The sequence below is a fragment of the Nicotiana sylvestris genome, chromosome 6, assembly GCF_000393655.2.
Source record: "Nicotiana sylvestris chromosome 6, ASM39365v2, whole genome shotgun sequence".
Taxonomy (NCBI): domain Eukaryota; kingdom Viridiplantae; phylum Streptophyta; class Magnoliopsida; order Solanales; family Solanaceae; genus Nicotiana; species Nicotiana sylvestris.
The window spans coordinates 7,260,663-7,332,751 of record NC_091062.1 but is presented as its reverse complement, the minus strand read 5'-3'; the positions used below and the strand labels follow the sequence as shown (position 1 = coordinate 7,332,751).

General features: G+C 38.0%; 3 protein-coding genes and 1 long non-coding RNA gene across 5 annotated transcripts; all 4 read right to left on the bottom strand.

Annotated features, from left to right (window-relative positions):
• Positions 1-20,063: 20,063 nt before the first annotated feature.
• Positions 20,064-27,288, bottom strand: LOC104215957 (fe-S cluster assembly factor HCF101, chloroplastic). 2 transcript variants are annotated; one of them, XM_009765898.2, is made up of 16 exons: positions 27,066-27,288; positions 26,865-26,984; positions 25,599-25,741; positions 25,469-25,519; positions 24,874-25,029; positions 24,431-24,574; positions 24,219-24,361; positions 23,680-23,749; positions 23,465-23,560; positions 23,246-23,335; positions 22,819-22,872; positions 22,374-22,497; positions 22,001-22,125; positions 21,664-21,786; positions 21,017-21,085; positions 20,064-20,372 (listed from the first exon to the last, which is right to left on the bottom strand). In XM_009765898.2, exons 1-15 carry the CDS (start codon positions 27,136-27,138, stop codon positions 21,017-21,019), a joined length of 1,581 nt encoding a protein of 526 aa, XP_009764200.1. In that variant the 5' UTR covers positions 27,139-27,288; the 3' UTR covers positions 20,064-20,372. The 2 variants fall into 2 exon arrangements, with proteins under 2 accessions (XP_009764200.1, XP_070006082.1); XM_070149981.1 differs by lacking the exon at positions 27,066-27,288 and having other exon boundaries at positions 25,599-25,748; positions 26,865-26,941.
• Positions 27,289-29,688: 2,400 nt separating this feature from the next.
• LOC138870123 (uncharacterized) lies at positions 29,689-32,318 on the bottom strand. Its single transcript, XR_011400358.1, has 2 exons — positions 32,204-32,318; positions 29,689-29,903 (listed from the first exon to the last, which is right to left on the bottom strand). It is a non-coding gene; the product is annotated as an uncharacterized lncRNA (long non-coding RNA).
• Positions 32,319-35,740: 3,422 nt separating this feature from the next.
• Positions 35,741-36,199, bottom strand: LOC104215956 (uncharacterized). Its single transcript, XM_009765896.2, has one exon. It carries the CDS (start codon positions 36,197-36,199, stop codon positions 35,741-35,743), a length of 459 nt encoding a protein of 152 aa, XP_009764198.1.
• A 15,870-nt stretch (positions 36,200-52,069) lies between these two features.
• Positions 52,070-54,307, bottom strand: LOC104226010 (heavy metal-associated isoprenylated plant protein 35). Its single transcript, XM_009777899.2, has 3 exons — positions 53,923-54,307; positions 53,480-53,555; positions 52,070-52,471 (listed from the first exon to the last, which is right to left on the bottom strand). Exons 1-3 carry the CDS (start codon positions 54,139-54,141, stop codon positions 52,323-52,325), a joined length of 444 nt encoding a protein of 147 aa, XP_009776201.1. The 5' UTR covers positions 54,142-54,307; the 3' UTR covers positions 52,070-52,322.
• Between the last annotated feature and the right edge of the window lie 17,782 nt (positions 54,308-72,089).

Below are 72,089 nucleotides of genomic sequence, written 5' to 3'. Positions count from 1 at the left end.
ATACCAAACCAGATCCAAAGGACCGGTAGCAACAAGCATGACTACTTCAGAGAATAGTAATGAGGAGGAAAGGCCAATGAGCCAGTTGCTAAAAGAAGCGATGGAAAAGATTGAAAGGATGGGACTAGAGATGAATGCAATGCAGCTAGCCCTAGCCAAAACACAAAAGAGCCCTGAAACACTGGGACACATGCCGGAATACCCTCACTCTGGCCCTTCCACAAGCCGTCCAAATCCCCTTTATCATCAAGAAAGAAGCCCTCATGATTCCCAAGCTCCACCACCCCATCAACCTCTCCCAACACCCAATATTCCCATTTTTGTGGGACCAACATCAGCCCCTTTGCAAAGAACGACCAGTGAGCCATTGTTTCAGGCTCACGATACACAATACTACCCCCCCGAGCCTACATTTCATGCCCCCGAACCACAGGCTTACAATCCACATTTGGAAGTGCCGGCAGAGGTTGAGAAGCCGGTTAAGGCCCCTGAACAGGATGAAGTATTGAGAAAGTTCAAAAGCCTGGAGCAGTCCTTCAGGAACTTGCACGGATTGGGCAATCAAGTCAGCGTAGCATACAAAGATCTGTGCCCTTTCCCAGACGTCCAACTCCCGGCTGGGTTCAAGATGCCTAAGTTTGATTTATATGAAGGGCACGGTGATCCCATGGCACATTTGCGGGGATTCTGTAGCAAAATGAGAGGGGCAGGCGGCAAGGATGAGCTGCTGATAGCTTATTTCGGCCAAAGTCTGAGCGGATCTGCACTAGAATGGTATACCAGGCAGGATTCCAGCAGGTGGTACACGTGGGATGATTTGGCGCAGGCTTTTGCAGGTCATTTCCAGTACAATCTCGAGATAGTTCCTGACCGTCTCACATTATTGAGAACTGGGAAGAAACCCGGGGAAAGTTTTCGCGAGTTCGGGTTCCGCTGGAGAGAACAAGCAGCTAGAGTCGATCCTCCCATGAGAGAGGGAGAGATGGTGGACTATTTTTTGCAGACATTGGATCCAACCTACTTTGGTCACTTGGTGACAACGGTTGGAAAATCTTTCAACGAGGTGGTCAAGATAGGGGTCATGATAGAAGAGGGTCTAAGATCTGACAAAATCTTGAACTATTCAGCACTCAAAGCCACAACCCAGGCTATTCAAAGCGGCACGGGAGGTGCGCTGAGAAGAAAGAAGGAAGAGGTTGCCACGATCGAGGCAGGCAGTTGGTCCAGGGTTGGCAGGCCGCACTACAACCAACCCAAACCTCACAGCTCAAACTACCCATACAACCCACCACAAAATTTCTATCCACCTCGAGAACCACATTGTTCCGTACACCAAGCCCAGGCATACACTCAGCCTCCGGTTCGCCCACAATGGCGCGCGCCGGCTCCCCAGAACATATATGCACCACCACAAAACACCTACCCTCCACCAAGGGCGTATAGAAACCCTTCAGGGGCAGGCTTTCGGGGAAATCCAGATGCTAGGAATGACAGGTTGCGGAAGCAGAGAACTTTCACGGAGCTGGGAGAAACCTACACCGCTTTGTTCCACAAGCTGAGGCAATTGGGTTTGGTTAGTCCTGTCCAGACTCGAGAACCAAATCCCCCACCTCAGAATTTGGATCGATCAATCAGTTGTGAATACTGTTGCCAAAATAAAGAGAGAGATGGCTACACTTGAGTTTAAAGCAGTTAAGCAGGCCAGGGATTTCCAATTGGAGAGTAGATACTGTTACGACTTGCTGGCCCAAATGAAGACAGAAGTGCGGCAGCTGAGGAATCAGCATATACAGGACTCACAGGTATTCAAGACGTGCAGTGATCAGATAAGACACCTACTCATAGAGAAGAAACAAACCAGAGATAAGATCAGAGCCATTGCCCATGCCATCATCGGACGGTGTCGGCGGTGTGAGAACATGACCTGCGCTACCATTCTCTCAGCAGTGATGGGGTATGTCAAACAAACCATGCACGAGTTGGAGCATCTCGAAAGGGATCTCGCACCTAAACCCGCGAAAAGGCCGAATGATGCCTCGCGGGTCCCTAAGTTGGAAAATTAACCCCGACGATGCTCCTCAGAATGGATCAGTAACGACAACAGTGAGATCTGGGCCGGTGTTTTCCTCAGTTGTTCGACCACAGAATAGTCTTGTACTTTCATCTTCCTCAGGAACTCTTCAGCCTCTTCTTCGGACACAGGTTTCTTGGTTGCAACTGGGTTGGCTCTTCTTAGCTCCGCCGGAGCAAAACATCGACCTGATCGAGTCAACCCTTGCGCTTCACAACTGACTTCTTCCACCTGTTTTCCCTTGTACATCACCACCGCCTTTTCATATTTCCAAGGCACAGCCCTGCCGTCAATCATCGGTAGTTGGACCACAGGTTTTATGGTCACCAGTTCTCTACATACCCCTTTTAACACGACTGTCGGTGTGGGCGGGATCCCTGATACTACCAACTTGCTTGGCTCGGGTTTGCTTGTTATGGCGGACGGGCTCTTTCCCAATATCACTACCGGCTTGACGCCTTCTCCCTGCGACTGTACACTCGTTCCTCCACTGGTTGAGACTTCTTTCGGGGCGGCTTGGATCATCATCACTGTTTGTGAGGGTTTTCTCAATTCTCCTCCCTCACACACCAACTCAATCATGTGAGTTTCGTGGTGCGCTGGCAGTGGGTTTTGGTTGATGTTAGGAGCCTCCGGTGTCTGGACCTCGATCTTATTGGTGTCAATAAGATCCTGTATGGCATGCCTTAATTTCCAGCACTTCTCGGTATCATGCCCGAGCATCCCTGAACAGTATTCACAACTGATTGATCGATCCAAATTCTGAGGTGGGGGATTTGGTTCTCGAGTCTGGACAGGACTAACCAAACCCAATTGCCTCAGCTTGTGGAACAAAGCGGTGTAGGTTTCTCCCAGCTCCGTGAAAGTTCTCTGCTTCCGCAACCTGTCATTCCTAGCATCTGGATTTCCCCGGCTGAACAGGAATCAGGTCAATGTAGTTCGGGAAGTTTTGGTAGCTGGGACTACCGTATGATTGTAGTATTTGCTGCTATTGTGTGCTGTTGCATGCTGCTGTAGGATGTCACCGCTCGCCGATCTCCTTGTTACATTATTCTAAAAGGAAAAACAAGAAGCTAAGCTAGACTATGGATCATGAGATCTCATCCATCTTCAACTTGTTTTTGTTGCCTTGCTTTCTTGTCGGTTAACGCTTTCCTCTGATGCCTTTATTTTGTGTACTTGGGGGATGATACCGGTCCTTCGCCTTTTCTGAATGCCAGTTTTCATCACTTCGCTTGATCTGCTGGGAACATGGCCCTCTTCTTTAGGCCTTTCAATGGCCTCTCCAGTGGTATGGCTTCCTTTATCAAAATTGTTATGTTGGGCATGCTATAACGTTCCCAAACTGCTTCTTTTGAGACACTTCCCTTCTTCCTTTGAACTGCGCGCTTGCCTTTGCGGCCTTCTGCTTCTTGGTGCTGGGGATTTTATTGTTTCCTGCTTGGGGATCTCTGTTGTACCCTTCCGCCTTCAGGTGAGGTTACTGATTCCACAATCTAGAGCTAAAAAGTATTCCCGCATTTTACTGGTGGGCGACCTAGAACTTAAATGTATTCCCGCATTATACTGGTGGGCGACCTAGAACTTAAATGTATTCCCGCATTTTACTGGTGGGCGACCTAGAACTTAAATGTATTCTCGCATTATACTGGTGGGCGACCTAGTAGAGTATGATTTTCAAGATGAGCAGAATACATCCATATCTTGATCGCCACTGTGCTTATCTACACCGCTTTGGAAAAAACTCGCTTGTTCCCTTATCGGGTGCGGAAAAGGGAGGTGTGACAGTACTTCTATCAAAGAACCCTAAGGGACCAAGTCCTTGTTGTGTTCCTCTTTGTACAGTTGCGAACAGTCACTTTCTGCAGTTGTGTTCTAGCTGTATAGTTGACTTGTACTTCTGTCAGAGGAGCACCAAGGGATCAGGTTCCTGATCGGGTACTTGTGCACACTGCCCAGATTGTCTTTAGTTGAGTAACTTGAATCATTGTACTTTAGTTGATTAGAGAATGAGTGGGCGCATAAAACAGTGCAGTGCGGCAGAATCTTCATTTCCAACTGTGTCCAATTGACTTTGTATTGCCGTGAGGAACCCACAAGAGTATCAGGTCCTTGTCTGGGTTCCTACCTCCTAAAGTTTTAGCAAGTTCACATTTGGCTGGAATCTATTAGATGCAGTGTAATCCAAGTGAGTCAGTTTCCCTATCTGGTTCTTGACATTAAGTTTGTTAGATCATCAAAATACAAGGCAAAGATATTAAAAACCTATCACACCCACTGGCTGGGGAGGTGAGTTGATAGCCTTGACACGACCTCTACCTTTCCCTACAACTAGACCAAGGTGCTCTACCTGAGTCGAGGCTAAGTAGTTGTGGGTAGCACCTGTGTCTATCATAGCCCGAATGGGCTTGTCATTCACCTTCATCTCAATGAACATTAAGGTCCTCTCTTGTTTAAGAGGAGTCTCCTCATCCGCCTTCTTTTTCCCTTTCTTGGTGACTTGGCATGGGTCCTTCTTCTTATGGATACCAGCACTGGTCTCTGCTAATGCCTCAGAAATGGAGCCAACAATTGCATTTAAGGCACCTACTGGTTTACTCTGATCTGTATCATCTGAGTCATCATCAGTCCTATCATCAAAAGCTTGATGGGCGTTCATCTGTGCGTGTGGTCACTCATTGTTCCAATATGGTCCGCCGCAATGACGGCATCCCGAAAGAGGCTTTATCCCTCGGTCATTGTTGTTTGATGCAACACTGTTGCTGCCTAAGGAGGGAGACTTAGATTTGATTGAGCTCCGATCTCCCCCACTTATGCTAGGGCTACCATTGCTAGGTTGGCCCCCTCTGAATCCCGCTCGGGTATGCGGCTGAGGCCTATCCTTTCGAGCTTCCATTTGATAGTCCCCAAGGCATTCAACTGCTTGGATTGCCCTGGGCAGGGTATCTACCCTTTGTCACACGGGCATAAGGTTTCAACCCTTCCACGGAGGTGAAGAGCTTGTATTTGTCCCCCATGTCGCATATGTTTAGCATGAGCGTAGAGAATTCCCGCACGTAGTCCCGCACTGATTTGGTCATGGCGGAGCTCCCGTAGCTTTTTCCTTGCATTGTATTCAACATTTTTGGGTAAGAACTGTAGGCGTATGGCTGCCTTCAGTTCTGCCCATGTCTCGAGAGCATCTTCACCGACCCTGATGGCTTCGTACTTCACCCGCCACCAGAGTTTAGCATCACCCTGAAGATACATGGCAGCAGTTGCTACCTTCTTAGCTTCTTCTAGGCCCCGAACAACATCGAATACTATTTGACGTCAAAGATGAAGTTCTCCACTTCCTTGGCATTCCTAGCTCCACTGTATGGCTTTAGCTCAGGAATTTTCAGTTTTTGTGTTGTGGAAGTGGGGTTCACAGCACCTCTGATTTGGTTTCCACTGCCTCGAAGCAGGCCCTGTAAAGCAGCATTGACAACATTAAGCTTGTCTGTCAAGTCGTCAATAGTTTGTTGCATGGCAGTCACCATGTCTGCCTCTTGTGCCCTGTAAGCTAAATGATGGGTTTTCAATGTCTTAGCCTTATGCTTATTATGTTTTGATGATCTAACAAACTTGTCGTGAAGAAACAGATAAAGAACCTGGACCATAGGATATGCATTTCATGTGAACTAGTCAAAGTCTGAAAATCAACAAATGAATGAATGACCACAGGGAGGAACACAACAGGGACCTGATGACCTGGTCCCTTAGGGTTATCCGATACAAGCACAAGTCAGTGACTGTATGAAATCAATATAAAGAGGAATACAACAAGGAACGACTCCCTTAGGGTTCTCTGACAGAAGTACAAGTCAAGTACACCGCTGGAATGTAGCAGAAGAAAGTGACCATCTAGCAACTATCACAGAAGAGGAACATAACTTGGACCTGGTCTGTTGGTGTGTCCTTACAAGAAGGACAAAGTCCACTATCTTTATGGAACGCAACTGCCCAGAAGTGGCTGTGCAGACAGTACATCAGTCACTTTTCATTGGGAAGAAGTGTACACCATGAGTTGACATCACTATCCATTGTGCTATCTTTTGTGATAAAACAACCTGGTGCAAGACAAACAATTTTTGTGCATTCAATGATATTCTCTCAAGAAACAAAAGTATTCATTCGGCATTGAAGTCACTAGTGTGTCAAGAACATGAAGACAACTCCACTAAGGATCAGTTTCTAATTGAGTTTATGTACATCCGTAGTTGAGTTATAATCTTGTTAATTGTTCGTCATTGTAATTCCTAGTTTGCCTTCTTAGAAGCGTTGTCTTAGGAACAAACCAAATTCGTAAACTTCTGAGTTTATGTTGTGACTAGGGATAGTCATAAGTTTAAATCCTTTGTAACTAGGAGAGTTATAGAGTGGCTTGTGGTGGTTGCATCACAAGTTAGTTTGAAGTCTTTGCAATAGGGTTTTTGCAAAGTGGCTTGTAATAGGGAGATTGCAAGTTAGTTGAGTTAAAAGCCTACAAGAGTAGGTAGTGGTTTTTTTATCTCCGTGGGTGGGATATTTCCACGTAGAAAATCTTTTGCCTTCTTTACATTCAGTCTTTACTGCATTCTATGCATCATCTCATAGAGGACTAGGTACACTATACTTTGGTGGACTCCTATAAACTAACAATTGGTATCAGAGCGGGTTTATCCTATCAGGCTAACACTTAGGAAGGATCCTCAATGGCTTCTCCACCAAACTTTGAAGAAAGACAATCAACCTATAGACCTCCCAGATTCAATGGTCAATATTATGGCTGGTGGAAGACTCGAATGCATGATTTTATGATGGTAGAAGATTCAGAGCTGTGGGACATCATCTGCGATGGTCCACATGTTCCCATAAAGAAACTTGAAGAAATAGGACCATTGGTGCCCAAAGGGAGAAGAGAGTACAACGACATTTACAGAAAAGCTGTAGAAAAGAACTATCGTGCCAAGAAAATCTTGATGTGTAGCATAGGACCTGATGAGTACAACATAGTATCAGCTTGTGATATTGCCAAAGAAATATGAGAAGCCTTACAAATCGCACACGAAGGAATTACTCAGGTCAAACAATCCAAGATCGACATATTCACCACTGAATATGAGCTCTTCAGGATGAAGGATGATGAGTCCATACAAGATATGCACACTAGATTCACCTCCATCATAAATGAGCTTTACTCACGTGGAGATGTCATTCCCAGAAACAAGTTTGTAAGAAAAACTTTCTGTGTTCTACCTAGGTCTTGGGAAAGTAAGGTAAACGCCATCACTGAAGCTAAAGATCTACAAACTCTGACCATGGATGAGTTGATTGGTAATCTGAAGACATACGAGTTGAAAAGAAATAAAGACAGTGAAAGAAGAGAGCCTAAGAAGGAAAAGAACCTGGTGCTTAAGGTTAAAGCAGTGATTCAAGTGATGAAGATAGTGATATGGCCTATCTTACTAAGAGATTTCAAAAGATGGTTTGAAGAAATTGTGGTATACCAAAGTGGGGCAGTTCAAGTAAAACAAGGAACAACGATCTCTGTCACAGATGTGGAAAGTCAGGGCATTTCATCAAAGACCACCCACTCGCGAAACAGGAGCAGTACAAGCAAAATCCTGACAAAGCAGGAAAAAGGAACCTAGTTCCAGATAAAAGATTCAATCGAAAAAATATTGCAGACAATATCGTTAAGCAGGCTCTTGCTGCTTGAGGAGACTCCTCAAGTGAATCCGAAAGGGAATCAGATGCAGAAAAAAGTTCCATGATGGTAGTGGAAACTGAAGCAACGAAGTATGATTTACTGTTCGCGCTGATGGCTCAGTCAGATGATGATGATGAAGAAAATGAAGATGATGAGGTAAATTTCAGGGACGTTCAAGAGAAATCTAAAATCCTATTCTTCTAAGAAGCTAAGGTATTTGTCTAATGTCCTAATTGATTCCTATTATAGCCTTGTAAATGATAAGGATATCCTAACCATAGAACTAGGAGAGGCCGAACAATCTAGAGATGATCTAGTGGTCTGTGTAGTGGACTTAAAAGAGGCCATAGCTAATCTTGAACAAGAGAAGGATGTCTTGAATGAAAGAATAACTAGTGTGGAAAATAAGAGAAACGATCTGATGGTAGTAGTTATTGATCTAAATGAAACAATAGAAGGCCTTAGCAATGTGAAAAACACCTTAGAAGAAAAAGTTGCATCTACTGAAGAGGAAATGGATAGCTTGTTAGTAATATGCACTGATCTAGAGGAAATCATTGAGGGACTCAATAGAGAACATAGGAATGTAAGTCTTAGGAAAGGGAAAGAAGTAGCCAATGAGACGCACACCATGCTTGAAAAGGAGTTAACTGTTGTAAAAACCAGTCTCTGCAGTGAACTCGAGAGGAATCAACAACTCTAAGCTGAGTTGGAGAAAGTAAAAAATGATCTTGAGAAATCTCTTAAGTGGACCTGGTCCTCAGATGCTGTCACTGCCATGTATCTCAACAATAGTAGGAACAAGCAGGGCATCGGGTTCCAAAGGGAGAAAACGCCATACAACCCGCACAGCAAGTATGTCATTGTACCTGATAACTGGTTATGTACCCACTGTGGGAACAATGGACATTTTAAAGAAAATTGCCAGGCCAGGGTTCAGTCTGCTCAGAAAAAAAAGCTTCTACTGATGGAGTGACTACTAACGAAAGACCAGGTACCACTCGCAAAAAGCGGATGTTGCCTGCATGGACTAGGAAATCCCTCATTCATCCTTTTTATAATAACAAGGGACCCAAACTAGTTTGGGTTCCTAAATCTAACCTTTGATGTGCATGAGTAGGGAACAGTGAGAGGAAGCAGACTGCGATGGACTATGGACAGTGGATGCTTAAAGCATGCAGTTGAAAACATCATGAATCTTTTCTCACTGAAAGCCCTGCAGGAAGGGAATGTATCCTTTAGAAGGAAGTAAAGGGTACATTCTCAATGAATGAAAAGGTAAAGATGTTATTTCGGCACTCAAGTGGGAACGAGCTCTATGTGAATGGCCTAAAAAGTGTAGTCACCAATCTGATGGCTTGCCAAGTAGTCTCTGTGGACAAAGGAAACAAGAACATCCACTTTGACTAATTATGAATCTCCACAAGCTGGTGATATGAGATGAGTGAAGTCACAACCATGGCATGAAGGATTGGTATATGCAAACTTCTCACCTCCGAATAAATTAATTCAGCCGGACCTGGTCCGTGGTATGCCAAACTCAAGTGTCACTTGGACATTAGTTCACAAAATGAAGGAGAAGGGGGAGAAGAGATCACGCACAATTTCTCAACACCAAGGACTCCACAACAAAATGGTGTAGCTGAAAGAAAGAACGGAACTAAAAATGTTGTATGGACAATGCTCATCGCCTATGGAATTGCCAAGAAATTCTGGGCAAAAGCAGTGAATACTATCCTCTACCTTGAGAACAAATGTCGAACCAGGTCCCTCTTGAATCAAAATCCACCAAGAGCTACCAAATGGAAGAAAATGCCTTGTTCTTGACAACAGGAAGGATCAACTTGGAAAGCTCAATGCAAAAAGACGAGCGAAGGAATCCTTCTGTGGTACAATCCACAAAACAAGGCCACAAAGTCTTCAACAAAGGGCACACTAAATGGAAGAGGGTACTCATGGGGTATTCAACAAGACACTTTACCCTGCCAAGAAAGAGACCGTGATGATCAATATGATGAACCAACCCTGCCTCTAGGAAATATCTGAGGCTTCAAATAAAGAGGATGATAAAGTGAGTAAGATGAAGGAGATTGGTGAAAGACAACGCAACATCATCCTCCACGTCTCACAAAGAACCTGGTGCATCACCTACTACCACTGAAGCTGAGGGAAGAGTAAAGATGCAGCTCATGGCACTGCACAAGCAGCAGAACACAAACTTTGGGTAAATCAAATTAACATCCACATCTCCCTCTTCAATCAAACTTTTGTCTCAAATTAGAAAACCAAAGGCTTCCATCTGCATAAATACTCAATCACTCTCTTTTACTCTAGAGCTAGATAAGCAATGTTTTCCTATGGAAAAGAAAAGCACTTTTGGAACAGTTCACTTATCATGATTCATGCCTCATCTTCTAGGATACAAGGAAGCAAAACAAAATGGCCTCATCAACCACTGGAGAGGAATTTCAAAAGCAAGAGGATCAAGCACATTGAAGGGTGAGATCATCTTCTAAGGGTAAATATGAATAAGGGATTGATCAGTGGAAAACATTGCAGAACAGAAGACCAAACTCCAGATATCTGCATCAAAGCCTCAAGTAGAGAATATTTTGGATAAATCAAGGTGAAGATGGGGTCACAAAAGTCTAATGAAGAATCTGATCCTCCATCTGTTGGCTGTGTAAGACACCTTCAGGTAAAGGTAGCTAAAGTGTTTTCTGACCAAGCTTAACTCACATCAATACCGTTGTAGGTAAACACGTATGATGATCATAGAAGCTAAAAGTATAGTTATGAAATACGAAAGAGGAGCTGTAAAATCTTGTTCAAAAGATTGCTCTGGCATCAGGTTCCCGTATCTCAGGTTAGTAGTAATGTGTTTAATTTTGCATGCCCTCTCTAAACAAAAAAAATTGTAACTCAACTGCCACATCATCCGACTATTCAACGTCTGTGTGTCATGTCTTGTCTTTCAAATCCCTTCATCCCCTCTGCACGGTAACACTTCCCCACAAACCTACCACCATTTTCAGAACCTGTTTTGCTCTCCACTCATCATTAGACCTTCTTCCAATAAAACCTTCTTTCTCTCTCACGGCAAGTCATGAACCTTCATCTCCTTTGTATAGCCAGGATCTTCTCTGCATCTCTCTCCCTCTCTTTTTCTCTACTCGTCTACCAAGTACTCATCTAATGGCGATCAAACAATCGTCATATTCTCCCACCATTGACACTGCTCCTACTTCGTTATTATCCTTGAAATCATCTCCAGCGCATCACTATTTCATGCCTTCTACCACCTTACCCACTCCTGGCTCCTCCTCCACTCCTATAGTTTTTCTGTTTTTGATAAACCCTATTTACCATTATGTTGAGAATCATATGTCTAGTCAATCCTACGATCTCATCAAAGACCACATGGGAGGTTTTACTCCTGAAGTGTCAGAAGCCCCTAAGGATGATCCTAACCAGTATCTGAACTCCTCTATGTTGGACTCAGTGACTCTCAAAGAGTCACCAGAAAAGGAAGCATCTCATAACATTATGGCTATAGCTGCTGAGAGTATGATGAATGAAGAAAAATATCTCTCGTCTGAGTACTAGGGGAAAGAAATTCCATTCCTAGTAGATGTAAGAACCACAACACTCTTCGAGTCCTTGGCTCATAAGATATTCTCAGAAAAACCTTCTGATGAACCTGATTCGCTTCCATGCAAACTCACTCCTGCACCTCCTGTTCACTCTAAGCTCTTAGAGCCTTCCTCCAAATCACCCACTACCAGGTCACTACAGCAAGAGAGTTTTGAATCCTTATTGCAGAAAAGTAAGAGGAGTGTCAAGACAAGGAAAAAGAGGAAAATGAATTCAAAGGATTTCATCAAGAGTGTGTTAGTAAACCGGAAAGACAAAGATGTTTCTCGGGAACATGGTTCCTTAGTACAACAATCTATGGCAGTTGAGAAAACTATTGAGGAACAGAAAGGGTCATCCGTGAAGTACAGTAGCAAGTCTAAACAGAGTCAAACTGAGCTAGTCGTGTCTGAGGACAATACTGTAGGGATAGCAAGCTAGAAAGGAAAGTCTACCGAAGGGCCTAGCAAACGAAAAAGGGAAACTGTTAAAGAACCTGGTTCAATAATGTCCATGACCTGTGATAGTGGTATTTGGTAGCAGAGATTAAGAACTCAGAAAGTATTGTGGGGTCGTACAGTTGATCCAGCAATTTTGGAGATGGCAGGCATGAGACAAATTCTGGAAATTGTGGAATTTCAACAATGGGAACACTTGTTTGAAGGGAGCATGCCTCTGGTGTATGAAGATGCAGTACAAACTTTCTACGCATCTCTTTTCACTATTAAGGGGATCACATCTGTGCGCTTATAAACGGAGTAGACATTGTACTCGATGCTTCAACACTGGGAAAGGTTCTCAAAATTCATGTGAAGGTATGTCCTCAGTTAAGGGTATGTATGGAGTAAACTTTTGGAGAGCTATCATGAAAGAGCAAGCTATCCAACAGGGGGAACAGGTTCATAAGAAGGTATTGCTTCTTGATTACTAGCTTCTTTTTGAATTGGTCAATAAAGTACTCTTACCCCATTCTAAAAGGCGCTCTATTGCTACAAAATAGGATATGGTCCTAATGGAAGCGTTTGATGAGTTTGTCCCAATCAATTTGCCAGCAATCATGATAGATCATATGTAGAAGGTGGCAAATTTTAAGGGTGGAAATCATGGGTTACCTTATGGCTTTCTCCTCACTTAGGTGTTCAGATTCTATAAGGCCCCCTTGGGGAATCCTAGCGTGGGCACACACAAGTAGACCTTCTCTAAGACCACTCTAGAAGAATGTGAATATATAGAAAGAGTTGGTGGAAGCATCTCGACCATTTCTCAGCTGATCAACGCTCAAAATGTAGCCTCTGAGGAAATAAGACGGCTGAGGGCTCGAAATACCATGCTGGAAATTCAGCTCAGTCAAGCAGCTAAAGGACCTGATTCTGTAAGTGAGGAGGTTGCACGACTGATAAGGGAAAATGAGAGACTTCGGGCTCAATTACTTGAAGAACAACTGTCTACAAATGCTAGACTGGACCTGGTTCTCAAAACCATTGCTGTCTTTTCCTCCAAGCCTCCTTCTTTTAGTGTCCCCTAGGATCCTCTTTGTGTCAAGCTATTTTTGCTCCAACATCTTGTGGCTTCTGTTTTACTTTTGTTTGCTTGTTTTTGTGATAGCATGTTGAACTTAACCATTACTGCTCCTGACTTGCTCAGTCCAATGTAAACATTAATAAAATAGCTCCCCTTTATCCCCTTGTACAATACTGTATTCCTCTGGCTTCTCTTTTCAGTCATGTTGTGTGCACATATATGGCATGAGCTAGCTGTGTTAGACTTCTTTATGTTTATTATCTGCTTGTGCTCTTCTTAATACTTGTTCTTTTTAATGATGCCAAAAGGGAAAAGGAAGTGTGTAGGTGAGAGTGAGGGATAATATATGCATGCTGAGAGGTGAGGGGTAGGTGAGGATTAAGGGGGAACTATCAAGCGATCAAGGGAAAATCACAAAGAGGGGGAGATCCAAGATTAAGAGGGAACTTCGTGTAGTTCTGGTATCTCATTTGGTTATTTTTACTCTAAACAAATACTGACCATGCCTAAGTTTGTCATCATCAAAAATGGGGAAATTAATGGGTTTTCAATGTCTTAGCTTTATGCTTCTTATATTTTGATGATCTAATAAACTAGTCGTGAAGAAACAGATAGAAAACCTGGCCCACAGGATATGCATTTTATGTGAACTGGTCGAAGTCTGAAAATCAGCAAATAAATGAACGACCACAGGGAGGAACACAACAGGGACCTAATGACCTGGTCCCTTAGAGTTCTCCGACACAAGCACAAGTCAGTGACTGTACACAATCGATATAAAGAGGAACACAACAAGGACCTGCTCCCTTAGGGCTCTCTGACAGAAGTACAAGTCAAGTACACAGCTGGAACATAGCATAAGAAAGTGACCATCTAGCAACTGTCACAGAAAAGGAACACAACTAGGACCTGGTCCGTTGGTGTGTCCTGACAAGAAGGACAAAGTCCACTATCCAACTGGAACGCAACTGCCCAAAAATGGTTGTGCAGACAGTACAACAGTCACTTCTCATTAGGAAGAAGCGTACACCAAGAGTTGACATCACTATCCATTGTGCTATCTTTTGTGATAAAACAACCTGGTGTAAGACACACTATTCTTTGTGCATTTAGTGATATTTTCTCAAGAAATAAAAGTATTCATCCGGCATTGAAGTCACTGCTGTTTCAAGAACATGAAGACAACTCCACTAAGGATCAGTTTCTAAATGAGTTTATGTACATCCGTAGTTGAGTTGTAATCTTGTTATTTGTTAGTCATTGTAATTCCTAGTTTACTTTCTTAGAAGTGTTGTCTTAGAAACAAACCAAATTCGTAAACTTCTGAGTTTATGTTGTGACTAGGGATAGTCATAAGTTTAAATCCTTTGTAACTAGGAGAGTTATAGAGTGGCTTGTGGTGGTTGCATCACAAGTTAGTTTGAAGTCTTTGCAATAGGGTTTTGCAAAGTGGCTTGTAATAGGGAGATTGCAATTAGTTGAGTTAAAAGCTTACAAGAGTAGGTCGTGGTTTTTTGATCCCCTTGTATGGGATTTTTCCACGTAGAAAATCTCTTGCCTTCTTTACATTCAGTCTTTACTGCATTCTACACATCATCTCATAGAGGACCAGGTACTCTATACTTTGGTGGACTCATATAAACTAACACTAAATCCTCGGCACGCTCCTGTTAGAGTCCCTCGAATTTACCAAAAAATTTCGGCTGCCTCTGTGGATGCCATTTTCCGGTCTCCCTCGGAGTCGTGACTGATGTTTTCTATGTCAACTTCGTCCTGGAGCACCCTGCGGTCTAGGTCATCCAACCTTTGCCCTAGGCTAGTTCTTAGTTCAGGTACCGTATCCACGATGGGCCGTAATCCGTCTACCGTCTGTTCAAGGGCCGCAATGCGGTCCCCATGATTCACCATGGTCGGAAATGGTGGTAATGGAAATACGTTCCCTCGTCCGATGTCGAGCCTAGGCTTTGATACCAACTATTACGCGGTGCCTTCCTGAGATTCCTTGAAAGGGCGACATAAGGCTAAGCAACTGATGTCACTGCAGTTATTGTCCCCCAATTGAGTTCCTCTCCGTACGCTAGACTAGATTGTTAGTGTCGTATGGGAAAACCAATGTTAAGAGCAATTGAGAGAACAAAAATGAGAATTGAGAATGAAAGAAAGCTTGATTGCGTTAATGAAAGCTATTACAGAAAGCAGCACGGTGTCGAGGGGGAGAGACACCAGTACAAAGAATTGTTTGATTGCTTGATCCCCCTAATAATGCTTAAAAAAACCAAAGCTACAAGACTAGACTTGACTAAGCTAGATAAACATAATGGAAGTACATGAAATAAAACTACTACTCCCTCTGTTCCAATTTATGTGAACCTATTTTCTTTTTGGTCTGTTCCAAAAAGAATGAACCCTTTCTAAATTTGGTAACAATTTAACTTAAACTTACAACTCTACCCTTAATGAGAAGCTTTTATAACCACACAAATACTCTGGGGCCCATTTGGACTTGTTTAGGACCACAAATTCCAAAAGTCTTCATTTTTTTCTTAAATTCTGTGCCCAGTCAAACAGGTTCACATAAATTGGAACGGAGGGAGTATATATTTACAATGAAAAGGACTTAGTTTTCTACAAGGCAGAAACAGGTCCGTTGTCAGCAGCAGCATCTTTGGCATCACGGTCGGCGCACGCGATGTTGTCTGCGCGCGCAACGCTGTTGGCATCTGCCTGCGGCTGGGCACTGGCGAGGGATATCGGTGGGGCGACAGAGGCACATGTGCGCTTGTCACTTGGCGCGGCCAAGACCACGGGGCCGTCCGTGGCGCTAGGTATTGGGAGGCTTGCTAGGACGTCAGGGGCACGCCCAAGGGGTCATGGGGCATGGCTGGAAAGCCGCCCATGACAGTACATTTGTGACTATATTTTGGTGATAAATCAGGGATTGATCTATATGCTTGAAATCAATAGATCTTATGATCATATAGGTCATCTGATAGTTAGAGGTTGCATAAGTGAAACATTGTTTATTTGTAATTTCTTTTCGATGCATATTTTACCCTGGGTTTGTTGTTATTGTCACCTGATATTCGATATCTATAGTGTGATCTAACTAATTCGGATTCGCACCGAAAATCTCACATCAGACGGATAGGGGATTGAGGGGGAGGGAGGGATAAAGTGCTCTAACATAAAAGTGCATCCATTACCTTAAACTTGGCACATATTATTGGTTACATTCTTGAACTATCTGTGATCTTAATTACCGTTCTATACTTGGTTATTCTATAATTGTTACCCCCTTGAACGATCTCATCCTAAGAAAGAGACATGCACTCACCTGCCACGTGGATTTTCCTGTCCATGTGGCATTTTTGAAAAATAAAATATATTTTATACCTTTTTAAGTGTGTTACTTTTTAGATAATCTTTTTCGAATAATATTTATAATAAAACTTGGCTAGAACTACATTATTTAGGCTAATACTTTTTTATTTGGCTAAAAATAATAAAGTTTTGTTATTATTTGGCTACATTATTTTATTTTTTGATTTGACCTGAAAATAAAGATATACAGATGAAATAAATAGTCAAGGCATCTAAAAAGATATAAGAAATATATAGCTGGATTGTTATTATTTTGGCTATAATTTTTATATAGCTCTAAATTATGGAGCTCTAAAAATATTTTTTTTTTACAGATATTACCGAAAAAATAAAAATACACATTTGAAACAAATAACCGTTGCATTATTTTGGCTATACCTTTTTATTTGGTAAAAGTAATGGAGCTGTAGCCTTTTTTTTAAAACTGATTTGACTCGAAAATAAAAATACACAATTAAAATAAATAGACATTATATCTAAAGAAAAAATAACAGAAAATATACGACTAGTACTCCATTATTTTTGCTAAAAGTTTTTTATTTGGCTAAAATGATGGATTTTCAACCAAACTTTTACAAATTTTGCCCAAAAAAAAATATGCAGTTAGAACAACTAGATATTATATCTATAAAAGAAATAAAAACGAATAAAAGTTAGAATAAACTCCACATTATATGTTAAGATGAAACAAGAAGAAATACATAGTTGTAACAAATAAATCATTATATATGACTATATGAGAATTAAAAGTTAAAGAATAACTTACTTGGAAGTTGATTTTCAATTTTTCTTCACTCCCACGCGCTTAAAAGAGAGTGCACCCACACCCTTTGCCACAACATCGTCCAGGGAGGTAATGACTCTCAAAAGGCCAAGTTTTGGGGGTAATTAAGACTATTAATAATTTAGAAGTGTAACTAATAATTCGTGTCAAGTTTAGGATTTTTTTTAGGTATTCTGCCTTCTTCTTTTTTTATAGAGAATGCATGACTTTGAAGACCCCTCTAATAAGTAATATTCTAAAAGAATTTTTTATAGTATTAATTATTAATTATGTATTAGAAGCACTAAGTTTTTATTCTTTGAATAAAATGCGTAAGAGTTCAAGGAGTAATTATTATAATTATTATAGATAATTTATTAATTATTTTCCGGTTGTACTTGATGGAATGTTTCATCAACAACGTTGAATATGTTGTTATCAAAATAATTAAAAAGAGTAAAGTACATTAGGTAAGCCAAATTTTGTGGCCTCTCATAGAGTGTGAGAGGCTTTATCTTAGCTAAATAATACTATCGTTGTTTGCAGGGCCAATACAGCCAACGTCAAACAAAGCATCAAATCTGGCCTACCCAAATCTTATCTTCATTTGACATGGGATATAATTGGAATATATGACGTATACACTACGTGTCTCTTAAAAAAAAGTTCGATATTTTTTTTAATTCTAATAGTCGTCCACCCAACTGGTTAAATTAAAAATAGTCAGTAAATGTATAATATATGCATAATTTGTGTATTATATATATATACAATTATATATATATATATATATATATATATATAATTGTATATATATATATAATTGTATATATATATAATCTATATATAATTATATATATAATCTATTATATAATTATATATAATCAATGTATAATCTATATATATATATATAATTGTATATAATTAATGTATATGGCTAGAAAAAGTAAATAGTAAATATGACCGGCTATTTGTGTAAAGATCCCATATTATCAAGAATTCTAGAACATATAGAGCTGAGGTTCTTGATTAGCATCAATACAACAATTACGTCTTAAAAGGGAAGCCTTGGAACAACGATAAAGTTATTTTCGTGTAACTTATAGGTTACGAGTTCGAGCCGTGGAAACAACGACTAATGCTTGCATTAAATTAGCCTATCTATATCATGCTCTTTGGGGTGCAACCCTTTTCTAGATCTTGCGTGAACGCAAAATACCTTGTGCACCGGACTGCCCTTTTTGCAATAATTTCGTTTTAATCTTAACTAAGACAGAATCGAATATGTAAATCTTTATTGATCTGTGAGGATTTTTCATTAATTCTCTTTTTTTTTTAATTTCTCACCCGGTATCCGGTACCGACATTGGGGCCCGACTAATCGGAATTCACGTCAGAAAGTCCCACATTGGAGGTAATTATCATTAATTCTCTAACTTTATGGTAGTTGTCACTTGTCAACCTATTGTAACTCTTCATCTTCATCTTCATCCAAATCCAAACTTGAACCGTAAAATGTGAGCAAACTCATACGGACAGTATTTACTATTAGCATCAATAGAACAACAACAATAACATCCCAGTGTAATCCCACAAGACTATCAACATCAATCATTAACAAAAATTTCACACGTTTGCTCGAGAAAAAGAATTAAATTTAGCATGATAGGAACTATACCGCACACTTCTACACTATTATATATGTTAAAAAATGAATGCTAAAATCACAATCACTTTCCAATTAAATACTGAAAGAAAAGAAAATAAGTCACAGTCGTTTAGTTTTAATTCTACTTGTCTATGTCGACGGGCGGTTCAATATAATTGTTTGGTGAAAGTGATGACTAGATACATTTTATTTTTTGTCTTTATTACATAATTCATTGTATTGCATGCACCTGACTTTTCCTCTTTGCAAATAAAATATAGAATCCATAAATGTCACGTTTTTATCTAGAGGCGGAGCTAGAGAAATAGATCCGGGTTTGAACGAACCGGTAAATTTTGTTTAGTCTATATATTTGTAAAAGGATAATCTATTAAATATATATATAAATATTTAATTGCGTAACTAAAATAAGTTATGGATTCGATAGTAAATTCAGAATTCATAAACTTCAAAATCTGGCTCCACCTATATTTCACCTAGAAGCGGAGCTAGAGAAGTAGATACGGGTTTGGACAAAACTAATAGGTTTTGCTTAGGCTATGCATTTGTATAAGAAAATTTAATGAATATGTATAAATATTTAATTGTGAATCCAGTAATTTTTCCTCTTTGCAAGTAAAGGTAAAACGGAAGTCATGGTGCATGAAGTATCCCCTGTTCACGCAGGGTCAAGAGAAAGACAGCAGCCCAAGAGGTTATGATGTAGACAGTCTACCATAATACAAGCATCAGTTGCTAATTTCACGGCTCGAACACGTATGGAGATAACTTTCCTATTGCTCCGAGAGGGCCCCTTCTTTGGAAATAAATATAAAATCTATAAATATCACATTTTCACACAGATTTTCTAGTGAGTTGTTACCTAATGACTCTTAGGCCATTAAGCTTTATTAAAACTTCTCACCATCATATCTAATGCTTCTAGATGAACCTAATAATAATAATAATTCTAGAGAGTCAAAAACTAGCCCAACATTTTGACTAATTCCCTCTTTTTAAAAATGAATTTTGTGGTTAAATTCATGTTTTTCTTGACTTCTTTCATTTGTTTTGTTTGTTTTCTTTTTTTGAGCTTCTAAGATGATGACACAGGAGGTCAAATATATAATAATTCAAGCTATATATAATTACGATGTAAAGTAGCATCAATGTAACTTAACCATTTATAGCAAGTTAATACTTTATTTTTCTAGTTACTATACGAGACCTGGTATGTAAAATTACATGTTGCTGAATTTGACCTGATAGTACAAAAATTTACGTTATAAACATAAACTCAACTTATATATAGGTTATTCATATCGACTCTACGTTGATTTGAACTCAAATCTCGAATTATGATAATTCAATTTATCTCCTTTTTTTTGTTGACCGAGCACGGTACAAGCACCGTAGCATGATGTACAACATGATGAGCATAGACTAGTGAAGATTGCTATAAAAATAATATATTGAACAAATGGTAGTGAAGATTACTATCTACAAAAAGTTAAAAAAATGAAACATCACTGAGATCCTTGTAGCTTCAGCTAGCTGTTGACTTTCTTGTGACTTAAGCCAGGTAGAGGAGCAAAAATCTTCCAACTGTATTTGTATCTCATTTTGGACTTCTAATTCATCCCTAGAAATAAAGCATGAAAGTTTGAGTCATGTGAAGATTTAAAAGGCAGTCCAGTGCACAAGAAATCTCGCATTCACACAGGGTCCGGGGAAGGGGCCACACCCCAAGGGATGTGATGTAGACAGCTTACCCTAATGCAAGCATTAGTGGCTGTTTCCACGGCTTGAACCCGTAACGTATAGGTCGCATGGAAACAACCTTAACATTGCTCCAAGTCTCCCCTTCAGTCATGTGAAGATTTATGAAACTAATTAGGCTAACTAAGAAAATAGGAAAAGATTGAAGCATTTAAGCCAGCCCCTCCATCAGCCCGCACCTACGTGGGAGCACAGGCGGATGGAGCCTTTCAACACGGGGTTTAACTACAACAACAACAAACTAAGTGGATTCTCACAAGTGGGGTCCGGGGTAAGATGTACGCAGCCTTACGCCCCTACCCTGGGAGGGCAGAGAGACTGTTTCCGATAGACCTCGAGAACACAGGGTTCAACTGAACCAGTATATTCAAAGCCAAACATAGATATATATATATATACATGTGAAAACACTCTTTAAGTGTTTTATCATATACTAAATTCTGAACCCGTAATTTCAGAAGTACAATGAGTTCGGTCCTAAGAAATTTAATGCGACTTTCTCATTACCTATGCAGGAGTAAGTTGAGGAACTTCAACCAAGCGCTCCATCATTTGCAGCTGGTCATAAGGAGCTATCTGCAGCACAAAAATAAACCAAAAAAACTGCTTCAAACTGCTATAGTCCAACTGAAACACGTATATCATAAATTAGACACGGCGACTTTCTTTGTTGTGTTTCATAATGGAGGATAGTCCTGAAAAAAGTATGCATCAAAAAGATCTAAGGAAAACTTGGCTCTAGCTTACTAATTAACCAGAGAGTTTGAACAACATAGATTAGCGCGATCTTTAATCTTGGCTCCACTTTACAACAGTCCTAAAATACTGACTTCCACTTTATTTGACTTGTATAAACCAAATCAGTAAACAACAACAACAACAACAACATACCCAGTGCAGTCCCACTAATGGGGTCTGGGGAGGGTAGTATGTACGCAAACCTTACCCCTACCTTGTGAAGGTAGAGAGGCTGTTTCCGATAGACATAAACCAAATCAGTCCAAATAGTTAATTGGTCAAGCTTTTTACAGCATGTTTTCGTTGTAGCAGTTTTGAAATTCAGTCATAGGTGTTAGGTTTCCTTTAGATAGCAAAGGCAACTTAATTGAGAGCGCGAACGATCATATACGGTCAAATAGGTGTGTCGATAATACCTGGTTAAATCCGTCTGGCCATGTTATTTCCACAGCATAGTTTCCTAAAGGCCGGATCTCTTCAGGTTCAATGTCGTCTGGGATATCAGAATATTGCAGTTTCTGTTCACCCGTCCATTCATCCTATACCAAAGTCGTTGAAGAGAAAAAAAAAATTCAAAATATGAAATACTTGAAATTTGTAGTATTAAATGAGTAGAACAAGCTGAGTATTCGTCCAAGAAAAAGCAGGGCGGACAACAATGATATTGATAACAATGTCTTAGCATGTCATTAATCGTGCAATGCGACGTATCTGTCAGGCTGGAAAAATAACTTAAAAGACTTGAATGCATACCACACTTTGGGCAGATCGATCATTTCTCCTTACAGTTGCAGGGTGCAAATAAAACTCTTCATCGGAATCAGGTACTTTGACCTTTATCGCCTTGATAGATCTATCATAACTCACTGCAGTCGATACTGTAACAAAATAAACAATAAACAAAACAAAAAAGAGACAATGAGTAACCATTATATCTAGTTCAAGTGAAGTACTGACAATAGATTTTAAAAATATTCTTAAATATATTCCCACTAGAATGAAGCTTGTATCGCGTGAATAATTAACAGGAATTCTTGAATAGAACTGAAATCTGTTTTTTTCCTTCCAATGAATTTGGCTTGAATAAGCAATTGAAAAGAGAAACAAACAAATAAACAAAACGTACCTTGTTGACGAATCTTGGCACACTGTTGTACTACGCACACGCCTAGCTCTTGGAATGTTCTGGAAACTTCACCTTGAGGATCAGCCACCACTTCAGGCATTCCACTATCTCCAGAAGCAGATAGCTTTTAACACAAAGTCAGCGTATTGTTCAGAAATGCCCCAAGTGACAATTTACTACTATACAAGTACTTAATAAATGCTCATAATTCAGAAGAAAAAGCTTAATTATATTTAAAAACAGACCGATGAAGTGAATCTACGAAAGATGATGTGCACTATTTTAAGGGAAAAGATAATGCAGGAATTCTGACTCATTGACAGAGAAATCTAAAGAAAGCCTTCGGTAGTTCAGATGTTTACAATATTTAGTGCGGGCATAAGTGATGTAAATGTGAATATTCAAACATTTGAACCAGTTCAGAGTTTAAAATGTTGCAACTTACAGTTGGTTGGATAGGGAGATCAAATAGATGGGGGATTCCGAACTGCTGGACAACCTGCAGAGATACAGATGAAATTTATATAAACATACTCTTCAACGATGAATTGCATGTTTTAATGATCATGTCTCAATAACGATCCCAAACAAAATTGATCTCACGACACTGAAGATTCTGCATGCAGATTTGGATTAGAGGATTGTATTAAAATTTCAGATTTGGTGTTTGAATCTCCACGGTTAGGTTGGTTAGTATGCATTGAGAATAATATATCCAGACCAAATTCATCTGCTAGACTATCTGTGTGAATTGAGGACATTGTACTAACATTCTAAAAATATCTGAATTACTCAAGCAAAGGAAAGCGAAATTTGCTAAACTTTGAGAAAGGACAAGAAAACATCAATAGGACCTAAGAGCAAGGGCAAACCTGAGACCCTGAACCCCTGCCGAAAGGGTAGTAACGTTTTCCATCAGCATCGAAGTGGCACATGTTCTCAACTACGGCAACGCAAGGCACCTGTACATTCAAGTGTGAAATGTACAATTAGAAACAGCAACACATCTTTTCATCTCAATAAAGATAATTTACATTCTAATCACAGTAAAGAGAAAACATTGCTGATAACACATGAAAATTCGAACGAACCTTAAGCTTTGAGAACATGCGGACACCCTTAGCTACATCTATAAATGCTAGCTTTTGAGGTGTAGTAACTATAACTGCAGCAGTCAAAGGAACAACCTGACAATTGAATAGGTCGAAGAAGAATATATAAGATAAACACTTACAAGAGGAAAAAAATCACTTCCTCCAAGACTTTCACAAACATGAAACATTAGTTTTACGGTCAATAAGCAAACCTGACATAAAGTAAGTTGAATATCACCAGTTCCAGGGGGCATATCAATAACAAGGTAGTCCAATTCTCCCCTGCATAATCACATATATTTAGGACAACGAAGTAATACAAGATCGCCAAATTAAATAATAAATATCTTCCTCGAAAAGACCATCCACGGTGATTTTCCAAAACAAAATTTCAATGCTATATGTGAACCTACCTAAATTAGCTTTAATCTTACAACAACACATTAATGCCAATATAGTATATAGTGTAGGTACCATATTGGACTTTATCAAGATTAAGCCATTCACTTTCATATAGTCAACAGGCTGCTTAAAAGTTCCAGGTTACAATTAAAAAAAAGATCGCATTACAGGTTGAAACATGATATGTAGAGTGAAGAGTTTAACATAAAAAATCTTTTTAATGTTTCTCCGGAGTACGAAATTCCAATAAATTTCGAAGAATTTCTCCGGTATAGAAATTTCAAAGAAATGTCTTAAGTTAATTGGTTGATGGTTCTTGACTTCTTGTCAGATGAGAAGCATATCATACCATTCTGTAGTAGTCAAAAGTTGGTTGATGACTCCCGAGACCATAGGACCTCGCATAATTGCACGCCCTTGCCCAGCAAATCCAAAAGATACCAACTTAACACCCATGTATTCAGTTGGAATAATGGTTCTTTTCTCTGCATTCTACAAAAAATCTCTCAGCGGTTATATGCAGTAGACAAAACATTGTTCAGTCCACAAAGTGAAAATTACCATTTCAAGTATCCGGTTTTCTGGGGACACCATTGTTGGCAAACTAGGACCATATACATCTGCATCAAATATACCAACTCTAGCACCCATATCAGCCAAAGTGTAAGCGAGGTTGACCGCTACAGTTGATTTACCTACCCCTCCCTGTGGTTTATAGAGGTTAACATTAATAAAGGAAAAAGGACACAAAAGATTGCCTATGCTAAGCAGGTCAAAGCAAAATAATAAAATACTCAAGCGATTAAGCACCAACTAACATACTTAAATGCTTCAATATAACAACAAGTCTTAAAATGTTGCTTTTAGAGGAAGGCTATTGTCCTTCTCCTCTCAATCGTTACTTTGTATTTTTCTCTTGGGGGATGGGGAGACCTTTGATACTTACTATAAGAAATGTTTAACAGGGTAAAGCATCAAAGAAGAAAGATTGTGGAATTCTTCACCTTGCAACTAGAAACAGCAATTATGTTGGAGATTGTTTGTAGCCCGGCGGGAAGCTGTCCGGCATACATAGGTTTTGCTGGTTGGGCTGACATTGTCACATTGACCTTTTTAACCCAAGGAAGTGCAGCAACCACCTCGTTTGCCTTCTGCTCAAACTGTCAGAAAATTGAAAATCAGAATTCTAGTCCAACCATAGTTACATGAATCGCAAATCCACACTCACATGCAGTGGCGGAGCCACATGTATTCAAGGGGTGTCAACCGACGTCCCTTCGTCGAAAAATTACACTGTGTAGCTAGGTAATTTTTCTTAATGAATATATACTACATATTGACACCCCTTGGCTATTCGTGGGTTTACTTCTTTATATTTTGACTCCCTCCTAATGAAAATCCTGGCTCCTCCACTGCTCACACGATGACCGAAAAATGAATTATTAACGAAATAACAAGAATTTGTTTTGCTCTTGATCTCACGTTCCCTGATATACTGATAAGTATATGCGTTGAAAAGGAAAAGTAAGAAAACAAAATAATGTACCACTTGATACACATCAATTCTTGATGAAATAATGGTAGTTGTGTTTCATTTACCATGTCCTTGATCGGACATGCTGGTGTTGTAAGCTCTAACCGGAATGACACCTGAAATTCCAATAGATTGAATAAGAACGATAATTCACACACATATGTTAAGAATGTGAGAAAGTAATTTTTGGAAGACCTCTCCTAAGCTCTCATCAACCAAGAGGTCCTTCACGAATCCACAAGAGACGATGTCAGTTCCAAAATCAGGATCGATAATCTGGGACAGGGCTTTAAGTACTTCAGACTCGGCTGTTTGACCTGACACTGTAGAAGCACAAGCTGCAAGCTACTATATATGTTAGTATAACAGAAATGATCTCGAACAGCAGCAGTGTAGGACGAACGAAATATTACAACATGTTGTATGGTAGGAAAGTAAAATAATAAGAGTTTCAGCCCAATAGAATTTGCATAGCATCAGAAAACAAGAACCGGTCAAGCATTATGTGAAGTCCTGAACTAAATACTCCCTTCCTTCCCGTTCTAGTGACCCTATTCTTTTTAGTCCATTCCAAAAAGAATGACCTATTTCTAAATTTGGAAACAATTTAACTTAAAACTTTTCATTCTACCATTAAATAAGAAGTTACACAAATGTTATGGCATATTTAAAGCTTCAAAAAAGTCTTATAGTCAGATGCGGAGCCAGGATTTCAATCTTATGGGTTCTGAATTTTAGAACGATGATTTCATGTGTTAGTGACTAGGTTCTAAATTTTATACTTGTATATATTTAATGAATTTTAAACACCAAATACATTGTTTAAGCAAAAGCTATTTGTTCAGCCGAATCCGTAGATGGCGTGTGCCTCCGCCCATGCTTATAGTCACACAAATGTTATGGCATGTTTAAAACTACAAGTTTCAAAAGTTCATTTCTTTCTTGTAATCTACGGACGGGTATTTGTCTATTTGATGTACATAAGAAGAACAAAAATTGGACTTAATGAAGCAAACATGTGGAGACATTCAACTCAGACAGTACCCAAAAAAGACTTAACAGAAACTAAGCAGCAGAATACAAGCATACACCACAACTAGAGAAGTACAAAAAAGACAAAACTATACAATCCTAGTACAAGTAAAAGGGCAGCCCAATGCACTAAGCTCCCGCTATGCACGGTGTCCGGGGAAGGGGCGACTACAAGTATCTATTGTACGCAACCTTACCGCCCGGTGCCCTAAGTTTCCACTATGCGTGGGGTCCGAGAAAGGGCCAGACCACATATTGAACTCAACCTTACCCTGCAGTTCTGCAAGAGGCTCTCTCCTAATCACATGACAACAACTTCGCCAGTTATGTCAAGGCTCCCTTTCAATCCTAATACAAGTGTTTAACAAATAGGCATTTTACAATAAGTAGAGTCTACAGGTTTTCAGTTGAATAAGGCATCAAAATTACCTCCATTTGAAGCAGCTTTAGCTGTAAATGAGCTCAAACTTGAATAGGTATACGAAATATTCAAGCTCCTGACATGTCTTTGAGTGGACTGGAGAAAAGATTTCTCAGCTACATATAATCCTGTAAAGAACAAAACACAAACTTCAGCAGAAAACCAAATTATTCTTGGAATGAAATGAACCCCAAAGAGTTTGAACTGACCTGATTTGGGTTGTGAAGTACAGTGATGAAATGTGAGAGTAGGAGAAGATGGAGCCTGAAGAAGCTGTGTCATTTTTTTTAGTGAGAATTTTTTCTATTTTTCTGCTAGCTTTACAGTAATGAAGAAAGAGGGAAAGTTCGTTGGTAGAGAGCATTAATGTGAGCCTCAAGTTTTCATGTTACATCAAGAATCTAATCGCCTTACCTTAGCCACAATTCACACGTTACCCAAACTTTGGCATTGTGGAAAAATATATATTATAATATATATATATATATATATATATATATATATATATATATATATATATATATATATATGTATGTATGTATATGTATGTATGTATATGTATATGAGATTATTTTATTTAATATTTGATTGAAATTTTTTACCTTCAGAATAAATAAACTTGAAATTATTTTATACCATAATTTTTGTAAGATTTATTTTATACTATATTCAATGTTAGTGTTTATTTTCGCAGAGCTTAAGTTTTATGCATTGACGATGATAAAACCGTTACCCAAACTATCAATCGTTATAATACAAGCTCTATTTACCTCCTCTTCTTCTTTTTTTTAATTGGCTAGGCATAGTTTGGATTACAAAAATGATCAGTATAAAATTTATTGGTCTGGCTCTACTTCTTATGACACCATTACTGAGCAAAGTCAAAAGAGTTTTTCTTTAATTAAAATCTTTTTAAAAAACTTCTAAATAGTTTTGAGTTATTGATTATTGTGACTTAAAGTACTGTAATGTAATTTTTAAATTTAAGTATTTGAAAAAAAACAAATCGAAGATTCTTGTTGACATCATAAATCTAGATAATTTTGATCGACCTGATGCCTAAAAATACAATGGACGAGTCTGAGAAATGAGCCATTTTTTTTCTTATAGCATGTTTGTAGCAGTTCTTTTTTGTCAAAAGTGGTTTTTTCCAAAGTTAGTAATGTTTGGCCAAGCTTTTAGAAGGAAAAAAATATTTTTGAGTAAAAACAGAAATAATTTTTGAGAACCAAAAAAAGTAATTTCTCACACTTAGAATTACCTTTTAAAAGTTTGGCCTAACATTAATTGATGCTTATAAGTACTTTTCAAATTGATTAGTCAAACATAAACTGTTTCTCACTAAAAGTATTTTTCAAAATAAGCTGATTTTAAAAGTACGGTCAAACAAGCTACTAGAAATGTAAATTTTCTCAAACTCAGTTGGAATCTATGTCTGAAAATGTATCAACCAATTGGCCTATCAAGCTTCTTGGATCATCAATTAGAGTATTGATTGAACACCCCTGCTCTCTGATCTCAAAGCTAAAGCAAGTAAATACTTTGTGTGTCTACCTGGCCTTTCAATAATGGTTTGTTACCCCCTTAACATCTTCAGAAGATGCAGAGAATAGTTCCATCTAGAGGTGGCAAAATGGTTTAAAAAAACAGTTATCCACCCCTATTATTCATTAAAAAATGGATTGGATAACGAACTTTTTAAAAACGAGTCAAATATGGATAAGAACCATATTATCCACTTAGAAAATGGTTAACCAAATGAATAACTAATGTGTTTAACTTTTACATTTGTAAAGCCTCAAATTGAAGGTTCCTTAAGTTTGGGAGAGTAGGAATTCTCCCATAAGTAATCATATTCAAGAAGCCATGGATAATGATATCCGTGAAATAACACATTTTTTATCCGTCTCAAATACGGGTCAATTCGAATAATTTATCCATTTTTTTTGAGTTACCCATTTTCGACCAGCTTATATCCGACCGACCTGCCGTTTGTCACCCCTAGTTCCATCGGTACAATCACAAGTAAAGATGATGTCACTTCTTTGAATAGGAATCTACATGCTGCAGGAAGTGAACTCTAGCAAGAAATTGTACCTAGTTCCATCAGTACAATCACAAGTAAAGATGATGACACTTCCTTGAATAGGAATCTACATGCTGCAGGAAGTGAACTCTAGCAAGAAATTGTACCAGGAGAGTACAACAACAACAACAAACTCAGTGAAATACCACAAGCGGGATCTGGAAAGGGTAGTATGTACGCAAACCTTACCCTCACCTTATAAGGGTTGTACCTGGAGAGTATTTAATAATACCAGACAATGGCATTCATTTTGCTGCAAGCTTTATAGAGAACTAAACAAGAAATGATAACTGAACTATTAGGAGCTTCACCAGCCTTTGTAGCAGCCTTGCAGACCATCCATTAGCTTTCTCAGTATCAACAAGGCACAGTTATTAAGGGCAGTCCGGTACACTAAGCTCCTGCTATGCGCGGGGTCCGAGGAAGGGCCGGACAATAAGGGTTACGGAATCTATATAAACAAGGCATGTACTATTCCAAGACCATTAGAATAAACTCCATCCAGCTGGGGAAAGAGGAAAAAGACACAGAAACTGTTGTAAAAGTAATCATGGCCACTGGCTCTGTGAAAATAGAGTCTTATCGATGATTTACCCGTGAACTGAGTTAAATAAACACCAGTCATTTGCCTTTCTTTCTCTTCTTTTACTATTAAGGGTGGGGAAGAGTTGAGAGAGGGGTTTGAGTTTCTTTCATTATAAATCTTCCCTTGTCAAAATCACAGCAGCAAATGTACAATACAGAGGAAAAGAGCAACAATCTTTCAATGGCCATTAGTAATATTCCAGATAATAACATAGATCATATATACAATACACTTAGCAACTGCTTACACAATTCACAAAATCGTCAATCGGATAACATAATGTGCTAAGATAACTTTAACATATCAAGCACCATCACGCCCAATTCAGTTGGGCTTATTTCATAAGCCAATCAAAAGAAGCAGCTGACAAAAGCCCTGCAGGTTGAAAAGAAGACACCAGTAAATAGAAAGTGTTAGTCTTCCGTGTTTTCTTTGTTGTAGAAACTCGGACAATATAACATTTGTGTTATCTATATTGGCTAACCTTTTTTTAAAATGGTTTCTTTTCAAAGAATTAGAAACGCTTCACATGAACCGTGTCAATCAACCACTTTTCCATTTTAAAAATATATATATATAACAATGAATTTAATTTTTGTTGCTTTAATAAACCATATATTATCAAGTTCCCCAAAATTCAAGTCAGGAATTTAATCCCTCCATGTCCAACTGTTTGTCCCATGTCCCACCAGTTTATTATGATAAAACAAAGGCTCGACGCATCAACAGAAAATACACTGCCAAAGAGCTAGGATAATTGTACTCATAGCAAGTGATAGGGGAGGTTGAAACACAGGAGAGTCAGATGAACAAAAGGCGGTCAAGGTGCCAAAAAGGCATAACCAATATACTGAAGAACAGAATTTAAGCTTTTGAGCAGTCCAGTAGTGTTATGGAATGCTTTTGAGCAGTCCGGTAGTGCCAAAAGAACATGTGGATCCTAAGCAATTTTTATAATGTAGTGCCAAAAGAACATGTGGATCCTAAGCAATTTTTATAAAACTCAACAAAATACCAGTGTGCAGAAAGAACTTTCCATAAAAGGGGGGGGGGGGGAGGGGTACCTCTTAGAAAGAAGAAAAAGAAACATCAAACGGGAAGAAGTTCTCCAAAACTGCTTGGGGAAGTGGTCCAAAAGAAGCCAAATATGACAATTTTTCTCTTCTTTTTTTTTTTCTTGATAAGGTAAATAATTTTATTAACAACAGGGCGAAACCCATATACAAGCCATGTACCAAAAAGAAGAGAACCTACACAAAAACATGGTTCTTAACAAAAGAGACCCAATCCTCTATACAAATAGGGATATGACAATTTTTCTCAAAAATGATTCCTAGTAAATGTCTTAAGTATCAAGTAAATATACCTCTAAGCGAGTAACTTCAAGGAAGATTTAATTCTATAAGACCTTTTTCATAGGCCGTTCCATAAGAAAGAGCTCTCAGCCTCTCACCAGACCCTAAAAATCCTTTCTATCAAGATAAATACAACCTGAAAAGGTTACATCCTTATGGAACTCCGAAACAACCATAAATTTGTAGTGTTTATGTGCGTAATATAGCACTCTTTATCTACAGAACAAAGGCAAATGAAAAAAAACACATGCCTTCTTTATTCTCTTTTCACTTCTTTACTCATTATGACACCACAAGAAACAGTACAAAAAACTAAACCAAAAGACCAATAGGAATTTCTGCAGAGTATGAGCAGCTTAGTTGAAAACTTGAAATTAAAATACCAATTCTCGTGGAAAATCGAAGAGTACGAAATGCAGTGCATGACATGATTAAAGCATGTAACCCGCATATCAAGACTAGTCAACTAATAAGACCACTCATGACTAAACACCACATGTTTCCAGAAGACAGATATCTATTAATCACAATTCACATACCCCTGAACTGCTAAATGCTACTGCTTAACACACTTCTACCTATTTTCACTCTTTTTCCTTAGCACGATAATCATATCTTTTGTTTTTTAATGTTGTTGATCCTTTCTCCAACAGAGATTGCAGGTTCTGATAAGAACCAAAAGCACAAATCAGCCGGTTATAAAGCTAAAAATGGGGAACCCTAAAAGCAGATACGCAATTTACTAGTCCTTAAATAAACAATGCATGTCTCATATTATTGAAGAGGAGAGACAGATAACAAGATTCTATGCCAATAGATGCAAAATAAACCACTGCACCGGTTACTGCTTTGTGATAATGGGCACCAACTTAGCATTAAAAGCCGAGGACGGACTGCTAGCTACCCTGTCGAAAGTACCCAAAACTTCTGTAACTGAAACCCAATACTTCATCTCTTTCATTTTACATAACAATATATGACGCAGAAACTAAATATCTTTTGCTTCAAACAAACACAATATTATAACACACCAAAATTAGCTTTAGAATCCCGTGGTCTTCAACAATCATGTCATTTCCATATAAAGGGCAAAATGAGGATGTTAAAATTAAAGAGTTTCCAAATACAGGAAACGTCAATCTTAGGATAAACAAAGGAATCCACAACTTAAGGAAAAGCGCATAATAGCTTTCAAAATTGACCTAGAAGTAATAAATGACAATCATATTTGGCGTAAGAGAACACCACCCTATGACAAAATTTCAAAAAATATACAAAAACGTAACAACTTTATTAGAGTAAATAAATAGATAAAATTACCTTTAGGAAGAGGAATGTTTTTTCCCTCCACACTCGGGGCTTTTATCAAAATTCTTAAAAGAGGATTTAGCCGTAACCATTCCAACCATTGTTTCACCACTGGGTCTGATATCTGTAATAACCCACCACTTAAAGAAAGCTCTCGTGCTAATCCCATCAAGCTCAACAATACTGTTCTCAACGATTTTACCACTGATTTTGTTGGAGTAGGTGGGAAGGTAGTTATCCGGAGGAAGGGTGACGCGACACTTGTCACCCAGAGAAACCACAAAGTCGCAGGAACAGGTGTTTAGAGAATACCCATTGATATTCTCGGCAAGTAGCCCTATGTGGAACCTCTATTTGATTAGCTCTTTGGGGTCCCAATGGTGTCTGGTTGCAGAGGATATAACGATTTTGGCAATCAATATTGTATTTTCCGTCCGAACCAGCAACTTGATTAAAAAACTTCTGCAACATATTTTTTCTAATTACATTCTTGGTCGATTGTGCACTATGCATAAATGACTAGTAACTGACTTATCATTAAATACGTTGATGCTAGAGTAGTTTTACCTAGACCCGGCGTACTAAATGACTAAAATGACATCTCGCACTGCTGGTCCACTAGTGAGTTTCTTAATTATCCAATGCTCCCCCTTAAAACCCACAATTATTTGGTCCACTATTAATGATGAGTTGCTTTTCGGCTTGTTGGAAAATTTTACAACAATGAGGTCCTATTTTCCGAAAATTCTCAAGTAAATTAGAGATCTCTTCTTTGATAAGCTCGATCGTTCCTATCGCATTGGGAAATCAGTAAATAAGATGCAAGAGACAATTATCTCTAACAAAAATTGAATTAATGACATCTTTTGCCTCATATATCACATGTAAAACACATGTCCATAGATCTTTATACAATTCTTGCTCAACATTACTGAAGAAGGATCTTACAAATTCTAGGTCTTCTTTAACAGGCCCAATTTCTTTCTTTATCAGAGTAATTGAATAAGCTTTAGAATTAAGCAAATTATTTAAGCTTGAGTATAAGATTTATGAAGAGTGATCCATTAGTCATGTGGAAGTAGAGTTGAGATGAGGCTGGGCTTCCAAGTAAACCTGTTTGAGATCTCCCTTCAGAAATTCAGTATATTAAAGCAAGTCAAGAGTTGCACAGTTTGTTCCATTTGTACTCTTTTCGTTCCTTGATTTTTCTTCTAAGTCGCGAACAAGAATTGATATCTCCTTGGTAAGTGCTCCAACAATTTGTCATGATGAATAAAATCTTTCGAGAATCAGATATTCTAGAGAATGTCTGGAAAGGCTTGTAGATCGTAGGAGTTGCTCAATGAAGCGTCCGACATTTGCTAACTTTGATGCTTTCAAATTTGTAGAACAGATGTGTATAATCCTAGTTTAACAGGAATAATCTTCAAGAATGGATGAGCTACCTTGAAATTCAGTAGAGGGACATCAAGTTCACGAATTTCTTTAATTCATCTATTTCATCAAGTCCATCCATTTCGTCAAGTTTTTGTTTCATCAAGTTGATCAACTAAAAGGACAACATAATGTCCTACTCTCTCAGCCATAAGTTGAAAATGAGGTATCTATATCGAGTTCGGATTTGACAGAGGATACAGAGATGATGAATAGGAGAGGAAAACCCACAAAATGTTTCCAGAAGGACTTTATTCATCATGACAAATTATTTCAACAATGATACCTAATAAGGTATCAATTCTTGTTAGCGACTTGGAAGAGAAATCAAGGAATGAAGAGAGTATCAATGAAATATTTGTGCAACTCTCGACTTACTGGAAAATATTGAAATCCTGAAGGAAGATCTCAAACATGTTTACTTGAAAGTACTAGATTCATCTCAACTCTCCTTTTTCAAGAGTGATAGACAACTCCTTCATGAATCACTCAAAAACTTAAATGATGATTTACTCAATTCCAATGCTTATTTAGTTGGTATTATAAAGGAAGAAATCGAGCTGGTGAAAGAAGATCTAAAATCCATAAGATCTTTTTTCGGAAATGTTGAGCAAGAATTGTATAAAGATATGTGGACATGTGTTTTAAATGTGGCATATGAGTCAAAAGATGTCATGAGTTCAATTCTTGTTAAAGATGATGACCTCTTGCATCTCATTTACTAACTTTTTAATGCTATAGAAAAGATCAAGCTTATCAAAAAAAAAGGTCCCAAATTTACCTGAGAAGATCCCTAAGAATAGGGGCCTCGTTGTTGCACACTCTTCCACCAAACCAAACCAACAGCTAGTCAAATAATTGTAGATTTTGAAAAGGTGACAAATTAGATAATTAGGAAACTCACCAGTAAAGCTAGATATCATTTATCATCTGTATGTTGAGTTTAGGATACTCTAGTATATAAAGGATATAATGATAAGTTAGTTATTTGTTATTTCGACATTTGTGCATGGTGTAAGGTCGACTAAGAATATAACCGGAAAATTTTTGTTTAATCAAGTCATCGGTTCTGATGGTAAATGCAACGAGGATATTGATGTTGATATGAGCTGGGAAATCGGTATATCCTCTGCAGACGGGTCAACCAACAAGACCATTCAACACCATAAAATGTTTCCCGAAGATAGACCTCTAATACTCATACCCCATAATTGCTGCTAAATGCTCTACTCCTTAACACACTTCCACCTTTTTCACTATTTTTCCTTTAGGGTTGTCCCTAGTATGATGGAAAATGACTTCCAGAAAAATATTTTTCATGTGAAAGTCATTTTCTAATGTTTGGTATGTTTGGTACGCTGGAGGAAAATATTTTCCATCAAAAGGAGAAATATGACTTTCCTCACTTTTGGATGAAAGTCTTTTTTTTATGACCGAGAAATCCGTCTGGGGCCGATCTTTTGGACCAACCGCAGTCTTCGAAACTCGGTGGATAATGGGCAAGTCATTTTCCTTACAACAATTTTAACTTTTAACTTAATATTACTTATTTCAACTAATACTTAGACATTATCGGAAATAGCCTTTCTGACTTTCCGGGGAGAGGTAAGGCTGCGTCCATCTTACCTTCTCTAAACCCCATTCGTTGCAACTCACTGGGTTGTTGTTGTTGTTCTAATACTCGAAAATTTCATCATAACACTCTTCAAAGTGTTGATATTATTATTAATCTTTAATATTTATTCTCTTTTTTTTTTTTTGAAAAATATTTTCTACTCACCAACCAAATACCAAAACATATTTTCTAACAAATATTTTCAATGAAAAATGACTTTCAGTCATACCAAACACCCCAGATATAGCACAATAATCATATCCTTTCTTATTATGTGTTCATGGCCCTTTATTTTAGACCAAAAATTTCAAAACTCTTCCTTTACTACATGCTTAGTTAAACACCAACCACATAAACTAAGATACCGTGAGTAATAAACCACAATCATATTGATACAAGACAACGTCACCCCATGACAAAATTTGAAAGAATATACTAAAAGATACTTAACAACTTTTATTAGAATAAATATATAAATAAATAGATTAAATAATATACCTTTAGGAAGAGGAATGCTTTTTCCCCTCACACTCAAGGCTTTCATCAAAATTCTTAGAAGGGTATTTAGCAGTAACCATTCCAACTTCAAACACCAAATTCTCACCACTAGATCTAATACCCGTAATACCCCACCACTTAAAAAATGCCCTCACGCTAATCCCATCAAGCTCAGCAATTCGGTTTTCAACAATTTTGCCTGTAATTTTCTTTGAATACGTAGCTAGGTAATTGTCCGGAGGTAGTGTGATTTTACACGTGGCACCTAAAGAAACAACGAAGTTGCCGGAAGTTTTGTTTAGGGCATAGCCGTTCACGTTTTGGGGGAGTAGCCCGATAGGGAACCCGTATTTGATTAGCTCTCTATGGGCCTCCGACGGTGTCGGGTTCGGGTTTGCAGAGGATAAAGATATGGTGAAAAGGAGAGGAATAATGGTGAAGAATAAGAGGGTTTTTGCCATTTTTAGTGTGTGTGTGTGTGTGTTGAGTATTGGGAAAGGAGGAATTTGTTGGGAAGAAAAGGGGAAGGGGGAATAGAGATTTTTTCGATTTAAGAGTTTGACCAAAGGAGTGGATAAAGTGTAATACGTGAATATGAATTCACGTGTACCTTTTTATTCGTGATGTGACTCAGAAAAGGCCACGTCCTTTGTATGTGACGAGAACTTTTTTATTTTTTATTTTTCCTTTCCTTTATTATTTTCGGAAAACACTGGTATTGTACTTTCTATCATGTTATGATTCTATTTTCGAAAATTAAAATCTATGATTAATAAAATTATAATTTTTAAATAAAGTAATATTTGAGGTTAAAAAATAGTATTTAAAATTATATTTAGACATATATTTTATTTGAAAAAATATGTATAGCTTTGTAAGTGAAAAAAAAATCAAAAATTTTGAAAAAGTGGTCAAAACTACTTTTTGATTTTTAAAAATTCCATTTTCAAAAAATCTTCAAAAACTTATAAATTTCCATGGACAAATACATTTTTTTTAAAATTACCAGAAAAAAATAAAAAAGAATCTATGGATAAACAGGTCCTAAAGTTCCGTTTGAATATAGATTTTTTTATTACTTTTTTCAAAAAAAATATTATTCGTTTATAAAATTTGATTAGTTTTAAAAAAAAAATTGAAGAAAAATTATTTAGTTCTAAAAACTGGTTTACTTTTTTTAGTAAAATGTATGTTCAAATACAACTTCAACTTCCAAAAAATATTTTTCAACACTAATTTAAAACTCTTTTTTTGAAGTTTCAACCAAATTTATGTCCAAATGCTAACTAAAGATAGTACGATATTTCTTTTGTTGAAAACAAAGGAAAGACTAGTACAGTCATACATAATATCTTTTCCATTGGACAATTTTCAAAAAATATTTAGATAGAAAATTTAACTATTAAGCTCTTTGATTGTCTACAAAGAAAGGCTATTAGATACTTTTTTGCTGAAATTTTAGACATGAATCTTCGCTAATTCAAGCATTATATCGCTAGTAAGAGAATGAATTCTATAAAATAAGCTACAATTATAAAAGTTCTTCCATCAATCTTGAAAGAATTTTTTTTTTTTTATGTAGCTTTAAAATGTCTACCTTATAGTTTAAATCGGTATACGTTCAGTTATGAATTTACTAAAAATGTATTAGCTTTATTCAATATTTAATTAGGAAAACATGCATATCTTTTGAGATTTTCAATTTGAATATTTTTTTTGATCTTTTATATGTAACTTTAAAAAGGAAAAATAATTAAATTTTGAATAATTTTTATCTATACTAGTCAAAAAATATTTATACGCCAAATGTTGTTGTAGGTTAATAACAGTCATTCACTATAAAAGCCAAAAAATATCAAAACAAACGAGGCTGTTATACATAGGGTAACAATACATCTCTCACGTTTTGAATGGGAAAGAGAATCTCATTGTGCAATAGCTTTCCGGTGAAATAACTTTTTAATATTTTTTTTCAATAGATAATTTTTAGAATAACCAAGTTCTTTCATTAGGAGAACCAGAAAGTTTGGGAGAGAGTGGTAGAAACGAGAGTGCGGAAGTCGGTGTCTATTTCAGACAACCAGTTTGGGTTCATACCGAGGCGTTCTACCACAGAAGCTATCCACCTTATTAGGAGGATGGTGGAACAGTACAGGGATAGGAAGAAGGATCTCCACATGGTGTTTATTGATCTAGAGAAAGCGTACGACAGGGTTCCTAGGGAAGTCCTATGGAGTTGCTTGGAGGCTGAAAGGATTCCGGTTGCCTACATTAGGGTGATTAAAATATGTATGATGCAACTAAGACTCGGGTTAGGACAGTAGGAGGCGATTCAAAGCATTTTCTGATTGTTATGGGGTTGCACCAAGGGTCTGCACTCAGCCCATTCCTATTGGCCCTGGTGATGGATGCACTGACTCATTATATTCAAGGGGAGGTGATATGGTGTATGTTATTTGCTGATGACATAGTTCTGATTGATGAGACACGAGGCGGGGTCAACGATAGGTTGGAGGTGATGTTTTAAGCGTCAATACCATACAAGAGAGAGGGTGATTTGTGTGGTACCCAATTTTCGATCTAGAAGAACCAGGTTCTTCTAGGTGTTCTAACTACTACTGTTTGCGGAATTAAAAGTACATAAAATAAAGAACACAAAGATTTTTACGTGGAAAACACCCGGCTCAAAAGGTGAAAAAACTACGACCTACTACTCAGTAGGATTTTTCCCAACACTTCACTAAATCACTGAGCCAAAACAGCATTTACAAAAACTCTTTGTAAACCTAAGGATTACCTCTAATCCCGTTGTAGCAACTAGCCTCTAACTGTTGCGACAACTTCAAGTTAGCCTATAACTTGAACTCTCAAAGTACCTAATACAATTGCTTCTATGAAAGCTGGAAAGATACAACTTTAAACCACCTACTACAATTGAACTAGAATAACAAAAAACACAATAGAACTGGTTCTTCTATCTCGTTCAAGTAGCTTCAAGAGTGCACACTCAAATCTCACATAAATTGCTTGCAAAATCGCCTTGCTCTTTTGCTTTCAATTTAGTTTAACTTCTGCGTAAGTGCAATACTTGTAAAAGAGAACAATCACTGTTATTTAATGAGTTAGTAATTAGAGTTTGATTGAGACTCAATTGCTGATCTTCCATCGAAGTTGAGTCCTTGAACAACACAAACTCCAACACTATCTTTTATCCGGATTGTGTTCTCTTCACATAGGGAGGCTTTCTCCCCTTATCCAATATACAACCTTTTCTATTAGATCAGGAAATATTGTTGCTTGATCAGTAGGAATTATCTCCTTCACGTGCATCTCACATGTATAGGTTGATCATGACTGTGCTTCACATGATGGACCTGGTCCATGCCTGAGTTCATTTGTCATTCTTCAAAACTTCACCTGTTCTTGGGCCAACAAATTCCCCCTTTTGATGATGATAAACTCTGTGCTTTTTACTGATTAAAAGACCTGTAAGAACTCAGCTTAACCATCAACACCAGACTTAGAAAATTTACTTATCATCAAGGACCAGGTTAATTAGGTTATAAATATCACTTATTCAGAATAATGGGTAAAGCACAATATCTTTTCCCTATTGGCATCATCGAAAAGTTGCATACTTAATGTGAATCCCATATTTTAATAAGTACTCATGGCCACTGGGGCAACTGCAAGTGAAAACATGGTGCAGTTATCAATAATCAGCAAACATATTTAAACTATTAAGGTCAGAATCATCATAGAACAAGAGAAAATAGGTATTGTCATTGATCATGATATGTGTGAGCACGTGATTTTTGCTTCCACGATAATTACTCCAAAAGAAATCGAAAAATAAAACAAATTGTCTTTGTGTATAATTTTGAGAATTTGCGTGGCATTTTTTGATAGTTATTTGTAGTTTTTGTCTATGATCATTTATTTTTATTAATTAAAAATAAAAAAATATGTTGCTGGTAAATTTAGGATCTTATTCTATTATTAGGAATTAATTAAATCGTATTTAGTTTTTAAATAAATGAAAATCACAAAAATATTATTTTTTGGTAATTTTGTCATTTTATTGTTTAATGGTGTGATTTTGTTTAATTAATGTTTGATCTTGTGTGAGTCAATTAATGTCTTTTTAATATGATTGTAGTTTTACAACTTATTTTAGGATTTTTGGTAGATTAGTATTTAGAAAAGGAATTAAAAGAAGAAAAGAAATGAGTTAAAATTGGACAAATCGGAATCGGGCCATTTAAATTGGACCCAAAATCAGGCCCAAAGCAGTGTGTTTTTGCCCGGTCCAGATCAGCCAATCTCAGAGACGTCCAAACGGCGTCGTTTTGATCACACTTGATCTGGGCCGTTGATCTCAGATTGATCAATGGTCAAGATCACGTCTCCATACCCACGCCTTAACCCGACCCGTCTCACCCAGAGACCCATTGGTCTCACTTAACCCATACGGCGTCATTTCCATTAAGTTGATCAATCCAGGCCATTGATCTTGAATGATCTAACGGCCCAGATCAAATTTCCCCCTAACTATATAACCCCAATCCCTTACCCCACGCCCCCTAAGACAGACCCCCCCCTCTCCCATTCTCGTCTTTTTGAACTCAGAGACGGGCTCCCCCATGAAACCCTAGCGCCGCCACCTTACCCCATTGCCTGAAACCCGGTGGCATCGACGCTGCCGGTCACCAGATTAACACCCCTAAACCATCTGACCACCCCCGTTCCAAATATGTTACTCTCTTGTCTCAAATCTTCCCTCATCGTCTCGAATCTTCATTTGAAGATTCGAGCCAAACCTCAACCTATGCCAAACCACCCCAAATCCATACCAGTTACTCCCCTGACCTCCTTCGTGACCAAACCAAGTTTGGTTTGGTTCGGATCTAACCAGAAAACTCCAAGTTCCAAATCAACTGCATGAACACTAGAAATCCAAAACCTGGGGGTTTGTCCAATTAAACGAAGGGTTGAGGTCTAATAGACCTTAATCGAGGTATTCTCAGTTGAGAACACTTCGATTAAAGTCCGTTCGACCCCAAAAGAGGTCCGAGTCAGAGTCCAAGACGGGGTCGTCTAACCTTCAATTTCTTAAGGTATTTTCTTTTCCTTGTCAGTTCCATGTTTTGTCTGTTGATGTCTGTTTATGTGTTTAAATGTCAGTTTGAGTTGTTTTCAATTGTGTCGACTATTCTGTCCATCTCGCCCTGACCTTTTATTTAGTCGAATTTGCTTCTGCGCGTTTTGTTGCGTGTAATTACAGTTTGTGCAATCGAGTCGAATAGGCTCCGTCGATTAGTTAAGTTTTTGTAAAATCACTGTGTCTATCAGTATGAAATCACCCTCGCGCCTGTTCGAGTTCGATTATTTGTTATCGATTGTATATGTTGTAATATATAGTCTGTTAAATAAGTGTCGTCGATTAGTTTCGCAGTTTTGAATGTTAAAATAACCTGATGACAATTTGATTCATATTGCTTCAATTCTGATTGAGTCAATATGTACCCTATATCGATCAGTCTAGGGACTGTTTTAACTGATGAATTGGATTTAATTCACTGCTTTAAACTGTTAGTGGAAGCCATGTGTGGTCAGATGCGTTTAAAATAATCAATTCATTTGTCCATGCTTGATTAGAATTAAATATTATTTGAACATCCACTAATGGTCTGCATAGAATAACAGGCCTTTCAGACTTTAAAAAAACTGAAAAGAGTTACATCCGAAAAGGGGTATAGAATGAGTGCTTTTTAAAATTTTAGAATAAGGAAGCATGGGGGGTCAGTTTTTAATTGGTTTTAACAGGCTGGAATTGAGGTCAATTTGGGTTATAAAAGGGGAGGGGCTCAGGACATTCAAGGGAAAAAAAAAGTCAAGGGAGCTTTTGGAGAGCAAAAGAAAAATACTGCTTGACTGCTTTCTCTTCTTTGAATTTATTTTCAATCTCCCATTGGAAGTTTAGCTCCTACATCTCTTTTAAAAGACCAGAACATAGTTTCCTTTTTCGAGGGAGAAACTCTGTCCAGTACTAGAAGTTTGGAGTCATTGGACTCATTCGAACCTTAGTAGCGAGTCATTCGATTTGTTTCTGTTTCAGTTGAGTTTGGCTTGTGGGTGCTGGATTCATCTGTTGAGCATATTGGTTTGTTTGGAGTAATCTCTGCAATCTTATTTGGTTCTCGAAACCATTCTGAAATTTGGTTTGGCACGCCTCTACTGCTCGGATTTTCTGTCACTGATCTCGATTGATTCAGAGTGTTTCTCTTGGGTCATACTTCGATTTCCTAGGATTTTGCTGTTTGTTGAACCTGTTGTTGTTGTGTATTTACACTACTGTTGCTGCACTGATCACTCCTCTTCTTCTTTTGCTTTCCAATATCAGGTACACAACTGATCCACTGGTTCAATGTAAGATGAAATTTGAAGCATGAATGAAAAAATGAAGAGTTGAAGTTGTTTTGAATACTTTTAGTTGTATATTGAACATTAAGCGGTACACATATAATAGTTCATGTCTTCTACTAGAATCATGTAGATGTGGGCTATGTATAACTGAACAATATTTTGTAGTAGTTTAGTTGTAAACTTCCTCCCTCGTGCGCTTAGTTAAAATGGATTGATGTTGTAGAAAACATGTTCTGTTGTTTCAGTATTATTTGTTAAATAGTATATCTAAAAAAAAAAAGCCTGTTAGGCCTCTTAGACTATTTCTAAATACTTAATAGTTACCTCATGGAACAAAAGGCTTGTTTTAAAACTTATAGGAACATTGTTTAATTAGATAGCACGGGTTCACATTTCAACCCCCTTGTAAATGTCAAACATATGTAAAAATAAGTTAACTAGGCCCAATTGGAATAAGGATGGTCCAGGCTTAGTTTCACGCCATGCACATTGGGCCTGGGCCTGTAACTGTCAAACGGACTGCTCTTACTACGTTCATGTTAGATTTAAAGAATCATGTTCGAAACTTAACTATAATAACTCGTAAGTATGTAAATAAAGTAGGACCTTTTCTTCATTTATTTCAGAGACAAACGAAATAGAAAACATAGTCATTATAGGACGACCTTTAAAATAAAATGAGGCGCGCCTCACCAAATAAAAAATGCAAATTACGGGGCCCTCAATAATCAGTCATAATAAATACTTAGAATTTGGGATGGGCCGTTTAGCGAATCTCACTGTCTTCCTCAAAGATAATAATGCGTTAGACTCTTTAGGCGCGATTTTAATTAAATTACATGCTTAAATTCGGGTGCGCATTTATGTGACCCAAATCCAAATCTCAACGGAGTCGGAATGTATTAGCAACCACGGGCGCATTGATTGTGATGTGGTTCGAAATGCATTTTCACGACGTTGCAATTCCATAAAAATTAAATAATAATAAAGCGGTTTTAAACTTAATAAAAGCACACAGGTTATAACATGTATTAAAATCATATATTTAGCCATTATAACAATTTAAGCGACCGTGCTAGAACCACGGGATCCGTGGGTGCCTAACACCTTCCCTCGGGTCAACAAAATTCCTTACTTAGAATTTCTGGTTCGCAGATTTCATTTGGAAAGTCGAATATTTTCCTCGAATTGGGATTCAAGATAAACCGGTGACTTGGGACACCAAAAGCCAAACCTTTCCCAAGTGGCGATTCTGAAATAAATAAATAATCCAATTTTCGAATAATGTCACTTAAATTGGAAAAACTCCCTCACGCATTTATCCTTCGGGGTAGGCCCGCAAAAAGGAGGTGTGACAACTCTGGCGACTCTGCTGGGGACAGAACCCAAAATCTCTGGTTCAGGGTTCAAGAATTCGAGCTTAGAATAATTGTTATATTTGGTTTTATTATCTGATCTTTATTACATGTTTGGGCATAACGTGCTAAATGTTGCCTTTTACCGCTTTGATATTATATGAACTGTATATAAACTGTGCCGAAACCCTCCTCTTCTCATCTTCGGGGATGTGTTTGCTGGTCGAGACTCCCTATTCTGTTAGTGTCATACCCTGAAATAAGAAAGAGGCCGGACAAGTTACAAAGCCGGACGATCTCGCAGGTCCCCGGTACGTAGCCCCTCCTCGACTCGAGTTGTCCGCTCGGGTACACATTCTAGAACAAATACCCAGGTTACGAACCTAGAATAACTCAGCTTCATGCCGGATCCCTAGTAGGAATGTTTGTTTGCATCATGTGCATTTGACTTTGGAGGCTCAACACAGGGGTTGGGTCTGTCTAGGACAGATGTACCAAAATGACAAAAGACCATCCTGATGCATCCAACTTGCTACTTGTGCATTTGTTTGTTTCGGACTTGCATGCTGACCGGCTTTTGAATGTCTTGAGGAAAGGGAAATAGAGGTAGTTAATCGCCTGCTTTGAAAAAAAATCAACGTCCAAATAGTGTCGAAACTCTGCCGAATTTTTGAAAAAAAGAAGAAAAAAAGAGTTTTGAAAAATGGTTTTGTTTGCCAATGGAAAAAGAGTCTTGTTTTTCAAAAGAAGTTTGTTTTATCTGACCGAACTACGCCGGTTTGATTCTCATAGGGTGTGAGATACGTAGGCAACCCTTATCGGGTCCAACCTCTCTTTTTTCAGAAATAGCCAAAATGTCAGAATTTTAATTTCATCATAAATGAGTCGGGTGATGCCGCTTTTGTCAAATGTAGCCGAATGTTCCCGAAAGGGACGAGCCGGAAGACTGACTTTGCATAAACAGCCGCTTTTGGTCATTTTTTGAATTTTGACCAATTTGCCCAACAGCCTTAGAATCCTCGTCCCCGAGGCTCTGTGAGACAGTGTTCCCAATGTCGGGCCACTATTTTGAAAAAAAAGAGTCATAAATAAATCAAGTGATGCTGTTTTTGTCAAAAACAGCCAAATGTTCCCGAAAGGGACGGCGGAAGGCTAACTTTGCATAAACGGCCACTTTCGATCATCCTTTAGAGTTTTGATCGGTTAACCCTCACAGCCTTAAAATATTCATCCCCGAAGTGCTGAAAGGTCGTGTTCGAAAATCGGATCTTTCTTTCTAAAATATAGTCAAATCATTTTTGAGTCAAATAATTTTTGCTTAAATCACCTTAATAAATGTGCAGGATGAGCACAATGCAAAATGAACACTTTTCGATAATGACTAAAGTCCCTGTCAAGTTGCAGCTATGGTGGGATGATCTAGGTAGTGAAGGGCAAGATGAGGTCAAGAAATATCTGAAAGGTCTCACGGGTTTATTGGAAATCCAGCCTTGGGGAGATATCATAAGAGCTTTGGTCACCTACTAGGACCCGGCACGCAATGTCTTCCACTTCTCCGATTTTGAACTCACCCCGACTCTAGAGGAAATAGCCGGGTACATCGGAAATGCTGAAGTTCCATAAAGGCAAAAATACCTTGTTGCCCCAAGAGCCGTCACTGTGCATCGGTTTCTAGATTCGTTAAAGATACCCAGGACGGTCCATAACCCAGATTTGGCCGCAAGTTTCTGTAGTCCGCATTTCGTATACAACATATATGGTCATGTAGGAGGATTCAACAATCCGGTTAACAAGCTATGCAGCAAAGGTAACCGTCAGAAGTAGGATGAGCATAGACGAGTGGCTTTCATGATAACATTTTTGGGCCTTTTGGTGTTTCCAAGGAAAGACGGAAACATTGATCTGAAAATATCCGGGGTCGTCAGTACTTTGCTCACTCAAAATAAAAGCACTCTCGCGCCTATGGTAGTATCTGATATCTTTCGAGCTCTCACAGCCTGCAAAGCCAGAGGGAATTTTTTCGAGGGGTGTAATTTGCTGCTACAAATATGGATGACTGAACATCTCTGCCACCGTCCCGAGCTTTTGAGTTATGGTTCCTCGAAGAAGACTTGTATAGAAGAGTTTTATACAAGAATCAAGGAGGTCAGTCTACCCGAGGGAGTTACGGCATGGACGTCATTCTTTCGAACCCTCACCGCCAGCCAAATACAATGGACATTGGGATGGTTGCCTATTGATGAGGTCATATATATGCCGGCCGCTAGGACCCACTTTCTATTAATGGGACTTAAGAGCATTCAGCCTTACGTGCCCTATCGAGTTTTGAGACAACTCGGGAGATGCCAAATAGTGCCACACGAGGAGGATCTTAGTGCTCAAGCAATTGAGATTAGCCCTGACGGACAATTTCCTGAAGCAAAAGTCCGCCAGATCTGGAATGAAAGCCAATGTTTAAAAGCAGATACTTGCGTGCAGGATCGGGCCAAAGGTGAAGTAGCACCAGGGTACCTTGTGTGGTACATAAGAGAACTTGAGCACAAAAGGCCGGCTAAAAGACCCCATATCCTGAATTTTGCCGAGTCATCACAGGAGCAATCAGATTGGTTAGCAAAAGAAAAAGGCTATCGGTTTGAAATTAGCAAGCTGAAACAACAAATTGAAGGTCTAAAATTTGAGCACAACGTGCAAGTTGCTACTGATCTAGGAGAAAAGAACAGGTTGACCCAGGAAAATGAGACACTTAGGGCCCAAATCCGGCAGATAAGGATAGCCGCTGATAACCAACAAAGGAGCCGGTCGGATGAGCGACTGATAAAAGGTTTAAAAATGGAAATTGGTGAGTGCCGGAGTGAGTCGGAGAATTTTGAGAATACCATAGCAGGACTCGAGACACACTGGGCAAAAAGAACAGAAGAGCGCAACCGGTACCTGTAGCAGTTGAAAAGGGATCACAAGCAAACCATTGCCAATTTGAAGAGAAAGGTGGCCACTCTTGAGGACAGAGCGGTTGAGCAATCCCGAACCTTTGAAGTTGAAAATAGACATTGCTATGATTTACTGACCCAAATGGAAGTAGAAATTCAGTAGTGGCAGAATCAACATCTCCAGGATTCTCGGGTTTTGAAGGCCCGTAATGATCAAATAGAGCGCCTACTTATAGAAAAGAGGCAAACCAGGGATAAGATTAAGACCATTGCCCATGCCATCATTAGGAGGTGTCTACGATGTGAAGATATGACCCGCATTACCTTTTTCTCGGCAGTGATGATTTATGTCAAGCATACCATGTATGAGCTGGAACAATTTGAAAGGGACCTCGCACCTAAGCCCGCGACGAGGCCGAACGATGCCCCGCGGGCGCCAATTCTTAAAACTTTAATGTATTTATAGGTCGAGTCTGTATTTTCCATCTTGGCGTCTTTTGTTTGTCTTTTCGCATCAGGGTGTATCAGTAGTTGTTGAGTTTGTATTATGTTATTCTCCCTTTTTAAAAAAATGTTAGTTTGTAATAGATTGTTTTAGTAATAAAAAAAAATATTTCTTTATTTTTACACTTGTTTGTCTTTGAACTACGTAATGATCTGATTCACGCGGCGTCGTGATACGTAGGCAATCCTCATCGAATCTGGTCACGTTTTTAACTTCAAATAATAATAATAATAATATATATATATATATATATATATAAAGGGGAGCATAAAGAGAAGCCGGAATGACGCATGCCATCGATGCAAACATGTAGAAATTCACTTAACTGTATAGGTGCATCACACCCCAACGTGAGGTTACCTGTTTGTTATTTGTTTCAAACTAACCGTTTGCTTGCTGCTAAGTTCAGGTTTTTAGAAAGGTGGTTTGGTTTTGTGGAGGTCTGGTCTCATATTCATACTTTACGAGGCCGAAAGGAAGTGTTCAGCTGCCCGTCACTAAGTCAAGAGGAAGTATTCACACCTACTTCACAAGATCAAAGGGAAGTGTAGAGATGTCTTCAGAAATTCTTTTGCCAACGATTCCTATTTTCAAAGAGAGTTCAATCTCGGCCATCCCAACTTCCGAATCAGCAATTGCTGAAGAAAACAGAATCTTGCGGCTTCGCATGTTGGAAATGTTGGATGACTGGAACAATGGAAAAGAGTCGCCGAGTGTAATCCCTGGATTCCCCGAGCTGTTCTCTAGGACAAGTGGGACTTCCAACGTCCCCATAAGTTATCCGACTACCCCATTCGGGTATCCTACCATTTCAGCCCACTCCGCTGGATCACCCTCCGATTTTTACCCCCGGATGTCAACGACAGATGTGGCTACAAACATACTCACTGCACCGCCCTGTCCAATTGCGGCACAACCCGCTATACATAGGCCTAATTTTGACTCTTCCTCATTCACATTTCAAGCACCATCCTTCTCGCTGGAACAACGCTCACCCTCAGCAGCCTCAATGCGAGTTTGCACCTGGGCAAGACCGAAATCCCGAAGCTCCTGAACAAGGTGAAATGGCGAGAAAAATGAGGAGCCTCGAGCAGAGCTTAAAAAATATGCAAGGCTTAAGCGGGCAGAAGAGTGTCTCCTATACTGATCTGTGCATGTTCCCTCACGTGCACCTGCCCGTAGGGTTCAAAACACCGAAGTTTGAGAAATATAATGGGCATGGCGATCCCATTGCTCACCTCAAAAAGTATTGCAACCAATTGCGTGGGGCTGGCTACAAAGAAGAATTGTTGATGGCATACTTCGGAGAAAGTTTGGTGGGCATAGCCTCTGAGTGGTATATGGATCAGAACATATCTCGATGACACATTTGGGACGATCTTGCCAGAGATTTTGTAAGCCAGTTTCAGTATAATATTGACATCGCACCAGACATGAATTCTTTGTCAAACTTGAAGAAGAAACCCTCAGAAAGCTTCAGAGAATATGCTATTAAATGGCGCGAGCAAGCATCAAGGGTAAAACCTCCCATGGATGAAATAGAAATGGTCACTAACTGCTCTGAGGGTAACCCTTTTCATTATCTCCGTGCTGATGAGATTGGCCTAAAAAGGGGGAAATGGAAGGAAATGAGAATCCCAAAAATAGAAAAATGACAAAGTAAAAGTTAGAAAAATGGAATACCTTTAAAGAAGCATGCACAATGTCATTCATCAAAGTCAAAGAGCTATGACTCTCCAGCTTGGCCCTCTCAATAGGACCAATTAAAGGTTTTAGCCACACATCTGCTTGACCTGATTTCCTTAAAAGGTTGCCCTCAGCGGGGACTTCAATAATCACTTGCCTCATAGCACCACTCCTACTTGAGGAGCCAACCTCAACACGGTGAGCAGGTGGGGGAGGAATTGACTAAGGGGGAACAATAGAAGTAGTAAAAACAGCCTGGGGAGGAACGAAAGCAGCCGTAATCGGCAAAGTAGGAGTCACATGCACGGGAGGAGAAAAAGAAGCCAAGGGAGCTTCATCAGAAACGAGACCTAAACTTTCACTACCAAACCCGCGGTCAAAAAGCTGCTCAACAGAATCATGAGCAGTAGCGGGAGCATCATCAACATTATCAGGGATCACTACCAGGGCTTCAACAGATTCGGTAAAACGGCGGGGGGACGCTTCTGCTTCATCATTAGAAATAATGCGTCTACGAGCCCGTGGCCTTGTTACCAAGAAAACCTCGTCTTTCTCTTCTTCGGAATCTTGGTCATCAACTATTTTTTTTCTATGAAGAGCCCAAAATTATTTCTTGAGCCCTTTCCAAAGAGATATGAGAAGCCGCAACCGCCTCAGCAGTAACTCCTCGAATATCAAATCCTAATAGAAAGAAGGATTGAGATAAGTTCAGGAAAAAACAATATGTAAAATAAAATAAAAGCTCTTACCATGAGTTTTTACTTTCCAACCAAAACGTTGGGAAAGAGTCTTCCAAGATCTACCATCCATTGGTGCAATACTCAACAGCTTTCCTACCCAATCACGGAAATTGGGAACATCTTCCACAACTCCCATGGTTGCTAGAAAAGAAAAGTAAAATTAGAAAAATCAACAAAATTAAAGAAAAATGTACGAGAAAGTTAGAAGACTCACGTGCAAAATTCCACCTCTCGGGGAAGGGAATGTTCTCATCACCCACTAAACCAATAGTGGGGGCAACAACAAACCTGACATACCAGCCACGATCTTTGTCATCTTCAGGGCTAACTAGAACTCTTTTGCTCCTGTCTACTAGTGTAAAAACACCATTGCGAAAGAGTCTAGGAGAATAAAGATGAATTAGATATGGGAAAGTAAAAGGCACACTGGCTATGTTGGTCAAATGCCTCAAACATGCAACAACCCTCCATATTATTGGGCTAATTTGACCTAAGCAAACATCAAAGAAATGACAGAACTCGAGAATAACAGGATCAATAGCAGGTTTGAATCCTAAGAGGTAATTCTTTGATTCGGATTGGGAATAATGATAGGAAAGTCATGACTCCAATGGCAGTCTCTACGAACTAAAGAAATGAAACCTTTAGTGATTTGAGTGGGATAGATATTAGCACAATCTAAGGAAGATACTTGATTTCTAAGAGATTCTCTGTCATTATAGAAAGATAGTTCCGCATGAATTATCTCCTCTACTAGAGGTTCACGAAGAGGTTCAGAAGATTCCTTACCTCTAGAAGAAAATCTGTGTGAAAGAGAACCTCTAGTTCTAGAAGAAGGACCAGAACTAGGTGATGGAAGAGAAGAACTACGCAAAGATGAAAATCCTAAATTACGAAGCCTACCTCCTCTTCTGCTCCTACTGGGGGCATTAGGGAAGTTATCAACTATGGTGACCCTTCTAGGGTTAGGGTTTGAAGACATAATAGTACGAGGAAGAAGTAAACAAAGATTCAAGAACTGAATATTTTGTGAACTTTATGTAATAAAGACAAAGAAGAAAATTATATTTATACTGCGAAGCAACCGTCAAAGGAAAATGTGTAATGATGTAAAAATCATAATGAGAACTGACGCTTCGTGGTTAGCGAAGCCGTGAAAAAGCCCTAAAAAGCGCTGCAAAGTTGCAGAACCAATAAAAGGAGTGGCACGCGTGAAGAGCATTAAATGGAAGTGACAAATGAAACGTTGATTCTCCTATAGCATTAGTGGTGACAAAAATTCTCGTTTTAATGAATTTCACTTCCCAAATAATCAATTGATGAATAAATGGCAAGTGGGGGGACTATCTATATTGGGAAAAATTGAGTTTACATATTAAAGTAATTGGAAGATGACGTGTCATGTCACGTAGACTGGTCAAAGAGTTATGATTGGCAAAGAGACACGAGTTGCAACAGATACGAGTAGAGGCACATGAAGAGACACGAGCGGTTATTCGGAAGACTCAATGCTCGTACCTATGTAATCCAAAAATCAAGGAGAATGAATCTGACAGCACAAGAGAGTATAGATACAGTATTTAATAAGCATTAAATACTAAAAACATTAGGGAATCTATGTTGAATCCCAATGATTATGTAACATAGCATTTAATGCCTTTAATTGTCTATAATGACCTTATTATGACAAAGGCATAACGTATAACTTGGTGATAGCTATAAAAGAAAGAGAATGGATCATTTGTAAGGACACAAAATACTATCTGAATACATTAGTTTACTTTGTTTTCTTCTGTTTATCTTATTGTTGGCAAAATCACTTTCCTTTATTCATTCTTTGATTATCAGTAATCCGAGTTCTTCTAAATTAAGGCTTTAACCGAATTCCATTTTTTGGTTAAACAGACCCGATTTAAAACGATATTTTCTTCAGAATCGCTATGTTAGGAAAATTTTACTCAGAAAACTCGATATTTTAGGGGGAAAAAAAGGTTTCATTAAAAGGTTTATCTCTATGTAATTTAATAATAAAATTGTTTACCTAGACTTCATTTGTCCAGGCTATAATTTGTCGCCTTCCTACAAAAAATATTGAACTACTAAAGTTACTTATAATTTCATATGTTAGCGTCATTTATTTATCTAATAATGTTGATTTGACGAATTACTATCTTGATATTCTAATGTAACTTCATGTCATTTTGTGTGCTGACTTTGTTTTTCAATTACATAATATAATAAACATTGTAATTATTAGTATGCATTTGGACAATATTTACTTGAAGTTGCAAAATAATATTTAAAAGTTTGGTTAATTTGGACATGTAATTTGTCAACTTCAACTTGAAATATTATTTGCAAAATAATGTATGTATTAATTTTTGGTTCGTTATTTATACTTCGAACATTGAAACAGAGAATTTAGAATAAAAAATTTGTTTGAAAAGTATTTCTCATCAAGTGAAGTTTATGTCCAAACATAATTTGATTTTTTGTTTTTTAAATTTAGAGACTAATCACTACGTTAAATTTTATCGAATAATACAATGTAACACAAATTGTTGGGCCCGTATTAGCACGGGCCAACGTCATCTAGTAACTAAAATAAATGGATAATACAAGGCAAACCACATGACATCTTATTGGAGTACAATTTATCTGTACAAATCAATCCAAATGTACACATGCTTCATTTTTAAGCTGAAGATACAATTTCATCTCCTTCTTCTTTTCCATTAATACCACGACAAACAACATATACCATGTATTTCCATCGGACCTTACGTGAATGCAATAGATATAATATGTGCGCAGACTTTACCCCTATCTCATGAAAATAAAGAGGTTATCTCTGAATGATCCTCGACTACGTCACAACATTTCAAAGCAAGTTTGAAAAAGAAAATAGCGATGACTATAAGAAGTCATCTTGGGTAGGTTCCACATTATAACGAGTCATCATGTGGAGTGTTCCAACTTGAAAGCTCGGCATTTTTGACGACTTTTGAAACGCTCTCCAAAACTTGGAAAGGTAATACATCTCCAATAACAACCACCTTCTTGGTTTCAAGGTCTACTTGATACATTGTTACCCCTGTTTGACATGAATTTGATTAGAACATCATTTAGAATTACTACTAGGTACAACCTTACTTCATTAAGTACAACAAAATTGCTATATATGTCACCTTATTGGAAGAAAAAAAAACAGTCCGGTGTATAAGGCACTTCGCATTCATATAGGATTCGGGAAAGGCATACACCATAAAAAGTGTGACACAAATAGCCTACGTGAATGCAACTATTAGTGGTTGCTTTTACAGCTCGAACCAATGACCTATACCTCACACGGAGACAACTTTATCGTTGCTCCAAGGCTCTCATTCTGCTCTAAGGCTCGCCTTACGGACAACATCTTATATATTCCCTCTGATCCACTTTAATTGATTTTTTGGATGTTTTCACACATATTAATGAATCCATCTATTAGCATTAATTAACAATAAAATTGACCATATTAACTTTAATTTGTTCATTGAGAATAAATAAGAAGTGACTGAGAAGTTAGAGCTTACTTTCTATAGTGTGAAAGTTCTTTATATCTTCAAATTAAAATGACGTATAGCAACAAATAGCTGTCTATAGTACACCTAAATTGGTAATCTAAAGACAAGATATATAATCTACATTCTACGGTTCAACTATTGTGTTTCAACACGGAGCAAGTTGGTGTTGACTATATATATAAATTCTCACCGACCATGCCACTCATTCACTACTAAAAATATAGGAATTAGTGACTGCGAAATTTTGTAGCTAAATAGAAAAAATCATTGTTAATTCTATTAAGCGACAACAAATTATCAAAAGATTCTGTTAGCTACAAGCAATTTAGCGACATATTAGTGACAAAGTTCGTAGTTAATTCCATTTTTTTTTTGTAGTGGTTTAGTTTAAACTCGGATAAAAATATATATGTATCGTCAAATCAGTATACATAAATAAATAAGTTAAATCATAGAAGCTATTACTGTTAAGATAATGACCTTTTTTTCCATAAATCAATTATGAGGTCAATTATGAGCAAGTGACTTGACAATACCTTCCATTTTGGAGATATGTTTCTCAACTTTCCTTGCACAACCATTGCAATGTATGGACACTCTTAGCACCACCACCTACACCATATTTTTACAAAGTTCAATAATAAGGCTTCACATTCATATTCACTTTCTTAAAATGAAAATTCCCTTTAATCTCAATCAAAACATATACACAAATGTTGTCCAAACTAACTTAAAAGAAAATCAACAAACATTTTTTCAATTAGATTGTTCGATATTTATGGTCAATTGACCACCCTTCATCGAATAATTATATTGTGTATATAGGTCAAAAATATTAGGTTCAACATATATTGAACACCCTTTATCGAATTTTTTTTCCCACTTCTTTCAGGTTTGAACTCGCTGTTGAGCTTGACTGGGGATGATCTTACACTTAGGTGGAGAAACATGAAGATTAATTTGGAATTTGAAAACATACCTTAGGCTTCAAATGGAAAGCTAGAGTTGGAGGTCCCACATTAATGACATCTTTCAATCTCACCAAATGTTCATCTTCTTGGGAACTATTCATCAATGGCTTCCTTTCTAACAAATCATCATGATTTCCAAAATCATTGATGCAAAAACAAGATCCTGATCCAGAAGAAGAAAGAGTACTAAAACAGTCTAAAACTTTGCCAAAACTTAGCTTCCCCATTCTAGAATAACAAATTTTTGCCCATATATATATCACCTCTTCTCTTTCTACGGGAAAGAAAAAGTTTAACAAAGACCAATGAAGCTAGTGAGGAAGAGAAGAGAGTCTGGACTACTAAACCATTTTTGTAGGTAGGATAAAGTAGAAGGTAGTAGTTAAGATGGAGGAACAAATAGCGACGGATCCACAATTTAAATTTGAAGGATTTAATATTTAATAATTCTAATAATGGACTTGTTATACTTTAAAAATTACGGGTACAAAATTTAATATTTATTGAATTCTAGGAATTTTCACGTATATATTTATTATATTCTTTAGTTATATTCTAAAAGAAGGGGTAGTCCGGTGTATAAAGTATTTCGTATTCACGCAGGATTCGGAAAAAGATCGCACCTTAAGGGATGTAATACAGATAGTCTACCCTAATACAAGCTTACTTATAAATTACACGGAGACAACCTATTCTTTGTTTATATACTTTGTGTCGAAAATACTGGATTCAATTTAAACATATGGTTGGAAACTCCATTGGTCTCTTGGGACAAAGCAAAAGGCGAAGACACAAGGAAAGCAGTCTAACTGTCTAAGTAGGGAATTTGACATGTGATGTGGAACTAAAAAGTATGTACAATTAGAGAAACAAAATCTCCAACATATTTAAGAGACTTCATGTGATATTAGTTGTTAGGTACAGTGAGAGCATCTATTTCATGTGACCATATAAAAAGTGTGAATTAATTCAGATCAAAGTAAATAATAAGAGAGAAATAGCTAATAAATAGGAGACTTTAAAAAGAATATCCACGAGCTTCATGGGATGTGAATATTCTTTAGAGAAAAACTTATACTTATAATATCGATCTCGTATGAGTAGTGATAATAAATTGACATTGCTCGCACAAAATTTATGTACACTAATATATAGTTATAAAACAATAAAATAAGTTGTTTCCGTGTGATCTACAAGTCATAGGTTCGAGTCATGGAAGCTATTAATTAACGCTTACATTAGGGTAAGTTATTTATAGGAAACCCTTTGAAGTGTGATCTTTCACCGGACCTTGCGTGAATGCAGAATACTTTGTACATCAAGTTGTATTTTTTAAGATAATCGTCACCAGGGACGGATTTGGGGTGGAAACCTTCACCGATAATAAATCAACATTGCTCGCACAAAATTTATGTACACTAATATATAGTTTGGAAGAGCCATATTAGAAAGAAAATTTAATATGTTTCTTGTAAGCCGCCAAGTACCAGTCTAGCAATAGTATTGGCGCAAAAGGACCGATCCTTCACTCGCTGGTCGTTCGCGAGTGTCATGCCTTCCACTCACTCGCTTGATTCAGAATTACTCACTCTTTGGAGGGTTATTCGTTATTCACTCATAGGACACAAAATATAATATTCCTAAGCATGTTAGACCACATGTTTCAAATATGACCAAAGAGATAATCGTCACTCAAGCAAAAAAGAAATAACTAGCTACACTTCTAGTCTTGTATACAGTCAAAGTGTTATCAGTATAATATATTATATTAGAATAATCAATTATATATACCATTTTAAGGTATTTAATTTTCTTTTTGGTGCGCCGTTGGTTATTTTCGTCTTGTAGCACCAAATTCAATTGTTCAAAGTCCAAAGTTTTACTTGAAGTAGTCTCTCCTGTCCCTCCCTGTCGTGGTCAAAAAAGGCAAAAAATTTAAATATTCAGGTTTAAATCTTAAAAATCAGGTTATACATACATATGGACTGGGACGGATATAGTATTATAGTGACATATTCAATTGAACCCATAACTTTTAAACAACAACAACAACAAATTCAAAGAATTCCCACGAGTAGGGTATGTGGAGAGTAAGATGTAAGCAACCTTACCTTTACCCTGGAAGGGCAGCGAAGCTTTTTCCGATAGACCCTCGACTAAAGATCCATAACTTTTGAAATGGAGTATAAAATTTATATGAACCCATAACTTTAAAAATATAATATGTTCAATGTTAAAAACCTTAAAAATTGAACTTATAGAATTTAAATTTTGGATCCGCCTCTACGTACGGGAGGGTATTAAAGAATGTTATACTTATCCCTCTTCATTAAGGTTGCCAATGAGAGTTAAGTAGTACTTAGGAGCTACTCCACCATTACCTTAGAAGTTGTAGGTTGAATCTCACATTTTTTTACAGTTAGAACACTAAAAGCTAAGTTTAACTGTATGAATGGAAATATAATTTATTTTTTAAAAAGAAGTATAATTGGAAGTAGACCGATAGCTTAACATATTTGATAAAGCAAGGATTGTTTTATAACCCCTCCTCAAATTACTAATATAAAACGTCACTTGATGTAACAAGAAATTGAAAGAGCACTACAAACAAATTGAAATTAGCTACGAATTTTATTGCTAATCTGTTACTAAATCGTAATTAATAAAACTTTTTAAATAACATGTCGCTATTCTATTGCTAAATAAAATTAGCGATAAACTTTTTTATTTAGCTACAGAATTTATATATGTCGCTAATTCTTTTTTTTTTTTTTTTTGCAGTGGAGAGTGATACCATTTAACTATTTAATTGAGGCAAAGAGGGGAATATTTGGTGGATATAGGATATAAACATATTAGACACATATATAGGGGTCAATGAATATGAAATCTTTGTCTACATATACACAAATTATACCATAGAGAGAAGGGTAGAGGGCATTAAATTATTGAAGGGGCCATTAAACCTCTATTATTGGTTCATTAAAACTTAAGAGTATGTAGTTTTATTATCTCATCAAGTTTAGTGGGTCTAGTTTCTACAGCTAATTTGGTCCATGTGATAATGGTTCTTTGAGAGGAAGAAGACAAACTTATTCAAGAAAATATTCATTGTAATTCATGTTATACAAATGTCTCTCACATGAGCTACCAAAATAAAGCTGGAATTTTTGGAAGTGTTCACTTTTTCAGTTATTTTAGGGTAGATTGTCTATATTACATCCCTTGAGGTACGACTCTTCTTCGGATACTGCGTAAATGCGGGTCCCTGGTGGGCTGCCCTTTTTTCATTTTCAGTCTTTTGTTTTTCTAAAAATGGCATATCATCATCTACCAACATAGAGTCGGAGCCAAGATTTCAGCTTTATGAGTTCTGAATTTTAGAAATGACGCTTTCAAGTTTTAATAATTGGATTCTAAATTAAAAATTCTTTAACACAAATACGCTATTTAAACAAAAGCTATTGAGTTATTGGGTTCAATCGAACATGTATTTAAACTTCTAGCTCTGCCATGCCAAAAGCAAGTGTCCCTTTAGAAGCTAGAAGAGTTTAGCTGTCTATTACAATAACAATAATCCAGTGGAATCCTACAAGTGGAGTCTGGGGACATAGAGACTTTTTGCGAAAGACCCTTGGCTCGAGATGAAGAATAGGAACAAATAAATAACAACAACAATGCCAAGAAAATGATATCAACAATGTAAGAACCGGAGAAGAATAAATGGAAGAAAGCTGTAGCAATAACAATAGCAACAATCAGTAACACGACAGGCCCATTTATAAAATGGGAATTAAGCACAGTTTCACGACAGGGCCCATTGATTACCAGTTGTATTGTACTTCTTCTTATGCTACACACTTCTGTTTTCAATGTATTATATTTACAGAGCAAAATTAAAATTGAGATTTACAGAATACCAATGTATTGAATTTATATGCAAGCAAATTAAAAATTATACTGTCTATTGAAGTACTTCATGGGCAATTTCTATATCTAACAAGCCAATTTACTAGCTTGTTCTCCTCCTCGTGCAAGAGAAATTCCCAACAAAGATCTCATGTATTTCATTTACTGATCTCTTATATTATATTTATTGATTTCCTATAGAAAGAAGGTCTTTAAAACACAAGCTGGAGACATATTGGTCTATATTTCCACTAATGTGATCTTCATTAATGATGGACAAATCTGTTTGGAAGCAGACACTACTAGATATTCGACAAAAATCGACTAAGATCGACCGACCAACTTTGGTCGGTCAAAAAACCTGCCAAAAAACCGACCAAAGTTGGTCGGTTTATCAAAATATTTTATTTTCTAATTTTTTTTAGAAATCGGCCAACTTTGGTCGGTTTTCTTTGGCGCAAAAGTGCGAAAAACTATTTTTGAGTCCCGTGAAATTTATTTTTCAAGAAATAGACCAACTTTAGTCGGTTTTTCATTTAAAATAAATATTAAAAAACCTGATCGAAATTGGTCAGTTAATTCAGCTGATCATTTTAAAAAACCGACCAACTTTGATCGGTAATTTTATTTTTTAATAAAACCGACCAACTTTGGTCGGTTATTTTCGTGCGAAAATACAATAAAAGAGTATAAATCAAATAAAAGACAATCTTAAAATAAAATGCACCAATGATCTAGTGGTAGAATAGTATCCTGCCATAGTACAAACCCCAGTTCGATTCTCAGATGGTGCATTTTTTAATTACATAATTAAAATACCAACCAACTTTGGTCGATTTTTCGGCAATATTTTTTTAAAAAAATTTAATTGAACGACCAAAGTTGGTCGGTAATTCCGACCAACTTTGATCGGTATGCCATTCTGACCTTCAAAATACCGTCCACACGTAAATGGTCGCGTTTTGGACGGTTATTGGCCATTACCGACCAACTTTGGTCGATTTTTTTGGACGATTTTGCCCGAATTTCTAGTAGTGAGAGGTCTTTTATCGCATAATTAGACATGCTAATAACGTCGGTTTATCTATCAATCGAGTTGGGTCTGCCGCTCAGTTGCAAATTATGAATTGTCTTTGCGGTAGTTAGAAACTGAAATTTTCATATAACTAAAAGAACGTTCATAATGAGCCATAAAATCAATCTCCCCCTAATATTACTGAAAATCCTCTTTCTTTCTTTTTTCATTTGTGTAGGAGAATGATCATTATATTCAAGAGCAAACTTCATTTATGGCCAGCAGCTAGAAACTAATATCAACCGCTAGCCACAAAATTACAGTATACCTTTTGTAGCCCAAAACTAATTAAAAGGCTAGCCACCGATCCAACTATCACCGAAACACAATCCTTCCTTACATTTCAAACCCAATCTTTACACAGAGGTGAGGTCTTCTTTTTTTCTTTCCTTTCTCTAGTCAGTTTAAGCAGATCTGAAGGTTTCCAATTGAAATCAAACAGTTTCGGCGAATAATGGTGGCCAACAGTGGTGATTTTGATCTCTCTTACTCACTCGCTTTAGCCTCTATTTTTCGTGTGCTCCCTCTGTTTTTCCCCACCCCCAATCTTGTGCTCTTTAAACTTTGTGTGTGTGTGTGTGTTTCTTTTCAGTTGAGAACACAAAGAAGGTGAAGTCAGAAGGAGGGGAGACATCCTCGAAGAAGGGAAAATGGATCTTTTTTTTGTATGTGTCTGCTGGTTTTTCATTTGAGAGAAAGAGAGAGGGTCCAAAATCTGAAGAAGAGGCGTTAGGTTCTAGCTCTTGTTTTCGTTGCTTTTTCTTTTCTAGTGTAGAAAATTGAGAGGTTTCTTTGTGCTGTTGTGGTCATAGCAGCAGTAATGAAGCTGAAGGTTTTTGATTTATTGCGTTTTGTGGGAGAAACAAAGATGACAGAAACTAATGCATAGTCTAACTTTAGGTCTCAATTGTCTTTAATTTTTTATCTCATGCATAGCCTTCACTATATAAAATAGACTTTCATTATACAAAAAATATACTAAATAGACTGTCACTATACAAAATATATACAAAATAAATTGTCACTATACAAAAATATATAAAATAAATTGTCATTGTATAATTTATATACAATAGACTGTCACTATACAAAAAAAATATACAAATTAGACTGTCACTATACAATATATATATATATATATATATATATATATATATATATATATATATATATATATATATATATATATTAAATAGACTGTTCCTATACAAAAAATATACAAAACAGACTGTCACTATACAATTTATATACAAATACAGTGTCACTATACAAAATATATACAAAAATAGAATGTCATTATACAAAAAATATACTAAAATAGACTGTTATTATACAAAATATGTACAAAATAGACTATCACTATATAAAAATATACTAAATAGACTGCCACTATACAATTTATATACAATTAGCTCTCACTATACAAAATATATACAAAATAGATGGTTACCATACAAAATAGACTGTTACTATACAAAAAATATACAAAATAGACTGTCACTAGCAAAAAATATACAAAAATAGACTGTTATTATGCAAAAAATATACAAAAATAGACATTTCGTATATGACCTGCATTACATATTTCATTTAATTCTTAGCTAATACTTATCATATCCAGAAGTAAAAAATACAATTTAAAAAGGCAAAAAAAAGGATGCTTTATCGCGCCAGGGAGGATCGAACCTACGACTTTCAGCTTGGAAAGCGATGCTCTATCCACTGAGCTACAAGCGCTTGTGTTGTAATTCTCATTCCTTTCGGCTACTATATGCAATATGTTTGGGCCGAAGGGCCATTTTCTGTAAATGGGCCAAAACATGGGCTATTAAAATTTTGAGGGGCTATAGATGGTAGTTTTCTCTATATTCAACTGGCTTTTGGGTTGGTTGTATTGTAGAATGTTTGAGCCCAGAGAAGTAGTAAGGACTAGATTTTCTCGATTTTTGGTGCATGGCCAACCCAAAGAGATTGGGTGAAATTCAAAAATAGCCAGATTTATAACTGGTGGTTCAAAAATAGCCCAGTTTCAAAAGTAATCGAATTTTAGCCACTTTTCATATAAAGATAAATATGAGTGAAAACACTGTTCAAAACCCGAAAAATACGCCAATATATTATGCTGGAGTTCCAGCATAAGTATACTTGAACTCCAGCATATTATACTGGAGTTCCAAGATTAGTATGTTGGAACTCCAGCATAATATGATGGAGTTCCATCATAAGCACACTAGAACTCTAGCATAATATACTGGAGTTCCAGCAAGTATACCAGTCCAGCATAATATATTGGAGTTTGGAGCACCGGTGCTCCAGTCTCCAGTATATTATACTGGAGCCAGCAAAGTATACCGGTCTAGCATAATATGCTGAAGTTCATACACAGGTGCACCGAACTCCAATATATTTTGCTGGACCGGTCTCTGCTGCAGCAAAATAGTGGCTATTTTTCATTGACTTGATAAACGCTGACTATTTTTGAATGACCAGTCCGAAAACTGGCTAAACCGTGCTATTTTTACAAAGAGATTCGGTCCATATCCCTTTACCCAATCATATCTGTAGAAATGACATCAGGTAATCACTTTAAAGAGCGGCTAATTAGTCAGTGAATCCTGAATTTCAGTTTTTCAGTTTAACTTTTCGGACAAAAATGTCCTGAAATTAATATTTTTAGTTTAAGATTTCAGGACAAAATAAATATTGATTAATATCTAAATAGCATTCTGAGAATGACTATATGTGCACTTGCCCTATCAAGCTCAACCTATTATGGGCCTCATCATTTACAGGTTCAAACTTTTTTGTGCCCAGTGACCATTGGGCATTGTCCGTCTGTATTAGGCAGTAGAAATGACACTAGGTAGTCACTCTAAAGGGTTAATATTTAAGAATTAGTCACTGTATTCTGAATTTTAGTTTTTTTAGTTTAATTTTTCGGGAAACATATGTCCTAAATTATCCTGAAATTAAAATTTTTGTTCAAATTTTCAGGACAAAATAAGTATTGCTAATCCCTAAACAACAGTCCTAAGAATGGTTGTTTGTGTACTTCCCTCGTATTAGGCATTCATCCCTTTATTTACAATCACATCTAAATGAATTAAACTACATTCATTCAAAGTGTAAATGAAAGAATGTTTACATGATTAATGTCTCTTAATCTGTCATAACAAGAAATAATACCTTATTGACCAGGTTACTAATCTCATTTTCATCGACCATTATCTGTAGATATCATTTAAATAACGTGATAGTTTTTTTCCCCAAGTGATAGGTAGTTAAACTCTATATAAACTGGTGGCACCAGTGGAAGCTTGTTTTCATGTTGATATCAGATATTGTTTACCCTCAAAATCGGATAATAATTAAATTTATAAGTGAATTTTAAGGATATGCGGATTAATTCGATGCAAAGCGATAGATTAAGATAATATTGAACAAACAAAGATAAAATAAATTCAAATCACATGATTAGGGTAGCTCCAGCCTTAGAGAAGTAGTCGCCCTCGATCCGGGCTCACCAAAGCCAGCACTAAAGAATAAGAGAATGAACTGATAACAGTTAGAATAATAATATATTACTTTAGAGTGAATGTTACAACATATTCCAAATGAATTATTAGACTCCCTATATAGTAGGGGAGTCCTACTTTAGGTACAACACTATAAAAGGTACAAAAATCTTCTGATTAACTGATTGCCGGCTCCTTATTGGTACGTCCCGAGATCCCCGACGCGATATCCGGCCGGTCACAGATATTTCGGCCTTCTATTGGCTTTGCTTGAGTGTCCAATAATATTTCTCGAAGTTGTTCGAGGTTAAGACCAATCCGGAACCATGACCATAATAGTCTCGGGGGCAGGCGTCATGCCCCAGATTCCGACTTGACGAAACTTTCACCTCGATGTCGGCCCCTTGTCATCATATCTCGAGCCTGGCTTATCTTTTCGGACGCCGGGGTGCACCGTGGACTAGATTTTACCTGTATGCAAATAGTCTCGGTTTTTAGAAACTAAGTTGACGAGAAACGACATGAGCTCCCCGATTCCTTCTTCGATACGCTGTGTCAGAAACGACAAAAAATGTGAAACGTCTCGGCAGTCATGTCATAATGGCATTAAATGCATGTCGGCCGCCGGTTGGCCATCCGTGGGTATGAAACGTCGCCTAATTACTATAAATATCCCCTCCTTTGTTCATTTTCACTTTACATCAAACCTTCTACCGTCGTACCCTTAGAATTACAATACTCTTTAGCACTTTAACCCCCATTACTCGAGGCCATTTTCAAAAGAATTTATTTTTTACCTATCTTTCTCTCAAGCAAACAAGTCTAATCCTTCAACTTCCTTTCTTTCTTCATCCTCTCCATATCTTCCTCCATTTTTACTTTCTAAAAGAATGGCAAAGACTTCCAAAACCGTTCCTCAGAAAGAAACTCCTTCTACTTTGACGCCGACCACTAAGGTCGAAGAGACTGCTCAGGGCATGGCTGTTGATGAACCAGTAGCTCAACCCTCCTTGAAAATGTTTGTCCCTGGCGAGTGCTCGGTCAACAATGATTTCAAGGTTAAAAAGCCTTCCTTCGCACAGGGTCGGTGTGAGGAAGTCTCGAGATACATCTAATCGATCATTGAAGAGGTCCTCCCTACAGTCCGGGAAAAATACAACCAGGCCAATAAACACATAGTGGTACCCGACCCCGAGGAGGCCATTACCACCCATGTCGAGGGATATATGAGTGTTTACACTATACCTTCACATTGGGACCACTGAACCCGGTCATCATAGACTTCTGCAAAAGATACGAGGTATTACTCGGTCAGATCCATACTTCTATGTGGAGGATTGTGATCCTACTCCGATTCTTTGTGAGAAAAATTGACTCTTGTCGGTTCGCTGTGGATCATCTACTTCGTCTGTATAATCCCCGACTCTTCCGAGGGAGGCTGATAAAGCTCGTGTGCCGGTCAGCAAACCCCTATTATCAAGTATCTATAAAGACCGGGATCGAGGCCAGCAAGACCGTTTTGTCCGAGTGAGGACTTCGGACTTGATTCCGGTTGAATGTTGGCTATTCCCTGAGAAGTGGAATGCGCCACGTAAGTAGACTTTTTCTTCGAATGTTTAGTTTTACGTTTATCTTTCTTTACCTCACTGATAGTTGTGGTAGTGCAGCCATCGCTCGAGTCCCAAATGTTGTCCCTTGATTCAAATATAGTAACCTCAAACTCCATGTTTCCTTCATGTCTGAAAATCAACATATCTCCTAACTACAAACCATGCTTTTGTTCAAATTCACCCCAACCCGCTTCGAATCAACGACCGTTCACCTTCACCCGCCATTTCTTACTACCCCATCTAAATATTGCATGTTCATTCTTTTGTCCCTTCAGATACTTCAAGAAACCTATAGGAATTTTCTGTAGTAAAACAAATATGTATAATTAAAATAGGCATGTCATAAAGCATGATTCATATCTCTTTTGACAATATACTATTACAAGGTTTCTCACATTCCCCCTCCTTCACCTTTATAACCATACATATAGCAGATATATATTATATATAGAAATATTAAAATATTAAAATTATAATAACTCACAAGGCCATTCTTGAAACATGGCGGAATTGGTTTGAAAAAATAAGGCTTCTTTGGAGAGACTTTTTTCACGGTTGCCGATTAAGGAGATGTAGTTAGTGTAGAAAAGACAGGTGTTCTTTTTTATTTTGCTAAGATAGAAATGAAACAATTTAGGGGAAGCTATAGAGTTGCAAGGAAACTTAAAAAGCTGCACAATACTAGTTAATGGAATTAATATGCAGGTAGCTTTTCAAAGAATTAATGATGCACTTCTATCAGGCTATTTGATGTAACCACGGTAAGCCTAAAGGTCATTTCAGTATGCATGTGCAACAAACTGGTTAATTTGGTCATAGAATAAATTCAATCCACACGAGTAGGGTAGTTCCAGCCTTAGTGAAGTAGTCGTCCTCGATCAGGGATCACCACGGCCAACACTAAAGAACAAAAGAATGAATTGATAATAGATAAAATAATAATATATTTCTTTGGAGTGCGTGTTATAATGTATTCTAAATAAATTATCATAACCCCTTATATAGTAGGGGAGTCCTACTTTAGGCACAATTTGTAAAAAGTAAAAAAAATCTTCTGATTAACTAATTGCCGGATCCTTATCGGTACGTGCCGAGATCCCCGCCATGATATCCAATCGGACACGGATATTTTGGCCTTTTGTTGGCTATGTTTGAGTGTCCGATAATGTTCCTCGAAGTTGTTCGAGGTTAAGACCAATCTAGAATCATGACCCTGATTGTCTTGAGCGCAGGCGTCATGCCCCTGGATTTCGACTCGACGAGACTTTCGCCTCGATGTCGGCCCCTTGTCATCATGTCTCGAGCCTGGCTTATCTTGTCGGACACCAGGTGCACCATGGGCTCGATTTTACCCGCATATAAATAGTCTCCTCGTTTCTCGGAGACTAAGTTGATGAGAAACAATATGAGCTCCCCGATTCCTTCTTCGATACGTCATGTCAGAAACGAAAAAAACGTAATATGTCTCGTCAGTCATGTCATAATCGCATTAAATGCATGTCAGCCGCTGGTTGGCCATCCGTGGAAATGAAATGTAACCTAACTACTATAAGTATCCCTTCCTTTGTTCATTTTCACTTAACATCAAACCTTCTACCGTCATACCCTTAGAATTACAATACTCTTTAGCACTTTAACCCCCGTTACTCGAGGCCTTTTGCAAAGAATTTTTTTACCCATCTCCTTCTCAAGCCAACAAGTCTAATCCTTCAAATTCCTTTCTTTCTTCCTCCTTTCCAGATCTTCCTCCATTTTTACTTTCTAAAAGAATGGCAAAGACTTCCAAAACTGTTCATCAGAAAGAAACTCCTTCTACTTTGAGGCCGACCACTGAGGTCGAAAAGACCGCTTCGGGCGTGACCATTAATGAATCAGTAGTTGAACCCTCCTTAAAAATATTTGTCCCCGACGGGTGCTCGGTCAACGATGATTTCAAGGTTGAAAAGTCTTCCTCCAGCAGGGTTGGTGTGAGGAGGTCTCGAGATAAATCTGCTCGATCACCGAAGAGGTCCTCCCTACAGTCCAAAAAGACTACAACTAGGCCGATAAATATATAGTGGTCCCCGACCCTAAAGAGGCCATCACCACCCATATCGAGGGATATCTAAGTGTTTATATTTATCCCTTTACATTGGGACTAGTGAACCTGGTCATCATAAACTTGTGCAAGAGATACGAGGTATGCCTCGGTCAGATCCATACTTCTACGTGGAGGATTGTGATCCTTCTCCGGTTCTTTGTGAGCAAAATTGACTCCTGCCGGTTCATTGTGTATCACCTACTTTGTCTGTACAGTCCCCAACTATTCCAAGAGAGGCAAATAAAGCTCGTGCACTGGGCCAACAAAGCCCTATTCTCAAGTATCAATGAAAACCTGGATACAGGCCAGCAACACCATTTTGTCCGAGTGAGGACTTCGGTCTTGATTCCTGTTGAATGCTGGCTATTCCCTGAGAAGAGGAATACGCCATGTAAGTAGACGTTTTCTTTGAATGTTTGGTTTTATGATTACCTTTCTTTTCCTCACTGATGCTTGTGGTGGTGCAACCGTCGCTCGAGTCCCAAATGTTGTCCCTTGATTCAAACATGGTAACCTCAAACTCCATGTTTCCTTCATGTCTGAAAATCAACATATCTCCTAATTGCAAACCATGATTTTGTGCAAATTCAGCCCAACTCGCTTCGAATCGACGACCGTTCACCTTCACCCGCCACTTCTTACTACCCTTTCTAAGTATTGCACGTTCATTATTTTGTCCCTTCAGATACTTTAAGAAACCTATAGGAATTTTCTGCAGTAAAACAAATATGTATAATTAAAATAGTCATGTCATAAAGTATGATTCATATCTTTTTTTCGGACGTGACAGTATACTATTACAAGGTCTCTCACATTCCCCCTCTTTCACCTTTATAATAATACATATAGCAGATATATATAATATATAGAAAGATGAAAATATTAAAAGTATAATAACTCACAAGGCCATTCTTGAAACCTGGCAGAATTGGTTTGAAAAAACGAGGCTTCTTTGGAGAGACTTTTTTCATGGCTGCGATTAAGAAGACGTAGTTACTGTAGAAAAGAAAGGTGTTCTTTTTGTTTTTGCTAAGATAGAAATGAAACAATTCAGTGGAAACTATAGTGCGGATGTTGCAAATATAATCTGAGTATTTAGCCCAGAGTCGAACCCACAAGGAATTAACCTATCAATTACTCTCGTTAGACTTACTAAATTCCACGGAATCAACTTCCCAAACGTTGTGAATAACAATTGAAGATGTTTCTACTAACTAAGAATGAATGTAAATAAGCAACTGAAAACTAACTATGATTAAGTTGTAAACAGTTAAGAGAAGGTTCTAAGGTTATGATTTACCCTATTGATGTAATCCATTCCGGTTATGTTTCACATAGAATTGCCTAATCATCTCTATCAATCATGAGCACTCATATTACCGTAAATCTCTCCCGAGTAATCACGATAATTTACTAGACACACTCTCCCGAGACACGCTAGCTGACATTGTTTATTACCGCTCACTTTAGATTGTACCCAAGGCTTCGTTATCCCTAATCCCGCCTTTAAACTCTCGGTTATTGATCCCTCATATACTTTGGGAGTGGTGTTGTTCAACAATTACCTAAATATTCACTCTCTCTCGAGTTATGCACACTAAATAAGCACAACTAATTGAGGATCCTATCAATTAACTACAACAAGAACGTAGTTGAACAAATAGAGATTAAACCAGGCAAACTATATTAACATAACAAGACGTTCATCCTTCAATAGGTTCCATCAAAACCTTAGACTAAATATTTAGCTACTCATATTAGTGTTCATCAGAACAACATTCAAATTCATCACAAATCGTAAAAACAAAAGGAAGAAAGGAAGAACTCGATGTTGAATTATCCTCCTTGCCTCTCCTTTTTTTTCAACTAAGCTATGAAAACCTTGATAATGAATCTTTTGGGCGAGCTAGACCTTCTATATGTTAAGTGGATTTGCCCCCGAACTTCCAATTTTACCCCTGAATTTTACTTTTCCAGAACTGGGCTAGCGCGGTCGCACTAATGGACGCGCTAGTGACCGCGCATATGCCCTATCATTCTGCCTCGACCATCTAGGCTAGCGCGGTCGCGCTAGTGGACGCCCTAGTCCAGGTCTTCATTTCATCTCTTCTTTTTCTCGTCTTCCACGTACTCCGTTCCTAGGGGCTTTTCTTGCTTCAATTTAGCTCCAATCACAGCTTTAAGTCATCATACGTGCTACTCACTCCTGCAACGTGTGAAATTCACAATTAGAGCCAATTTATCATCATTTAACTATATTATCACAGTGAAACATAATCAAGCTGGGCATAAACAATCGCCATATTACATAAATCTAGCCTATTATCAACACCCCACACTTAAATCATTGCTAGTCCTCGAGCAATCCACCACACTCTATAGAGGTTCCTTCACTAAGCATTATTCCCTAACACATCACACCAAGAACATATCACATAAATTACGCCTAGTAGTGAACAATCTTCACCTAAAAAATCGACTATCACGTGTCGTGCATTATTCATACTTACTCAAATTACTCTCCACAAAAGTCAAGACTTGTCTTTCCTTCGTGAATCACATGCCCTCACATCACACAAGAGAGTAGTTCCACATATAATGATATTTAGAACAATTAGGAACTTAGATAGACAAAATTCTCTCACTCTCAAAAAGAACATTCACATGCCACAAAGATGCACCGTAGGCTTGCCCATAGTGTACTACTCTACTAATCGAGCCCACTCAGTCTAAGATCAATAGGACTTCACTTGGTTGTAATGTTGGCTAAGAGACGGGTAAGATATTTTTGGATATAGTGACTAACCTCCCTAAGCACTTTTAATACAATTGCATTAACCTTCAAAATCATACTTATGTCAACCAAACACTCCACCACTTTTTATTTACAACATCCTCATCCATTAGGTGCAATTGTAACAACTACCACTTATCGATTACTACATTTACTCTTTTTTTTCAGTGGTGCTTATTCTTTTACTTTTCCAAACACTGCACCTTTTCTCTATTTCAACGGTTCCACTCAAAAACCAAACCACCACCCCACACTTTTGCTTTTACATAATTTTAATACCATTCAAGTGCTTTATGGGAGGTAAAGGGGTTCAAACAGATGTCCATTCAAAAAATTGGGTAAGGTTTGCAATGTGGTTGCCAAAGAAACAGGCTTATAGGCTCAACGGGGTGGACTACGATGTATTACAATTAGGTAGGTTTACTCTATATGTGTAGCTTAACAAAGAAATGCCTATAACACTTCTAAGACTGAACTAAACTACTATTTCGCTTTGCAAACACACTGGGCAAGTTCTAGGCATCAAATGTGAATCATGGAATACAGTAAAACTCATATACACATAGCATATGACTCATTCCAGATTGGCTTATCAAGACACTCTCTTCTGAGTATTCAAGTCAGTGACAAACATACAATTTAAGGCACTTTAGCAAGAATCAACCACTGAGACTAAGCGTTACACTCTAGTGTCTATTGTGTTCAGGTGTATCAACGCTAGAGGTTTCTCTTTCGAATTTAGCTCGCAGCCCATCAATCCTAACTAAAACTAAAAAAACAAACTAAACAAAAACTACCTACACCTGGTTCAAGCTAAACCCTTGGAAAAGAACCGTGGCCCAAAGAAAAACCAAGAGGGAGTTACTACACTACCTAAAAAAAAATCTTTTTGGTCTTTTCTCTAGACTTACTTCCCTCAAGAAAATTATCTAAAGGATCCGTCATTAGGAAGAGTCTCCATATTCCTTTTTTTCTTTATCGACTTAGTCATTCAAGAACCCCGCCGAAAGAGATCCGTCGTTGGGACAAGTCACTTACCTACTTTAAAATAACCTAATGACACCTCAAACAATCAAAGAGAAACAAAGAAACATCAACCAGTCAAATTGCTACATATACATATATACATTGAAGTATCCCCCATCCCACGCTTAAAATGCAGATATGTCCTTATGGCATAAAAATTTAAAGAACAGTGAGGTAAAGGAACTCCCCTGAAATATCACTCCTGATCGGAGACGGTGTCTGGGTTCACATTGCAAGCACGACCCAGAGCTCTCAGCTAGCCTAAGAATTTCTTCTCCGACTTCACCTGTCGGTCAACCACCGCATCTACGCAGACACCCAAATCAGTGACTGAGGTACGCAACCCAGCCACCTCCTGCTTCAAAGCAGTGAGACGGGACACCCGGGCAGCTCCAGAAGATGTTGCAGTCCCAGATGGTGCTACAACTGCGACACTTTGCTCATGGGCCTGTGGTTCAGCCCCCACGTCATCCTTCTCGGCCTCCTTTTCCTCCGAGTCATCAGAGCCATTACTATCCTCCCCACCTGCTGCCGCCGGCTCCTTACCCGTGGTTACTTTGTCAGCCCAAAACTTGCGGTCTTTTGGCACCAGCCTATCCACTGCCAGATTTTCCAGCACTCGAGCTTGCCTGCAAAGTTTATTGACCAAAGAAGGGAAAAAGAATCCATACCTTTTGACTGGACAGCGGATGAACATCTCCTCCTGAATCACTTTGGCCACGTCAAAGTTGTGACCATTGATGAAGCACCAAATCAAGGCCGCTCGGGGGTCATTCACTTCCGTAGTGTTGAGGGACGGGATCAGACGATTGTTGATAATATACAACCAGCACTTCCCTTCAAAGGTTAGTGCTAAGGAGTGAAATTTCTCACCAAACTTCATCCAGATCACCTCCTTCCCTGGTACACAGATCGTTTCAAAGAAAATCGTCCACTGCGTGTATTTTCTACCATACATCTCATAAAAGTCTTCATATGGGTCCACAGGAGGGGGCATCTGGTACATCATCCGTATAGCCTCAACAGAGAAGCATCCACCGGTTTTCTGCGCAAAGTGACTATACTGTTGACATGCTCCTTCACATTGGCATAAAATTCTCTAACAACTATTACATTGCCCTCGCCCGACTCGTCAATGAAAGTTTGCAACCCCCGCCTCACCAGCCCAGTGTACATGTGAGGGCAGTGTAGCGGAACCGATCCTATGTCAATTCCCTTTTACAGAATCGACTTTTTAGAGGCCTTATCCTCAAAGCCGTCCTAAGCCTTGGCAAAGACAAATCTGTTGCTATCAAAGGGGCGGGCAGGGGTTGCCCCGCGCTTCCTGGCCGAGCCAGCTTGGCTGCTAGAAGAGACACATGTGGCGCGGTGTGTCCAAGATGGAGCCATAGTACCTAAAAACGGGAGCACATAAGCACAACCCAACACAAAATTGTGACGCAATGCGGTTACTCAGACTTCACACGCATAAGGGGTCACAACTACACAATTACGTTCGTTGAGGCATTTACACAAACACCTTGTGGGCATTCTACACTCATACCCCATTTCACACATGTTACAACCTCAACCTACCACAATATCTTCCAAAATCACAAACCAAGTGAAACAACACCCAACCAATCTCACCACCCACAAACACTACAACATATGTTACCAATTTTACTACTCAAAAACAAAAAAACAACAACTACATAAATGCAACACTAAAAACATATGAAATTCTAAAAAAATATAAAAAAAAAAGGAAAAATAGAACAAGGGACTCATACCTGTAGTGATAGAGTGGGGGGGGAGAGAAGAAAAGTAGAAGTGAAGGAGGCTTGATACTTGAGAGAATGAGGATGGGGAATATGTTGGAGAAGAGGAGAGTTCTTTGAAGAAGAAAGGGTTAGGGAGGGCTGTTGAAGATGGTTGTATCGATGGGAGGAATTTGTGATTTAAGAGGGGTTTATTAGATGAGGGGTTATTAGAAAAAGGGGGTAGTTTTATGCTATATTAAAAATTAACATGAAAAAAAACAAAAAAACAACACAAAATGTACAGATGTGGGCAGGACTAGCGCGGTCGTAACGCGGTACAAGCGTGACCGGCTAGCCCAGGCAGAAAACTCATTGATTTGCGCATCCACTAGCATGATCGCGCTAGTAGCGCGGTCAGTAGCGC

Coding starts and splice junctions, on each gene's coding strand:
- LOC104226010 (XM_009777899.2), bottom strand. CDS start 54,141: ATGGGGAAGCTAAGTTTTGGCAAAGTTTTAGACTGTTTTAGTACTCTT. Junction 53,556..53,922: donor CTTTCCATTTGAAGCCTAAG/GTATGTTTTCAA, acceptor AATATGGTGTAG/GTGGTGGTGCTAAGAGTGTC. Junction 52,472..53,479: donor ACATATCTCCAAAATGGAAG/GTATTGTCAAGT, acceptor CATGTCAAACAG/GGGTAACAATGTATCAAGTA.
- LOC104215957 (XM_009765898.2), bottom strand. CDS start 27,138: ATGACACAGCTTCTTCAGGCTCCATCTTCTCCTACTCTCACATTTCAT. Junction 26,985..27,065: donor TACTTCACAACCCAAATCAG/GTCAGTTCAAAC, acceptor TGTTCTTTACAG/GATTATATGTAGCTGAGAAA. Junction 22,126..22,373: donor TGCCAAGATTCGTCAACAAG/GTACGTTTTGTT, acceptor ATTTTGTTACAG/TATCGACTGCAGTGAGTTAT.
- LOC104215956 (XM_009765896.2), bottom strand. CDS start 36,199: ATGGCAAAAACCCTCTTATTCTTCACCATTATTCCTCTCCTTTTCACC.